At 45.6% G+C, this 71,938-nt stretch overlaps 10 non-coding genes across 10 annotated transcripts; all 10 read left to right on the top strand.

Moving 5' to 3' along the window:
• The first annotated feature begins 33,717 nt into the window (after positions 1 to 33,717).
• Positions 33,718 to 33,789, top strand: trnaq-uug (transfer RNA glutamine (anticodon UUG)). The gene has a single exon. It is a non-coding gene; the product is annotated as a tRNA-Gln (tRNA).
• A 4,028-nt stretch (positions 33,790 to 37,817) lies between these two features.
• On the top strand, positions 37,818 to 37,899 carry trnal-aag (transfer RNA leucine (anticodon AAG)). Its single transcript has one exon. It is a non-coding gene; the product is annotated as a tRNA-Leu (tRNA).
• Positions 37,900 to 39,370: 1,471 nt separating this feature from the next.
• On the top strand, positions 39,371 to 39,452 carry trnal-aag (transfer RNA leucine (anticodon AAG)). Its single transcript has one exon. It is a non-coding gene; the product is annotated as a tRNA-Leu (tRNA).
• Positions 39,453 to 41,078: 1,626 nt separating this feature from the next.
• On the top strand, positions 41,079 to 41,160 carry trnal-aag (transfer RNA leucine (anticodon AAG)). The gene has a single exon. It is a non-coding gene; the product is annotated as a tRNA-Leu (tRNA).
• Positions 41,161 to 42,785: 1,625 nt separating this feature from the next.
• On the top strand, positions 42,786 to 42,867 carry trnal-aag (transfer RNA leucine (anticodon AAG)). The gene has a single exon. It is a non-coding gene; the product is annotated as a tRNA-Leu (tRNA).
• Positions 42,868 to 44,493: 1,626 nt separating this feature from the next.
• trnal-aag (transfer RNA leucine (anticodon AAG)) lies at positions 44,494 to 44,575 on the top strand. Its single transcript has one exon. It is a non-coding gene; the product is annotated as a tRNA-Leu (tRNA).
• Positions 44,576 to 46,200: 1,625 nt separating this feature from the next.
• Positions 46,201 to 46,282, top strand: trnal-aag (transfer RNA leucine (anticodon AAG)). Its single transcript has one exon. It is a non-coding gene; the product is annotated as a tRNA-Leu (tRNA).
• A 1,625-nt stretch (positions 46,283 to 47,907) lies between these two features.
• Positions 47,908 to 47,989, top strand: trnal-aag (transfer RNA leucine (anticodon AAG)). Its single transcript has one exon. It is a non-coding gene; the product is annotated as a tRNA-Leu (tRNA).
• A 1,625-nt stretch (positions 47,990 to 49,614) lies between these two features.
• Positions 49,615 to 49,696, top strand: trnal-aag (transfer RNA leucine (anticodon AAG)). Its single transcript has one exon. It is a non-coding gene; the product is annotated as a tRNA-Leu (tRNA).
• Positions 49,697 to 64,495: 14,799 nt separating this feature from the next.
• On the top strand, positions 64,496 to 64,577 carry trnal-uag (transfer RNA leucine (anticodon UAG)). Its single transcript has one exon. It is a non-coding gene; the product is annotated as a tRNA-Leu (tRNA).
• Positions 64,578 to 71,938: the final 7,361 nt, after the last annotated feature.

Genomic DNA, 71,938 nt, shown 5'->3' with positions numbered 1-71,938 from the left:
GCGGCCTTCGAGACACACGACAACGCAAAATCGTCGAGCAAAAGTTGATAGCCAAGTTCCGCACCCATGAGGACGGCCTCAACCGGGATCTTGGGTTCATGTCACGCGACACGTAACCCCACCAGCAAAAAGGGGGAAAAAAATTATATGTTTTTTAAAATTCTCTCTCTCTCTCTGCCATTTTGAGTTTCTTTCTGCCTGCCTGTGTAATAGACACAATGTATATCTAGTGTACTGGGACGTGCTGTTCTCCGTGACTGGCCTGTTTGAATAACAACGACACCTTTTGATTGGTGTGATGCTGTCCCAACATAGTATAAGATATGCGATTTGAGAACCTTTTCATTCATTCATCTGACGAAGGAGATAATCTCCGAAAGCTTGTGATTTTAAAATAAATTTGTTGGACTATAACCTGGTGTTGTAAGATTCCTTTCATTTATCTGCAACATTGGATGAGGGAAATACAGTGAAAAACTGACTTGGACTTTCCACAATTTAATTTCACTGATATTCCAGCGGTTTTAAAATCTACTCTCTGCTTCACTCATCACCTCGATGTCAGAACCTGAATAATGAGGAAGAAATAAAACGCAGAATCGAGCTGTGAACAGACCCGGGCTAATTCACCAGCCCTGAACAGAAAGAGACAGAAAACTGATCACTGTTCCAGGATCATCCTGGAATGCAAAGATAACGCCGGTATCTCTTTTCGACTACAAACCGTCTTCATGAACCCCCTGCCTCCTCCACCCTCACCACAAAAAGTGCGAGGAGCTCATGGACGACTTTGTCACTAAGATTGAGAACATCCGTTCAGCTGCCGTTTCCCTCCCTTCCCCCAGCCGACTTTATCTCCTACCTCCCCTCATGCTCTCTCCGAGCTCATCTTGACCAGAACACCCACCTCCTCCTCCGTCGACCCTATTCCCAACAAACTGCTGACCACGCAATTTGATTTCCTGGCCTCCATGTTAGCGGATATTGTTAACGGTTCCCTCTCCTCAGGTCCTGTCGTCCTCCCTTTCAGGCTCTGAGTTCAGGGATTCCCTCCCTAAATATCTCCTCCTTTAAGACCTTCCTTAAAACCTGCCTCTCTGACCAAGTTTTTGGCCACGTGTCCAATTATCTCCTTTTTTGGCTCGGTTTGAAATGTTTTTTGAAAATCGCCCCTGTAAAGCTCCTTTTTGTTTAATTCACAAATGAGGTAAATATCACACAGGAGACTCGGACAAAGAAGTCTCAGCTTGGAGTCGGACACAGGATCTCCTGTTTATTGGACAAGACAGGCTAAGGCAGGGAGCCAAATCAAGCAGCAATCGCGTCCCCTGCTTTCACTGATATCCATCAGCTACCTGTCACTGTCTGTTGGAATTTGAGGCCGTTTTTTATTGTTCTACTCCTGTTGTCTATTTCCCTGTGTTTACCGATACTGTCTGTATCTCTCGCTGTGTTTATCTCTCTGTGTCAATCTGTGGGTTGTTTCTGAACGAACACGTGTGTTTGTGTTTGTTTGTTTGTTACATGAAACAAATGAGGGGAACAGACAATTCTCCCTCTGACACTGGGGAAATAATGAGTCAAACTTTATAACAAGATATTGTTTATTGTGAAGCAGCAAAAGAAACATTCCATCTTGAATAATTTTGGTTCACTTAAGTACAAAAATGAACTGTGACCCCAACGTGTTTCAGACGAGGCGGCTTTAAATTTATATCAGACACGCTAACATTGCAGCACAAGGTGTTGGCAGCGCGCTGATGACCTTCGTGTGTATATGGGCCATTCAGACACTTCGTGTGACACAAGATCTTTCCAATCCCCGCCAACTCCGAGACAACGAGACATCCGTCAGAAGCAGCATTCAACACAAGGGAAGATGCCTTTGCCGGACTGCAGCAAATCTAATGCTGAAAATAAAAAGCAGCATTGACAGTATCTGGAAAACAGTTACGCTTTCCGTGTTCAGACTTTAGTTAGAACGGTAAACAGGGCTTTTGGTACATATAAGCTGGGTGTATATGTATGAGTGCGCTGTTGTTTTATTAACTATGGGAATGCACATGTGAGTGTGACGTTTATATATGAACTGTGGGGGAGTGTGTTTAAGTGCGATATTTATATATGAAGTGAGGTATGAACGGGAGGGGCAATTCCTCCCGGGGTTATATTTTCATCCAAGACGATGATACAAAGTCCAACTTGCGGTGGTGCTGAAATAGCTCAGTTGCGAGAGCGGCAGACTGACGATCCAAAGAACCCTGATATAATCCTGAGTTTCAGCACTTTTTATTCAGACCCTCTCTAGTTTTATATAGAAAGAGGAATCAATATTTTAGGGATGTGGCGCGCAGTGTATATGGAAACAGTGTAACTAAATTGGATACTTTATTCTGTTCCTTATCCAACACAGACTCTTACCGATAGATTTGCGCCTTGCCGAGTTTAAAATGGGTTCCTCAGTGATATAAATAAAGCGGTAACAATCCCGAAACCCCAGCGGATATATTTGTTCCGATACTTAGTGACGGTCTCGATTTCCATTGGAAATTTACATTCAGCAAATCCCAGCGTTTGGATTAAGTTTGACAAAGTCATTTATGTACTTGATTGGTTCTTGGAAATGATCAATAATGGGTTTTCCTTACACGTACAGGGATATAAATAAATACATTCGGTCATTTCACAAATGACATTTGCATAAATAAATAAATCGCAGTATCTGTGGAGAGCATGATGGCTCTGTTCTCTAAGAATTGAGTTGCGTGAGCGACGGGCGCTACAGAAGTGCGAATGGCGGTTGAAATTTGAACATTTGGCAAGTTGGGGCGGCGCACTAAGATCGGAAGTGTTCCGCATTAATCTCAATAGTTCTGTTGAAACTTGCCGTTGAATCGAGTAGGGGATAATTGGAAAGAGCGCCTGTGGCGAAAAAGTCGCAATTACAGGCCATGAGCGAAAGGTCTTTCAAATTCTCGTGGCGCAGGACGCTGTGCGCGGATAAGGCAGATTTTAAAGCGCGTGTGAAAGAAAGTAAAGTGCGATCTTGTGTGTGAGAAGAGCACAAGAAAGTTGTGCTTGAAGCTGCGACCTTGAGGCAAGTTTCAGGTTGTCCGGAAAACGGCTATAGTGAAAGCTCAAAAATAAATCCAGAAACTGCTGGCAACACTCAGCAGGTCAGGTAGGATCTGTGGACAGACATTCGCTTCACCGGGGCATCATTGGCCATTTGCTTGATACTTCACGTTATTCACATCTGACACTCGCAACACCTCCGTGCTCCAATCAGGACCTTGATGATTTGAGCAGAGTTCCACGAGCAATGCAAAATTGATGCACCGTTGCTTCGGATTGGAGCGAGGCCCAACACTTCTGTTTGGATTTCATGAAGGAAGCAACACATCAAACGGTAAATGCAATAATGGCGCGGAGGAGATACAAAACCATGCGTGCAGAGCACAATGGATTAGGAATCCATCACCTCAACCACTCGGCCACCTCATCGCATGAACATTGCTCAGAAAGGACATTAGTTTGATTCGCTCAATGGAAAATCTTCGAATCTGAGTTCAAAATGCAAGAAAAACAAATTTCAGTCACCGGATAGCAGATTCAGAACTCGAGCGTTTGATTGGGGGTAGCATGGGCGAACTGTCTAAGGCGCTGAATGTAAAACTGCAATCGTTGCGGGCGCTCGGTTCGCATCCGACCGCGGGTGCAATTTAAAGTGCTTGCTATTTTTCCCTCATCACCAAACATGCTTCTTTTCCAAGCAGCACCGGACGCGACCTTGTTGTTGTTCGGGAATTGCTGCCCCACCTGATGCGCGTCGCCTTGATCGGATCGTGGTCCATCCTCTGCGTTGAGGTCGCAGTCAGTGCGGTTTGAATACGAGCTACAGTATCGTTTCGTTTACCACTTTTGTTCTCTGCCACATACACGAATAGAATGCAGCAAGAAATCAATCTTTTGCACAAGAAAGAAATATGTTTTGGTGCTGGCGAAAACCTAACCATTCCTTCAAATCCAGCACTCTCACCTGCCTGTACTTGATGCTCCACAGTTCAAACTCACCTGTTGTCCCCACTTTTTCTTCCTTCACAGTCATTAGGCCGCCATTCCTTTCTTCCTTCCATTTCATGGAAACTTTCTTGCGGCATTGCCGACTCTAACATTCACTTTCATGATCTCACGCCTTCAAGTTTGCTCTGCGACGACCGCTGTTTCTAATGGGCAGATGTCCGATTCGCACCAATGTTCATTTGCGCCTTGAAACCAGTCGATAGATTTCGATCTGCGTGACCGCTCGACAGACAAACACGAGGAAAGCAGGGCTGGCCTCTGGAAAGACAGCCGCCCGGTTGTTCACGAATTTTACTTATCGAATCTTGTGATCCAGGTGGTGGTAACTGAACAACTGGTTTTTGTTTTGATGCTTTTTGGCTTTTTTATTTCAGCAGTTGAGTTCCGTGACCGATGGGCAACGCAACAGAGCTGCGAATTGCAGTTGAAAGGTGCACATGTGGCAAGTTGGGGCGGCGCATTAAGATCGGATTTATTCTGCCTTGATCTTAATAGTTCTGTTGAAACATGTGATTGAATGGAGTGGAGGATAAATTTAAAGAGCGCATCTGGATAAAAGGGAGCGATTACAGGCCATGAGCGAAAGGTCCTTCAAATTCTCGTGGTGCACGACGCTGTGTGCGGATAATGCAGATTTGAAAACGTGTGCAGGAATGTAAAGTGCGATCTTGTGGGTGAGAAGAGCACAAGAAAGTTGTGCTTGAAGCTGCGCCCTTGAGGAAAGTTTCAGGTTGACAGGAAAACGGCTATTGTGAAAGCTCAAAAATAAATCCAGAAACTGCTGGCAACACTCAGCACGTCAGTTATTATCTGTGGACAGATACTCGCTTTATCGGGGCGTCATTGTGCACTTGCTTGATACTTCACGTTTTTAAAATCTGACACTCGCAATACCTCCGTGCGCCAATCAGGACCTTGCTGATTTGAGCAGATTTCAGCGAGCAATGCAAAATTCACCCACCGTGGCTTCGGATTGGAACGAGGCCCAAGACTTCTGGTTGAAAAAAAAGGAAGGAATCAAAACATCAAACAGTAAATGCAATAACGGCGCGGGTGAGATACAAAACCCTGCGTGCAGAGCACAATGGATTAGGAATCCATCACCTCAAACACTCGTCCACCTCGTCGCATGAATATTGCTCAGAAATCCCATTTATTTGATTCGTTGAATGGAAAATCATCGACACAATGTTCAAAATGCAAGAAAACCACATTTCAATCACCAGATATCAGATTCTGAACGCAAATTTTTAACAGATGTTAGCGTGGCCGAGCGGTCCAATGCGCTGGATTGAATCACCAGTCTCTGTCGGGGCATGGGTTCGAATCCCGCCACTCCCATTTTTGAAAGTGCTTGCTATTTTTTCCTGATCACCAAAGATCCTTCTTTTACAAGCAGTTCCGGGAGCGACATTGCTGTTGTTCGGGCATGACTGCCCCACCTGATGCGCGTCGCCTTGATCGTATCCGAGTCCATTATCTGCGTTGAGCTCGCAGTAAGTTCGGTCGAGCTACAGTATAGTTTCGTTTACCTCTTTTGTTCTATGCCACATACACGAATAGAATGCAGAAATCAATCAATATTTTGCACAAGAAATAAATAATTTCTGTTGCTGTCGAAAACCTATCCATTCCTTCAAATCCACCACTCTCACATGCCTGTACTTGATGCTCCACAGTTCAAACTCACCTGTTTTCCCCACTTTTTCTTTCATCCACAGTCAATAGGCCGCCTTTCCTTTCTTCCTTCCATTTCATGGAAATTTTCCTGCGGCATAGCGGACTCTAACATTCACTTTCATGATCTCACGCCTTTTAGTTTGTTCTGCTGCGACCACTGTTTCTTTCGGGCAGATGTCCGATTCGCACCAATGTTCATTTGCGCCTTGAAACCAGTCGATACATTTCGATCTGCGTGACCGCTCGACAGACAAACACGATGAAAGCAGGGCTGGCCTCTGGAAAGACAGCCGCCCGATTGTTCACGAATTTTACTTGTCGAATCTTGTGATCCAGGTGATGGTAAATAAAGATCTGGTTTTTGTTTTGCTGCTTTTCGGCTTTTTTCTTTCAGCAGTTGAGTTCCGTGACCGATGGGCAGCGCTACAGAGCTGCGAATGGCGGTTGAGAGGTGCACATTTGGCAAGTTGCGGCGGAGCATTAACATCGGAAGTGTTCTTCCTTGAACTGAATGTTTATGTTGAATCATGTGATTGAATCGAGTAGAGGATAAATGTAAAGAGCGCCTCTGGCGAAAAGGGAGTGATTCCAGGCCTTGAGCGAAAGCTCTTTGAAATTCTGGTGGTGCACGACGCTGTGTGCGGATACGCAGATTTGAAAATGTGTGCAGGAAAGTAAAGTGCGATATTGTGTGTGAGAAGAGCACAAGAAATTTGTGCTTGAAGCTGCGCCCTCGAGGAAAGTTTCAGGTTGTCAGGAAAACGGCTATAGTGAAAGCTCAGAAATAAATCCAGAAACTGCCGGCAACACTCAGCAGGTCAGGTAGTATCTGTGGACAGATACTCGCCTCACCGGGGCGTCATTGTGCAGTTGCTTGATACTTCACGTTATTAACATCTTACACTCGCAACACCTCCGTGCGCCAATCAGGTCTTTGCTGATTTGAGCATAGTTCAGCGAGCAATGCAAAATTCATCCACCGTGGTTTCGGAATTGGAGCGAGGCCCAAGACTTCTGGTTGAATATGAGGAAGGAACCAAAACATCAAACGGTAAATGCAATAACGGCGCTGGTGAGATACAAAACCATGCGTGCAGAGCACAATGGATTAGGAATCCATCACCTCAACCACTCGGCCACCTGGTTGAATGAATATTGCTCAGAATGCCCATTTATTTGATTAATTCTAAGGAAAATCCTCGACACAAAGTTCAAAATGCATGAAAACCACATTTCAATCACCAGATATCAGGTTCTAAACGCAAATTTCTGTTAAGTGGTCCGTGGCCGAGCGCTTTCCGGCGTTGGATTAAGGCTTCAGTCTCTCCTGGGGCGTGGGTTCGAATCCGACCGCTGACATTATTTAAAGTACTTGCTATTTTTTCCTCATCACCAAACATCCTTCTTTTCCAAGCAGTCCCGGGCGCGACATTGCTTTTGTTCGGGCATGACTGCCCCACCTGATGTGCGTCGCCTTGATCGTATCGTGGTCCATACTCTGCGTTGAAGTCGCAGTCAGTTCGGTTTGAATACGAGCTACAGTATAGATAACGGAGAGTCCCTCCCAGTCAGCGAACACTTCAGCAGTCAAGGACATTCAGCCTCCGATCTTCGGCTTAGCGTGCTCCAAGGCGGCCTTCGAGACACACGACAACGCAAAATCATCGAGCAGAAATTGATAGCCAAGTTCCGCACCCATGAGGAACGCCTCAACCGGGATCTTAGGTTCATGTAACGCTTCATGTAACCCCACCAGCGAAAAAGGTTATCTGTTTTTAATACAACTGGACATTCTCTCTCTCTCTCTCTGCCTTTCGGGTCTCTTTCTCTCTCTGTCTTTGTAATCTGACCCAGTGTGCATTCAGTATCCTGGGATGTAATTTTTTTCCGTGGCTAACCTGTCTGAACACCAACGACACCTTTGATTTCTGTGACTGTCTCCCAGCCGAGATTTGATAGGCGGCAGTTGGAAAGATTACCTGTAATCACCAGTCATTGTTCTCTGACTATATATGCTATGTGTTTTAGAACCCTTCACTCACCTGACGAATGAGGTCAGCTCCGAAAGCTTGTGATTTAAAATAAAACTGTTGGACAATAACCTGGTGTTGTGCAAGTCCTTGCATTTCAATAAATGGTGCTTTGAATTTTTAAAAGATTGCCTGCTGAATGCAGATTGAAAGAAAAAATCAGCAGCAACATTCTTTGTTGCAGTGAAAAGAAGCAATGCAAAAAAAAACTTTCTCTTCTGAGAACTCGGGAAAGGAAAAGACTGGCTGAGCGAATGAACTGAAATCTATATCAGGAGTTCGATCCGCATTGATTGAGGCAGCGAACTGCCCAACAACCGGGATTGGATCCCAGGTGCCTTTTTAAAACATCGTGTGCTGGAAATCTGCAATAGAAACAGAAAATGCGGAAAAGTTCAGCAAGTGAGGCAGCATCCGTGAAGAAAGAAACAGAGTGAAGTTTTCATGTTGACGGCCTATGGTCAGAACAGAAAGATGTTAAAGAGTTAATGTTTTGAAGCAAGTACAGATTAAGTGAAAGGGGGGAGGGAGAGGAGGGGAGGAAAGAACAAAAGGGAAGGTCTATGATAGGACAGAGGGCAAGAGTGATTAAATAATAAAAGAGACGATGGTGCAAGGCAAGGACGTTTTTAATGGGACAAGTTAAGAAGCAAAAGATCGGTATGGAGCAGCTGTAAATGGCAACAGCAGCAACATAATGAGCAGCTGCAGTCCAATAAATAAATATATATATATACACATTTTAAAAATGGGAGCAGTGGTTTTGGTCTGAAATTATTATCATCAATGTTGAGTCCTGAAGGTTTTAAAGTGCCTAAACTAAAGACGAGGTGCTGTTCCTCGAGCTTCCGTTGAGCTTCATTGGAACAGTGGAAGAGGTCGTAGACAGAGAGATCAGAGTGGGAGTTGGAGGGGGGGTTTCAATTCGCAAGCGACCGGCAGGTCAGGGTCACGCTTGCTGACAGAGCGGAGGTGTTCAGCAAAGCCATCAGCCAATCTGCGTTTGTTCTCCCTAGTGTAGAGGAGACCGCAGTGAGAGCAGCGAATACAATATACTAAATTGAAAGAAGTGCAAGTAAATTGCTATTTCACTTGGAAGCAATGTTTGGGGCCCTGGACGGTGAGAAAGGGCAGGCATTGCATCTCCTGCACTCGCACGGGAAGGTGCCGTGGGGAGGAGAGCGGGTGTTGAGGGTGATGGAAGAGTGGACGAGGATGTCACGGAGGGAACGGTCCCCTTGGAATGCTGAAAGGGGAGGGGAGGGGAAGATGTATTTGGCGGTGGGATCACGCAGAATGTGGATTGCGGTAGATGATACGTTGAATGTGGAGGCTGGTGGGGTCGAAGGTGAGGACAGGGGGACACTATCATGGTTCTGGGAGGGAGGGGAAGGGGTGAGAGCAGAATTGCAGGAAATGGGTTGGACACGATCGAGGGCCCTGTCAACTACAGTGGAGGGGAGTCCTCGGTTGAGGAAAAAGGAAGACATATCAGAAGCATTCATGTTTAAGGTGGCATCATCGGAAGAGGTGCGACTGAGATGGAGAAATTGGGAGAAGGGAGTAGAATCCTTCCAGGAAATGGGGTGGGAGGAAGAGTATTCATGGTAGCTGTTGGAAACGGTGGGCTTATAATAGATATTGGTTGACAGCCTATCCCCGGAAATTGAGATGGAGAAGCCGAGGAAGGGAAGGGAAGAGTCGGAGATGGACCGTTGAAGGCGAGGGAAGTGTGGAAGTTGGAAGCAAAGTTGATGAAATTTTCCATTTCCGAGCGAGAGCAGGAAACGGCACTGATCTGGACATCAATGCAGCGGGAAAAATGTGTTCAGGGTGGTGACCTGCTTAGGACTGGAACATGGAATGTCCCACGTATCCCACAAAAAGGCAGGCAGAGCTAGGATCCATACGGGTTCTCATTGCGACAACTTTTATTTGGAGGAACTGAGTGGAGTCAAAGGAGAAGTTGTTCAACATATGGACAAGTTCAGTCAGGCGGAGAAGGCTGGTGGTGGATGGAAGAAGCGGAAGGCCCGCAGGCCGCCACGGTGGGGGATGGAGTTCCATGGTGAAAAGGAGATGGTTCGGGATTTGGAACTAAAAACTGTTAATGCGGTGGAGGGCGTCGGAGGAGAAGCAGATGTAAGTCGGAAGAGATTGAACAAGGGCAGAAAAATTAGGGTCGAGCTGGGAAAAAATAAGTTCCGTGTGGGAAGAACAGTCTGAAATGACGCGTCTCCCGGGGCAGTCCTGTTCGTCGATCGTGGGAAGGAGGTCGAAGCGGGATATGCCGGGTTGGGGGAATATGAGGTTAGATGAAGTGTGGGGAAGATCTGAGAGGAGATGAGGTAATTGACGGTCTGGTAAACTATGGCTTGATGTTGGGCGGTGGGGTCATGGACCAGGGGGAGGGAGGAGGAGGCGTCAGAGAATTGTCCTTCAGCTTCCTCAAGTTGGAGGTCTGTTCGCCACGCAACAACAGCGCTGCCCTTTTCAGCAGGTTTAATGACAATGTCAGAGTTGGACCTGAGAGAACGGAATGCTGTAATTTCAGGTGGAGGTGGGTTAGAGCGTGTGTGGGGAGCATAGCAATTGAAACGGCCGATGTCACTCCGGCAGTTCCCAAGGTAAAGTTCAAGAGAGGGTTAGAGGCCAAAGGAAGGGGTCCGAGTGGAAATAGAATTCTGAAGAGGGGAGAAAGGGTCCGCTGTTCCGGGGGAAGATTTTTGTCCAACGAAGTGGGCGCGGAGGCAAAGGCGACGGAAGAAGAGCTCAGCAACGTGTCGAGCTCGAAATTAATTGAGGTGGGGGCGTAAGGGGTAAATTTAATGGGATCGCGAATAGATACATCGGGGTTTATCGGTAATTCCTTCAATGACCAGCCTACATGTTGGCGTTTATCGGCATTTGCTGGGAAAACCAGCCGATATATCTGTGTTTAAATGGGCGGTTTCCTGCGATCACCAGCCTATTTATATGGGTTCATTCGGGATTTACTGGGAACATCATCATATATCTACGTTTATCGGGGTTCACTGGCACTACCAGCCGATATATCTCGGTTTATCGGGGTTTACTGAGATGACCAGACTCGATATCTGGGTTTATGAGGGATTACTGGGTTCACCAATCGATATGTTTCGGTTGATCAGTTGATCAGCTGACTGGAATCACCAGCCTATATATCTCGGTTGATCGGGTTTACTGGGATCACCAGCTTATGTATCTGGGTCTATCAGTGTTTACTTGAGTCATCAGCTTATATATCTGGGCTTATCGTATTTACTGGAATGATCAGCCCATGTTTCTGGCTTCATCGGTGGGTTTTCTGGCATGATCGGTCCAAATATTTGGGTTTATCACTAGATTCACTGGGATTATCAGACTTTTAACATCGGATTATCAGGGTTTGCGGGGGTCACCATCATATATATAAATATATAGATTGATTGTGGTTAACTATGATCACCAGCGTGTATATCGTCATTTATTACCGATTACTGTGATCGACATCAAGTCATAGAATCATAGAAAAATTACAGCATGGAAGGACTCCATTTGGCTCATCGAAACTGGGCCAGCTCGATGGAAGAACAATCCAGCCAGTCCGAGTCCTACGTCCTGTCCCCGTAGCCCTACATTTTTTCCTTTCAATTAATCATCCAGTTCCTTGAGAAGGCCATCATTAATTCTGCCTCCACCAACTCCTTGGAATGTGCATTCCAGATCCCAACGATTCGCTGTGTGAAAAAAGATTTTCCTCATGTCACCTTTGGTTCTTTGTCAATCACATAAAATCTGTGTCCTCTGGTTCTTGGTCCTTCCGTCAATGGGAACAGTTTCTCTCTCTCGATACTGTCTCCCCTCTCTGTGATTTTGAATACGTGTTTCAGATCTTCTCGCAAATGTCTCTGTTCCAAGGAGAGCAACCCCAGCTTCTCCAGTCTATCCATATAACTAAAACCCCTGGAATCATTCTGATAAATATTTTATGCACCCTCCCTAAGACCTTCACGTCTTTCCTAAAGTGTGGTGCCCAGACCTGGAAACAATACTCCCGTTGTGGCCGAACCAATCTTTTATAAATGTTCATCATGACTTGCATACTTTTGTACTCTGTGCCTCTATTTATAAAGCCCAGGATTCCGTCTGATTTTTTAAACGATTTCTCAACCTGCCCTGCCACCTTCGACGATTTGTGCACATATACTCCCAGATCTCTCTCTTTCTCTAGCTCTTTTTGAGTGAGACCGTCTAGTTTATATTGCCTTTCCTCGTTCTTCCTACCAATTTGTACTACTTCGCATTTTTCTGCGAAAAAATTTATCTGCTACGTGTAGGCCATGCCACCAGCCTGCCTATAACTTCTTGAAGTCTATCACTATTTACTACTTTTCCAAGTTTTGTGTAATCTGCAAATTTTGAAATTGTGCCCTGTACAACCAAGTCCAATATATATGAAGAAAAGCAATGGTCCCAGTACCGACCCCTGGGGAACACCAATGTACATCTCCCTCCAGTCCGAAAAACAACTGTTCACCACTACTCTCTGTTTCGTGTCACTGGGTTTATCACGGTTTGCTGACACACCAGCCCACATATCTGGATATATTCGTGTCGGGGCTTAGCATGTTTTCCTGCATTCCCAGCCTATATATAGGTGTCTATCGAAGTTCACTGAGATCAACAACATGTATATCTGGTTTAGCAGGGTTTGCTGGTATCACCAACCAATATATCTGAGTTGATCAGAGTTTACTCGGATCACCAGCCTGTATATCTGTATTTATCGCGGTTTACTGAGATTACCAGCTGATATATCTGGGTTTACCGGGGTATGCTGTGACTGCCAGTCTATATAGCTAGGTTTTCCGGGGTTGCTCAGTATCACCAAACTATATTTTTAGGTTTTTCGGGGACATTCAAGTCTCCATGAAAACAAGTTCTGAAGTAGCTCCTGTGTAAACAGCGTGTTTGTTCAGTGACTGTGATCAAACCCAATCAGCGCGGGACTTCTTTTTCCGAACGGTTGAATTCGATCTGCTATAATTAAGGATAATCCGCTCAATGTCTCAATCGGAGAATTGATCCCAGCATCAGGACCAACCATCGAATCATCGCTTCTAACTGAAGGAGAAATAATGTCTCTTAGTTTTATGATCAAGTTCCAGATTCTAAGGGCGCTTTATGATATACAAAAGATTTACTATCACATCCTGGCTGCGTTCGGTGTCCCGGGTAAGTTACTATCTGCACCTGGAACTTCAGGAAGCTGAGTTTATCTGTACGCGGTCTTTTAGTCCTCCTTTCCAGCTATTTATTGTTTTGCTCTCCCGACATTATAACAGTGACTACACTGCCAACTTCATTGGTTGTGAACCACTTTGGGAGGTTCTAAGGTTGTGAAAGGCGCTTTGAAAATGCAATTGTTTCTTTCTCTCTTTCCATTGCTCTTGTGTGTGGATGACAATGGCCCATGCTCCACTGATATGAATTCCCATTCATTGGTGTCAGTTCAATTAAAAGTGTGCCCTTAGTTGCCATTATTAGTAACATTTCAGGCGATCTTATTAAGATCCCGGTCTTCTTTCAGACGACAACACACGACATGTGACTGGATCTTTCTGTTAATTAAAAGTGTGCATTCTGCTGTAAATACTGAGTCCGACTGACAAGTGAGAAACGTTTTATTATCTCACACGGTCTGCAATTTCGGCAGATATATTTAGTTATTTAGTTGCACAGATGAGTCCGACCCGATAAATGACAAATGCATTTATGATCCAATCTCGTTCAACTCTCTCGCTTTCCACCGCTTCATGGTCCACATTGGTGTCACTGTTTCTGAATGGTTAAATTAGAATGGTTCAGTGAGCTACTATTTATTTTATTCAGATCATTTAATGGTTTCATTTATAATAATTAATCTTCATTAACAATCTAATCCCGTGCCTGGCTGGTACAGTTTTTCGTTTCTCTGATCAGGGCCCACAATCAATGTCAGTGTTATATTCTGATAGTGAAGCTCATTCAATATTGAATTGTGCATTAATCCCTGCATGAATTGGAAATTATAGAATTCGCACTACGGAAGAGAAAGAGCAAGATTAACAGTTTTTAACTAGAATTCAGATCGATTTGTAATCACAGGTTGGTTTGACGGATTAGAGGGTAACTGAGGAGAATTATTTTCACCCAGAGGGTGATGTGAGTCCGGAACTCGCTGCCTGAAAGGGTGGTAGAGGCAGAACCCTCAACTGATTTAAACAGTGTAGATGTGCACTTGAAGTGCTGTAACCTGCATGGCTACGGATCAAGTGCTGGAGAGTGAGATTAAGCTGGTTAACTCGTTTCGACCGGCACGGGCACGATGGGCCCAATCTCCTCCTTCTGTGCCGGAACGTTCTATGATTCTATGATTCTATGGTGTATTTTATTACCGGTCACATGATTCCACAATTTAAATTAAATGATCGTTTTTACAAGTGTGACCTGGAATGTAATTAGAAAACTTGCTTACAAAATTAACGACATTATATTATCATTTTCGACCTTTGTATTCTTGGTGCGGAGCATCACACATGACCCTGAATATCGAATTGCCATGCATGGAGTTAGTGTGACTGTAACTCCGTTCATGCAACGATTGACCATTGGGAATCAGAGGGCAGAGTATCTCACTGAGTCTCACTTGTAATATATAACACAAACATGGATTGAAATATTTAATATTTTAGACAAGGAGCAGAAAGGTGGAATAATTATGTCTGCACGAGATAATGTGGAGCACGGCAGGCTGTTTCTGTTTCACCTTATCCAGAGCAATAGGACAGTAGAGGGCAAGGCCTGTAATTGAAGGGTTAGTTGGGGGGTAAAGTCAAAACTAAGCTGCAGAAAAAAATATTTCTGTGTTTGAATGGCCAATCTATAGAACATGCTTCGTAGGGAGACTATGGAAACAGTTAGCATTGATTCATCAGCGAGGTTTCTTTCAGAAAATAACATTTTGGGTACAGTAGATGACTAATAAGAGACATGGCAGACGGTCAGTGTAACATGCTTGGGAGGGTAAAGGTGATTTTGGATATATGGTTCTCAAAATTTTACAAACTTAGGGCTTTACTCGCCTCTTGTCTGGGTCTGTGTACATTAATTGATAGAGATTGATTGCTATGATTTTTCGCCATCTCCATTATTGTTGTATCATGCGACGACCGGGAAGTTAGAAGCTGCACTCGATGGAGCTTGGTGTTTTTTGATCTAGCAATTCTTATGTTCCTATACTCCTATCTCTTATGTACATTGAAACATTGGATGGGCGGGATTGATTTCTGTCATTGTATAGATGTTCTTAATGCCTTGAACAAGTGACCATGGACAATGTATGAGCACAGACAATGGGCGTTGTTAGCTCACTATTCCATTCAAAGGGCACCAGCGATTCCACCAATCCTCTTCCTCCCAGGGCCCTATTGTGCCTTCCCCATCTCGGGGCATTAAAGCCAGGCATCACCCCAGCAGCTGACGCACACACGCCGCAATTCAAACATGCCAGAATCTCACCTTTTCCTTCCCCCGCTGGCTCAGGTGTCGGTGAGGCTCTTGTTTTCCGTTTGGTTACTTTTGTAATCATTCGAAACTAATTTTCTGTTTTTAACCATATTTAATTTGATCGCGTTGCTTAACTTATTTGCCGATTAATTGTTCTGATTACAAAGCCCGTCATAGTTAAAATAATCGGATTCCATCACTGGACGCAGAGCAAAGATGCAAATTTCATACCGCATTTCAGGTTATTGTGAAAAACATTAATGTCCCTGTTCTGTAACCTTATCTTTTATTCCACTGGAAACGCATCAAATTAGTGTTATTCCTGAGTCTGGTGAATCATTTCCCTATTTCCGCCTTGTTTACAGTTAACGTGGTGACGATTGTGATCCTGTCTCGGGGAAAGTGCGGTCTCTCCAAATGTGTCACTCGCTGCCTGGTGGCCATGACAGCGGCAGATCTACTGGTCGTTATCGTGGATCTGATATTAAGGCAGGTTCCGATTGCTTATTGGGACGAATTTAGATTTATGTGGCACGTTGGAGTGTGTAATATCCACGCCGTCCTGCTCTATGCAGTCACGGATTGTTCTGTCTGGTTCACGGTCACTTTCACCTTTGATCGATTTGTGGCCATTTGTTGTCAGAAGCTGAAAACTAAATACTGCACCAAGAAGACGGCGGCTGTGGTTCTCGGAACAGTGAGTGTGCTGATCGGCTTGAAGAACATTTTCTGGTATTTTCTGAATACAAATGAGTATTGGCTTTCTAATACTCCCTGGTTTTGCCGCGTGAAACCTGACGTCTCTCGTTCGCTGGCCTGCGCGGTTATTGAATTATTCCATTCCATGTTAACCCCGTTTATTTCATTTCTTTTGATTCTACTGTTCAATATATTAACGGTCAGACACATTTTAGTGGCCAGCAGAGCTCGCAGGAGAATTCGGGGTCCGAGCAGTGGGGAGAGTTCCAGTGACCCAGAGATGCAGAACCGAAGGAAATCCATCGTTGTACTGTTTGTTATATCGGGGAATTTCATCCTGTTATGGGTGTTGTTCATGGTGTGTTCAATATTGAGACGGTTGGATTATTTGGGATATCCTGTTCCCCTGCCCACATTTGTACGAGAAATCGGCTTCATGCTCCAGCTCCTGAGTTGCTGCACGAACACTTTTATTTATGCAGTGACCCAAAGGAAATTCAGAGAGGAGTTGAGGAATGGAGTGAAATATCCCCTCGCAATGATGGTCAAATTAATTAGATGAGAAGACCTCACACTTTCTAACTTTATCATGTAATTTTTGTTTCATGTTCTGTCGAATCTAATGTGGGGCTTCTTTATCTCTTCACATTTCGTGAAACATATCACAATCTGGTCCAGTCGAAAAGGTAGGTTAATGTCGCCATTCTTCACGAGATAGAATCCAGACATGATCTCTGTCGAGGACGGTTTTACCATATACTTGCCCAAGAGCGGTTAACTGCTTTAGACAGTCCTGTGCTCAGCTCACAGTCTGGGGTGTTTTGGAAATGACCCCTTGTTGTGATTATTTCCCAAAAATAATCCAAGTGAACAATGTCCGGTCAGACAGGGGATGTTTAGTACCTCAGTGTTGATAAGTTTTTCTAATCTCTGCCAATGTTGGAAGGAAGACTTTTTGGATGTCAAGATAGACACAAGAAAACAGTCAAGGCATCAGGTAGACTGTGGTGGTTATTAATCTGTGCACCGTCACTGGGACAAAAAGAGAAAAATAATCAATGTTTCTAGATTATTTCCAATCAACCCGTGCGCCTTAGTCAAAGTGTGTTACATTTATTTACCAGTTTCCGTGCGGATGTTGAACTGATTACATCGAATGTATTTAATCGTGTTCAATGTTCTGTATCTTTTACCTGTGGTTGAATAAAGCAGATTGTGAATGGATCTCAAAGACATTTCGCCAAGTGATAAATTGATCCACCGTTGCAGAGATTGTAAGAGGACAAAGATATCGCCAGCAGATCAATATTGCTCCACTTCCGGGACCCGGTAAAGCACACTCCCGTGTCCAGACACTGGACACTGAACCATCCCAGTACAGCACACTCCCCGGTCCTGGCACAGCACACTCCCGGGTCCCTGTGTTGCACACTTCCGGGTCCCGGGACAGCACGCTCCGGGGTCCAGGTCCAGCATACTCCTGTGTCTCGGGACAGCAAAATCCTGGATCCAGGTACAGCTCAATCACGGGTTCCGGTAGAGCATACTCCCCGCTCCCGGAAAAGCATTCACCCGTGCCCCAGTGCAGCAAATTCCCAGGTCCGAGAACAACACACTGCAGGGTTCATGTAGAGCACAGTCCAGATTCCTGGTATTCACGATCCCGGATCCAGAAACAGCACACTCCCAACTCCCCTTCCGGCAAACTGCCCGAGTCCGGTACAGCATGGTCCCGGGCCCCAATATAGCACACTCCCAGGTCCCGGTTTATCACACACCGGGGTCCCGGTATAGCACACTCCTCTGTCCCGGTACACCACACTCCCATATCCCACTTTATCACACTCATGTCTCGCGGTACATCATATTCCAGTAGACCACAATCCTCGTCTGCCCCATTGAATTGTTGGCACTAAACTTATATTTATGTCCTCTAGTTACCAAATCTCCTACCGGTGGAAACAGTTTCTCCTTATTTAGTCTCACACAATCCCTCATAATTGTGAACATTTCTGATTAACCTTCTCTTAACCATCGATGCTCTCAGGAGAACAATCCCAGCTTTTCTATCTCTCCACATAACTGAAGTCCCTCATATCTGGTCCCATTCCAGTTGATGATACAATTGGTACTTTCCAAAATGAATCCATTTATTATTGTTTCCCTGTGGACCCTTAGGTTCCTCCAGCCTACGGTGTTACAATAACAGATGAGAGTTTTAAAGCAGCGTTTTAGTGTTACTTGTTTATCGGGGGGAGTGGGGCGATTGTCGACAATTGATTAGGTGAAATGGCAGGCCACAGGTCTTGAAATCTAAAGAACCAAATACACAATTTCTATATTCGTGAAGCAGATATACGTCCCTTTGAACTGTCATGTCGGGAAATTGGGAAGGGAAAGATGCTGCCTGGTTTCATGGTGTAAGCGGGTGAAATTACTCAGTTCAGAGTTAATGATTAGCTGAAAGGTCGAGCGGCCTTTTCCAGTTCCCGTGTGGGAAAAGTTTAGCGTTTTCACCACTTGATAAAGTGTTCATTTTAATCGGTTCCAAACAATGAGAAAATGCTTGTCACAATTGAGAAGATGTGGAACTCATGGGTTATCTGTCCATGTTTCCGACATCAGAAAGAGAAACAAGGATTCTCCTGAACACGTTTCTGGGAAATTTGAAAAGGGTCCCTGACGTGTATTTGGACTCTGAAAATTAAGAGGCCACAAATGAAGCGGTTTGATAAAATTCGAATGGGTGTGTGGAGCCTCGTGTTGAGCATCAAAGCTGGAATAAATCAGTTGGGCAGAGTGGCCTGTTTCTCTGCTGTAAATTCTGTGTATTCCATGCAAACGTGGCGCTGAAATATCTCCGTCTCCAAAGTGAAATGATTAACGAGGCAGTGAACTGACAGTCTTCGGTTCAAGTCCATTAAAACAACAACTTGCTTTTGTATATCGCGCCAATAACGGAGTAAAAAGTCCCATGGCGCTTCACAGCAGCGATTATCAAACATTATTTGACACCAGACCACATGAGGAGATATTAGTACAGGTGACCAAAAATTTGGTGAAAGTGATAGATTTTCACGAGCGTCATCGAGGAGGAGAGAGAGGTGGAAAGGTTTAGGGAAGGAATTCCAGAACTTATGGCCGAGGCAGCTGAAGGAAAGCCACCAGTGCTGGACCGAAGGGAATTGGGAATTTACAAGAGGTCAGATTTGGAGGAACTGACAGATCTCGAAGTGTTGCAGGGTAGGAGGAGGTTACAGAGTTGGGACGGGCAAGGCCATCGAGGGAATTGAAAACAACGATGAGAATTTTAAAATTGAGGCTTTGCCGGAACGGGAGCCAATGTCGGTCAGCGAGCACAGGGGTGATGGGTGAACGGGATTTGGTGCGAGCTAAGATACGGACAGCAAGAGTTTTGGATGAGCTCTATTTTAGGGAGTGTGAAAGGTGGGAGGCCGGAGAGGAGAGTATTTTAGTAGCCGAGTCTAAAGGTAACAAAGGCATGGATGAGGATTTCCGCAGCAGATCAGCTGAGGCAGGACTCTCGGCCAGGGATATTATGAAGCTGGAAGTAGGCAGTCTCAGTGGTGGAGCGGATGTGGGGTCGGAAGCTCGGCTCAGAGTCAAATAGGATGCCAAGATTGCGAACAGTCTGGTTCAGCCTCAGGAGAGAGATAAAACCGCAGACAATTTCTGCCCATCCGGCCAAGACGCTGCATTGTCAACTCTGGTGTGCAGCTGAGAAAATGGCTTTGTTCTCTGATCAGCACTTTTACCAGAAACATTTGGATAGTTAGAAAGACCACTTGTATTTGAAATTTGCCAATTGAATGGTTTATACTGAGTTCGGTTGGGTTGATCTGATTTTTTTTTCTCACAAGTCTGATACTTTTTAACACCCACATTCTCACTTCAATCACCATCCGGGTCGGTGAGATAATACAGAAACATTCAGCGCTAAAAATCTTTCCTTCCTGTCACTTACTGAATCTCGGCAACAATGTTAACCATTTCAGCCTCTCAGATACGGGTGTCGCCATTTGCATCTTGTTCAGCCCGAAGCCAGGGTGATTTTACGGCCACTGAAGTTCACTTCACTTTCCCGAAAGTCTGCTCTTAGAGACAGCAACGAAATAGGAAGGAATAGTAAGAATTTCTCTATTGGTGCAAAAGCAAAATAGCTGCTAAATGTGTAGTTGCAGCGATTCTCTTTTGTCCACTTTTCCTGAGTTCAGTAGAAGCACCTTAAAAACAGTCACACTCAACAACTAAATGAACTTCTACATTATATATTATAAACATTATATACCGTATTGCCAACATTACAACCGTGACTTCACTTCAAAAATGTTTCATTGTCTGTAAAGTGCTTTGAGATATCCTCAGGTCGTGTTAGGCGCTGTATGAATGCAAATTATTCCACTCTTTCTTTTACTTCACACACGTCTATTTATTAAGCAAACATCTATCAAACTCAATGCAAAATTTTGCAGCCCTTCACTTTCATCAAAATTTCAAATTCCGGCATCAATTGGTCAGGCACAGCATATCTTAGGGAAACTTTTCGATTGTAGCCCATAAGCTACAAGAGGAATTTCGGCTTCTTCAGAGTGATTGCTGAGAATGTGGATTCGGAAAATCAAATGGAGCCAAGACTGTGACCAGTTTGACGGCGGCATTTCGCAACCCCCAATATTGGTCCTTCGACACGGCATTTTATGACATTTTCAGCACGGAGTCCTTCTCAGTCATTTATCGAGTGACATCGAAACTACAACACAGGAAGAGGCCATTCAGCCCAACTGGTCTATTTATGATGCACACGACCCTCCTCCCTCCTTACTTCATCTAACGCGATCAGGATACGCTTCAATTCCTTTCTCCCTCATGTGCTGATCTAGCTCCCCCTTAAATGCATCTGTGCGATATGCTCAACTCTTTCTTGTGGTCGTGCGTTCCACACTATTACCATTCTTTGAGGAAAGAAGTTTCTCCTGAATTCCCGATTGGATTTCTTCGCGACTATTTTTTAATGATGACCTCTAATTTTGGACATGCTCAGAAACCCGAACCCCTCAACCTTTTCATTTCTGGAGAAAAGTGAACCAACCTGTTCAGCCTTTCCTGATCAGGATGTGCTCTCATTTTTGGCATCATCCTTGTGAATCTTGTTTGCGCCCTCTCCAATGCCTGTATATCCTTTCTATAGTATGGAGATCATAACTGTGCACAGTACTCCAAGTGTGACCTAAACCAGGTTCTTTAGAAGTTTAACATAACTTCTTTGCTTTTCAATTCTATCCCTCTACAAATGAACCCAATTCTTGATTTACCCTTTTTCTGGTCTTATTAATCTGTGTTGCTACTTTCCGTGAATTGTGCATCAGTACCCCTTTATTCCGTTATCCCATTTAGACTATTATTAATTAAGCAATATGTGGCCTCCTTAATCTTCCTATCAAAATGCAACATCTTACACTTATCTATATTGAAATTCATTTTCCAATTACATGCCCATTCTGCAAGTTTATTAATTTCCTCTTGAATTTTAACGCAATCTTCCTTTGTATTAACTATCCCTCCCAATTTGTTGCGGCCCGCAAATTTTGAAATTGTACTTCTGATTCCCGAATCCAAATAGTTAATGTAAATTATGAACAACAATGGACCCACCAGCGATCTCTGTGGAACACCACTGCTTGCCTTTGCCTGTGTGAGTAGCTACCCTTAACCTCTCTTCTCTGTTTCCTGTTTTGTCGCCAGCTTGCTCTCCATTCAGCTACCTGTACCCTGACTCCACATGCTCAGACCCTTGGCCATGAGTCTACAGTTCGGCATCTTATCATCTGATGTACCACATTGGAATATCAGCCGATATATCTCAAGAGCACGTTTCCTCACAGGAAGCAGTTCCACAAGTTTGTGTGTGTGCATACGCATGTGTGTATGTGTGTGCTTGTGCGTGCATGTATCTGTGAGCATTTCTGTTTGCCAATTTGATTATGTGGATGCGTGTGTATGTGTCGCACGTATGTATGTATGCGTGAATGTGTGTATGCATGTTTTTGTGTCTAGGTGTGAGCGCATGCATGTGAACGCGTTTGTGTGTATGTGTGTCTATGTACCTGATTGTGAGTGCACATCTGTGTGTATGTGTGCATGTCAGTGCGTATGTCTGCGTATGTTTGCGTGTATGTGTGCAGGTGCTGAGAAAGGAGCCAGGATTCTTTGAATGGTGTTTGCTCAACGCAATCCTTGCGTTGTTTACATGGTGTCATGGTGAGCACTGTGGACTTTGAATCCAGTGATCCGCGTTTAAATCTCTGTGACACCTGTTTTGAGTCGATCCCTATGTTTCCCATATCAAAGAAGACACTTTTTACAATGTGGACACAGGTCGATTCTCGAGTTCAACATTCAAATATCCTCCCGCCACGTGAGCAGTTACTGCAATCCACGTAATTGGAGTTTTAGTCCATCGCATTGCGCAATGACGGAATGTTTCTTTGCAGTGAATGTTAATTCTTAAGTTGAAAGGATCCATCTCGGCTCATAACCTTGACTTGTTCTGTTCTCTTTCTTTCCTCCCTCATTGAGCTTCCTGCTCTTCTGGGCTTCATGTGATTGGCTCAGCAGAACCTGGTTTTCGTTCAGTTGAAGTGCTGTATAAGACAGATTTCCTTTCCTGTCTAATCTTTGCCGATGAAGAATATTGGAAAATGTCAAATGATTTCTCTTCAATTGCCAGCTGGTGCTCACACTGTGCCATTCCTCTCAGACTGGATGCTTCATTCCAGGCCGATTGATGTCCATTCGAGTCATGCAAAGAATGGACGCTTTTATTCGTACAGCCGATGGGAGCAATCTCATGCAGCGAAAATAAACATCTGAAAGCTGTTTTAAGCTGCCTTCAAATCGAACTGGCAAGAATAGAACTGAAAATACCGACCAGAATGCAAAGGTTGAAATGAAAATGTTCAATGTTTATTGTTCTCTTCTTGTGAAAAGTTCCGAAGCTTTCTTACTTCAAATGACAAAAAACATTCATGGACTAATGATTCGAGACCGAATGCTTTATCTGCTGCCTCCCGGTACACGGAACATTGTCAGCAGATTCGGCCCGTTGGTTTCCCAGTGTGAGGGAGAGAAGTGTCTGATCTGCTCTGCGAATTAATCCAGAAAAAATCGGGTAAATTTGTCAGCTCTGAGTGATTCATTGGGGAAGTTTGAGAACATTTCTTGAAGACTCCGGCTCACTCAGAAACTAACCCAGACACACGGATTGACCCAGAATTAACCAGAGATGGTCACATGGATAAACAGAGCCGAGATACAGGCAGTGTTTGGAAACACGTGGGAATGGATAAGAGAAAGAGAAGGACAAAGCGATTTGATGACAAAAACTTGACTTGAACCCTAAAAGACAGCAACAAGAGGCTGCTAGCGTTTGTAATGACCGGATGTGGTGTCCAGCATGTACCTCAGGGCTCCATGCCTGAGTTGCTTAAAATGCCTGTCGAATGAGCAGGAGTTCCTGGCATCAAATCCCAGGGGGATCTCATTCTTTTCACCTTGGTTCCATTTCCCTATTTGTGACTTTTAAGCGAGGGCTTTGAGATTCTTCGGAATTCAACAAATACAGAGGTGCCAAACTGCACCTTTAATGTGCGGACAGAATGTATGAAGTAAGATGCTGGAAATCTGAAATAATAAGAGAAACTGCTGGAAAAACTCAGCAGGTCAGAGAGCGAACGTGGGATAACGTTCTGGCGAAAGGTCATCGATTGAAAAATTATTCTACCTTCCTCCTTTCACAGATGCTGCCTGACCCGTTGAGTATTTCCAGCATTTCCTGTTTTTATCTCAGGGAATGAGTCGATGACGTGTGTCGAGTATCCTCCGCTGGAGAAGTTTTTTTACAAACTCAGTTACTTACACAGGATCACAGTGACAGGAGTAGGCCATGCAGTCCCTCTGGCCTGTTCCTTCATTCAATCATATAATGGCTGATCTGTACCTGAACTCCATTTAGACGTTTTCAAGCCATTTCCCTTGATACTCTAACTTTACAAATCTCCATTTATCGCATTCTTGAAAATTTCAATTGAGCCAGCATCCACTGATTTCCACTGCCCTTTGAGTGTCCAACGTGCTTCCTGATATCACTCCTGAACGGCCGAGCTCTAATTGTAAGAATGTGCTCACTTGTTCGAAATCGCTGCACCAGAGCTAATGGTTTATATGTAACTACCCTATCGAATCTCTTCACCAGTTTAAACGCCGATTAAATGGCCCTCCCACCGTATAAACTCAAGGGAATACAAGTCAGCTTTATGCAACCTGTCCACATAATTTCCCCTTTTATGCCCACGTATTTATTTGAATCTGTGCTACACTCCCTCCAACCCTTCCTGAGTTGCAGTGCCCAACACTGAACGAAGTTCTCCAGATGGAATATGAACAAGGATCTGTTCATCTGAAGCATCATTTCCTCACTTTTGTTTTCCAGCCGACTTAAGATAAAGGCTTTCACTTCATTAGCCTTTTTGATTGCTTTTTGTACCTCTATAGCAGCTTTTAATGATTTGTGTTCCTTGACACACGAATATCTTTACTCCTTCACACTTCCTAGTCTCTCGCCACAAAGAAAATGTTTAGATTTTTCTTTATTGGATCCAAGGTAGATGACCTCACACTTCCTCAAATTAAGCTCCATCTGCCATATTTTTGCCCACTCTCTTTGTCTGGCAATGTCAGTTCGTAACTTCCTGCTCCAATCTACACACGTTACCATGCCTCCTAATTTAGTGTTAAGTGAAAATTTGGATTTAGAACTCTCTATTCCTTCGTTCACCGCCATTTGCCACATTCTGCCAATCAGAATGCATTCATAGAATCATAGCATCATAGACTGATACAGTCTCTTTGAAAAAGTGTCCAATTCGTCTCATTCCCCTGTTCTTTCCACAAATTTTCGCTCGTCAAATATTCATCCAATTCTCTTCTCAAAGTTATTAGTGAATCTGCTTCCACCACCCTTTCATGCACTGCGTTGCAGATCATAACAACTCGCTGTTTTAAAAACAATTTCTCCTCACCTCGCCTCTGGTTCTTTTGCCAATACTATCAATCTGCATCCTCTGGTTACAGGCCCTTCTGCCTCTGGATAAAGTTTCTCCTTATTTGCTCTATCAAAACACTTCATGATTAAGAACACCTCCATTAAATCTTCCCTTTACCTTCTCTGCTCCAAGAGAACGGCCCCTCCTTCTTTCGTCTATATACACCGACTCTCTGTCTCCTACTTTTTAACCAATTACGAACATATTTCACAAGCTTACCTCCAATTCCATGCACTTTAAATTTCGCTAACAATCTCTTGAGAGGAACCTTATCAAATACCTTCTGGTATTCCATTTGGACGATATAAGTGGATATTTTGTATTCATTCATGGGATGTGGGAGTCGCTGGCAAGGCCAACATTTATTGTCCATCCCTAAATGTCCTGCTAATTAACGGGGAATAGAGAGGAGACAATGAGACAATAGGCGGGAGTCCAAATTTAAAGCCAGAAGTACCGTGGCGGAATAAATTTGATGGAGGTATGGTGGAGTCAGCTTGGAGCATCGACGAACTGATGTCCAGTTTCGGAGGCAGGTGGGCAGAGCGAGTGAATCCAGAAGTTATCTGAAGGGAAGAGTAACAGAGGGCGCATTGCTGGAAGTATTTCTTTGTGAATGAAGAGCTAGGAGGTGTGCAGAACGAATCACGGGCAGAAAAACAGTGGGGAAATTGAAGGTCATTGGAAGATCAAGAAACGGCAGAGAAATTGAATATGGCCCAGGGACTGAATTTATAACCAGGAACCAGGAACTGAAGCAAAATAAAGATAAAAAATAATAGTAGGACCAGTAGGATAGTCATAAGCTCAGCAGATATTAGCAGTGGTGGAAGGTGGGCATCAATCACAGCAGCTAAGGGTAACAATGCAATCCAATGCATTCAAGTGCAGTCCAGTGGAGTGGCGTCGTCTTGAAGTCCAGGAAAGTCCAGCAATTTGGAAGCCAAAGTTGAGCAAAGAACCAGTGCTCACTGATGAAAACAAAGAGCAGACATGGTCGGGGAGTTGGCCCAGGTAACTTTATAGTTGCAGCTTCAACTTGTAGTTCGGGATAAAATGCACCCACCATCAAACTCACCATGGACTACTCCTCAGAATCGGTTTCTTTCTTGGACACACAAATCTCCATCAAAGACGGACACCTCAGCACCTCACTCTACCGCAAGCCCACGGACAACCTCACGATGCTCCACTTTTAAAGCTTCCACCCCAACCACGTCAAAGAGGCCATCCCCTATGGACAGGCCCGACGAATACACAGGATCTGCTCAGACGAGGAGGAACGCGATGGACACCTACAGACGCTGAAAGACGCCCTCGTAAGAACGGGATATGACGCTCGACTTGTCGATCGACAGTTCCGACGGGCCACAGCAAAGAATCGCTTAGACCTCCTCAGAAGACAAACACGGGACGCAACCAACAGAGTACCCTTCGTCGTCCAGTACTTCCCTGGAGCGGAGAAACTACACCATGTTCTCCGCAGCCTTCAACATGTCATCGATGACGACGAACACCTCGCTAAGGCCATCCCCACGCCTCCACTGCTCGCCTTTAAACAGCCACCCAACCTCAAACAGACCATCGTTCGCAGCAAGTTACCCAGTTTTCAGGAGAACAGCGTCCACGACACCACACAACCCTGCCACGGCAACCTCTGCAAGACATGCCAGATCATCGACATGGATACCACCATCACACGAGAGGATACCACCCACCAGGTACATGGTTCATACTCCTGTGACTCGGCCAACGTTGTTTACCTCATACGTTGCAGGAAAGGATGCCCCGGAGCATGAAACATTGGCGAGACCATGCAGACGCTGCGACAACGGATGAACGGACACCGCGCAACAATCGCCAAACAGGAGGGTTCCCTCCCAGTCGGGGAACACTTCAGCAGTCAAGGACATTCAGCCACCGATCTTCGGGTAAGCGTTCTCCAAGGCGGCCTTCGAGACACACGACAACGCAAAATCGTCGAGCAGAAGTTGATAGCCAAGTTCCACACCCATGAGGACGGCCTCAATCGGGATCTTGGGTTCATGTCACGCTGCACGTAACCCCACCAGCAAAAAAGGGGGAAAAATTTATCTGTTTTTTAAAATTCTCTCTCTCTCTCTCTCTGCCATTTTGAGTTCCTTTCAGCCTGCCTGTGTAATCGACACAATGTATATCTAATGTACTGGGACGTGCTGTTCTCCGTGACTGGCCTGTTTGAATAACAACGACAACTTTTGATTGGTGTGATGCTGTCCCAACATAGTATAACATATGCGATTTGAGAACCTTTTCATTCATTCATCTGACGAAGGAGATAATCTCCGAAAGCTTGTGATTTTAAAAGAAATTTGTTGGACTATAACCTGGTGTTGTAAGATTCCTTACATTTGTCCACCCCAGTCCATCACCGGCATCTCCACATCATGCCCACCAGAAGAGCCAGTGGACGTTAAACAGGGTAAGAGAGCAGATTTGGGGAGAAAGGGATTCGGATGGCAAAGGATGGCCAAGGATCGTGTTGAACAGCAAAGGAGCTCTCCATGGAGCTAACAGCCTAGGAGCCATCTTAAAACTGCCATCTTTAAATTTAAATATGGCAATCATCGAGGGGATAAGAAATAAATTGTCCAGAGTAAACTGGACTGCGCTGTTAAAGGGGAACCATGCAGACCAAGGTAGTAAGTATTCATATGATTATTTGTATAATCCAAAACCAATACACACCGATAAAATGCAAAAACTCTACTTGTGTAGTTAAGCAACCATGACCAACGGATGAATTAAGAGGCAGCATCGAGCTAAAAGAAAAGTCTTACACAAATACAGGAAAAGTGGAATGGGGGAGCTATAAAAAGCATCAAAATGATACAAGCAAATTAACAATAGGTGCATGAAGCTTTTAGAAACGAGAATGTGGGACAAAGTTAATCGTCGTTTGGACAAGTGTGGATTATTAAAGGAAAACCAGCATGGGTTTGCTAAACTTGATTGCGTATTTTGATAAGGCAAACTGGAGGGTTGATGAGGGCAATGCGGTTGATGTTGTGTCATGGACTTTTAAAACGCGTTTGATAAAGTGCCACTTAATAGGCTGGTAAGCAAAATTGAAGCCCGTGGAATAAAAGGGGCAGTGGCAGCATGGATCGAAATTAGCCAAGTGATAGGAAACAGACATTGTGGTGAACAGTTTTTTTTCGGACTGGAGGACGGTAGACAGTGGCGTGTGAACGGATGGTTGAAGCAGAAACCATCAGCTCATGTATAATAGGTGGATGTGCACCTGAAGTGCAGCGACCGACAAGGCTATCAACCAAGTGCTGGAAAGTGGGACGAAGCTGCGTGGCTCACTTTCGGCTGGCGCCGTAAATATTCTATGATTCTACATTCTCCAGGTGTCATTACTAGGGCCATTGCTTAAAATATATATTTTTATATAACTAACTGAAGGCTAGAAACAGAATCCATATGGATTGAAACAAAAGGTAAGAAGGGATCGATCATGCTAATAGGGGTATACGACAGACCACCTTATCGCGGAGAGGAGGTGGAGGAAGAAATATGAAAGCACATTTGTGAAACGAGTAAAGGACATAGAATAATAATGATGAGAGATTTTAGCTATCCCCAGATGAACTGGCAAGAAGAGCTCGATAAAGTGGGACACCGAATGAAGTTTTTACAATGTGTGCTGGACTCCTTTCTTACCCAGTCTGCAAACAGCCCAACAAGAGAGGATGCACTGCTGGGTCTAGAAACGAACAAGAACAGAAAATAGAAGTAAGTGTCCGGGTGCATCTAGGCAATAGCAATTACAACATAATAAGGTTTAAGTAAAGATTGTGAAGCACATAAGTAAGTCAAAGACCAACATGATGAATTGGAAGAACGCACGTTTTCAGGGGATGAGAATGGAAATGGGAAAAATAACCTGTAAAAAATACTGATAAACAAAACAAAACGAACAGAAGTGGGAAATGTTTAAAAATGGTGATATATGGAGTCCAGGAGAAATATATCCTACTGAAAAACAAGAAAAACCAGCCAGTAATGATACACCATGGAAGAATAAAGGAATAAGTGCTCAACTGAAACTAAAAAAGGAATACACGAAATACATAGACAACAAAGGAGAGGATGACAAAACGGATTACGAAACAGTTAGGGAAAGGGTAATAATAACAAGCAGGAAGGCAAAGAGAATAGACAAAATTGAATTATTAAGCAATATAAAAAGAAATAATTAAGTATTGTACGGACACACAACTGGCAAAAGAAAAATCGGGATAGACATAGGGGGACTAAGGTATACACACGATAAACTCACAGGTAATGACAGCAATATGGCAGAAACATGAAATAATTACTTTGCCTCAGTATTTACCAGGGAGACTAACATGGTAAGGATGATATTAGAAGAAGAAATACAAATGTAAAAAGACATTTAAGATAGAAAGGGGGGAGATAATTGAAAAACTAACCAAACCTAGAGAGGATACAATCCCTGTTCCAGGTGGATTTCATCCGTGCATCGTAAAAGAAGCAATTCAAGCAATAGCAGAGGGGCTATTACATATATATTGAACAAATCATTAGAACAGTGTATATTGTCAGAGGACTGGCAGACAGATAATGTGATTGCTAAATTTAAAGATGGAAGTAGAAGCAGTCCAGGGAACTACAGAACAATTAGCTTAACTTTGAAGGTAGTAAAGATAATAGAATCTTTTATTCAAAGATGTAATAGAAAAACATCAGGAACGTAAAATATAAAAAAAGAATAGTCAGCAAGGATTGCAAAAAGGAAGGTCACGTTTGACCAACGTTAATGAATTCTTTGAAGAAGTGACAGAAAGGGTAGACAAGGATAACGTGGACGATGAAAAGTATTTGGATTTTCAAAATGCCTTCGATAAGGTACTGCATAGTGGAATCATGACTAATGTCAGAGCATGTGGAGTCAGGGCACAAGTAGCAGAAAGGGTAGCAAGCTGGCTACAGAAAGCAGAGAGAAGGGTTAAAGGTCGTTACTCAGGTTGGCAAAAGATGGTAAGTGGTGTTCCGAAGGGATGGGTGCTGGGACCACTGATGTGCACCATTTAAATAAACGAATTGTACTCGGGAATCGGAAGCACAGTTTTAAAAATTTCAGATGACATCATATTTTTTGCGGTGGTGGGGGGGTGGTGCTGATATCGTTAATATAAAGGAGGACAGCAAAAAAATGCGGGAAGACATTAATAAAGTTGCAGAATGGGCAAGTAATTGGCAAATAAATTTCAATATAGATAAGTGTGAGATATTACATTTCGTTATAAATAATAAGGGGCGACATACTGCTTGGATAATAAGAGTCTCAATGGTCAGAGGCTGGGTATTCTGCGGCGAGTGACTCACCTCCTGACTCCCCAAAGCCTTTCCACCATCGACAAGGCACAAGTTAGGAGTGGATTGAATACTCTCCACTTGCTTGGATTAGTGCAGCTCCAACAACACTCAAGAAGCTCGACACCATCCAGGACAAAGCAGCCCGCTTGATTGGCACCCCATCCACCACCCTATACATTCACTCCCTTCACCACCGGCGCACTGTCGCTGCAGTGTGTACCATCCACAGGATGCACTGCAGCAACTAGTCAATGCTTCTTCGAGGGTACCTCCCAAACCCGCGACCTCTACCACCTAGAAGGACAAGAGCAGCAGGCACTTGGGAACAACACCACTTGCACGTTCCCCTCCAAGTCACACGCCATCCCGACTTGGAAATATATCCCCATTCCTTCATCCTCGCTGAGTCAAAATCCTGGAACTCGCTCCTTAACAGCACTGTGGGATTCTTTCACCACACGGACTGCAGCGGTTCAAGAAGGCGGCTCACCACCACATTCTCAAGGGCAATTAGGGATGGGCAATAAATGCCGGCCTCGCCATCGAACGCCCCCATCCCATGAAGGAATAAAAAAAGGATAGAGGAGCAGAGTGATCTGGGCGTACAGATGATTAAAGTAGCGAAGTTGGTTAGCAAGGCGATAAAAGAGCAAACCAAGAATCGGGGTTTATTTCCAGAGGGATGGAATTGAAAAGCAGAGAAGTTATATTAAATTTGTGTCGAACCTTGTTTGGACCATACTTGGAGTATTGGGAACAGTTCTGGTTTCCATATTATAAAAAAAGGACATAGAGGCATTCGAGAAGAGGCAAAACATATTTAGTGGGATGAACGGAAGCATACCGACAACTGGACAACGAGGTATACTACAGACGGTTACCCGCAGATCCAAAGAAGGAACACACCCACCAGCTCAATCAACTGATCAAGACCTTCGATACAGACCTTCAAAGCATCCAACGCGCTCTCATCCCAAGTACTCCCCGCGTGGGAGACTTCTACTGCCTCCCAAAGATACACAAAGCCAACACACCCGGACGGCCTATCGTACCAGGCAACGGAACCCAGTGTGAGAACCTCTCTGGATACGTCGAGGGCATCCTGAAACCCATCGTACAGGGAACCCCCAGCTTCTGTCGCGACACTACAGACTTCCAAGAAAAATTCAGCACCCACGGACCAGTTGAATCAGGAACACTTCTCACCACGATGGACGTCTCGGCACTCTACACCAGTATGCCCCACGATGACGGCATCGCTGCAACAGCATCAGTACTCAACACCAACAACAGCCAATCCCCAGACGCCATCGTACAACTCATCCGCTTCATCCTGGATCACAATGTCTTCACCTTCGACAACCAGTTCTTTACCCAAACACAAGGAACAGCCATGGGGACCAATTTCGCACCCCAATACGCCAAAGTTTTCATGCACAAGTTCGAGCACGACTTCTTCACTGCACAGGACCTCCAACCAACGCTATACACCAGATACATCGACGACATTTTCTTCCTATGGACCCATGGCGAAGAATCACTGAAGAGAGGACACGATAACATCAACAAGTTCGATCCCACCATCAAGCTCACCATGGACCACTCCTCAGAATCGGTTTCTTTCTTGGACACACGAATCTCCATCAAAGATGGGCACCTCAGCACCTCACTCTACCGAAAGCCCATGGACAACCTCACGATGCTCCACTTTTCCAGCTCCCACCCTGACCACGTCAAAGAGGCCATCTCCTATGTACAAGCCCTGCGAATACACAGGATCAACTCAGAGGAGGAGGAACGCGATGGACACCTACAGACGCTGAAAGACGCCCTCGTAAGAACGGGATATGAAGCTCGACTCGTCGATCGACAGTTCCGACGGGCCACAGCGAAAAATCGCAGAGACTTCCTCAGAAGACTAACACGGGACGCAACCAACAGAGTACCCTTCGTCGTCCAGTACTTCCCCGGAGCGGAGAAACTAGGCCATATTCTCCGCAGCCTTCAACATGTCATCGATGACGACGAACACCTCGCTAAGGCCATCCCCACACCTCCACTACTCGCCTTCAAACAGCCACCCAACCTCAAACAGACCATCGTTCGCAGCAAATTACGCAGATTTCACGAGAACAGCGTCCACGACACCACACAACCCTGCCACGGTAACCTCTGCAAGACATGCCAGATCATCGACACAGATACCACCATCACACTGGAGGACACCACCCACCAGGTACATGGTTCAGACTCCTGTGTCTCGGCCAACGTTGTCTACCTCATACGTTGAAGGAAAGGATGCCCCAGAGCACGGTACATTGGCGAGACCATGCAGACACTGCGACAACGGATGAACGGACAACGCGCAACAATCGCCAGACAGGAGGGTTCACTCCCAGTCGGGGAACACTTCAGCAGTCAAGGACATTCAGCCACCGATCTTTGGGTAAGCGTTCTCCAAGGCGGCCTTCGAGACACACGACAACGCAAAATCGTCGAACAGAAATTGATAGCCAATTTCCGCACCCATGAGGACGGCCTCAACCGGGATCTTGTGTTCATGTCACGCTGCAGGTACCTCCACCAGCGAAAGAAAGTTATCTGTTTTTAACACAACAGTTCATTCTCTGTCTTTCTCTTCCTTTCGGATGTTTCTCTCTCTCTCTCTGTCTGTCTTTTGTTCTGGCCGTTTGTGTGTTCGGTCGTCCTGTAGGTAACATCACTCTGTCTGAACACTTTGTTTGCCTTGACAACGGGCAGTTGGAAAGATAATCTGCAATCACCAGGTATTGTTCTCTGACTGTAAAGACGGTAACCTTCTATGGAATCCCACACTCGCTCACCTGACGAATGAGAAAGCCTCCGAAAGCTTGTGATTTTCAAATAAAACAGTTAGACGAAAACCTGGTGTTGTTAGATTCCTTACATTTGACAACCCCAGTCCATCAACTGCATCTCCAAATCACAGATTTAAAATTAACAATGGCGCTAGCATTAACTGTCATTTGCAAAAGAAAGAGCCTATCTTAACCAAACGTTTTCGTGCAGAATTGTTGCCAACTTCACTCCTGAAAGCGCTGGCTCCAATTTATCGACGACGTCCCCGAGTTCGAGAAAAGAGCCAAGTATCTTTGGATGGAGGGTGCGACATTTCTTATGGAATGGGTTCCATGGTGTAATGGTGCGCACTCTAGACTTTGAATCTAGCGATCTGAGTTCGAATCTCGGTGGAACCTGATTTGTTTTTGTCCCATTCGTTTGCAACTGCAGGGCGAAAAAACAAATGCAGCTGGAATGCACTCCCTGCTGGTGGGAAGTTGCTGCCTCAATCAATGACGTTCCAGTTGCTTCGATCGATTTCAGTTCAAAAGCTCAACCGGACTTTTGCTTTCAAAAATCAGCAGAAGAGAAAGTTGTTTTTTCTTTGATGTTAAGTTTCACTTCACCAAAGAATGGTGTTTGCTGAGCTATTCTTTGTAATCTGCATTCAGCAGTCAAGCATGTAGAAATTCAATGCATTGTTTTTTGAAAGGCAGGCATTGCTTGGATCATGTCCTCGGGCAAAGTTTACATTTTCTTTGCAAGAAGTTGCAGTTTTGCTGATGGGAGAGCTTTGTCGGTAGCCTCGAGGTGTCAGTGATATGGCATTATGGCAGTGCTAATAAAAGAGCCAAGTGTCTTTGACTGGTGGATGCCGGCAGAAGTAATCAGTTGGATTCCATCGTGCAATGGTGAGCCTTCTGGACTTGGACTCCAGCGATCCAAATTTAAACCTCGAATCTTGTCCGATTCGTTTGCAAGGATCGAGCTCTTTTCTTTTTACCCCGAACTTCATGCATCAGTGCCTTGCAATGTTTATGCACTGATTATGCAACAAGACGAGCTGCGCTGAGCAGTGTGAAACAGAAGCAGCAACGAGCGAAGCGATGGATTTGCCAGCAGCTGTGTGATTGGCAAAGCATCTATACTTATCAAAGGGGAAAGTGGGGAAGCTGAACGTCTGGATGAGAAAGGGCGGAGCCGAAGTGACAGGTTGGGATTGACCAGGGCTTGCAGTTTTGTGAATGGCAGAGGTTTGCCAGTCGCCTCGTGCAGTGAACGATGCAGCGCCATGGCGATGCTGATAAACGAGCCCAGTATCTTTGATGGAAGGTGGGGGCCTGTTTTAATAAATGGGTTTCATGGTGTAACGCTGAGCATTCTGTACTTTGAATCCAGCGATCCGAATTCAAATCTCGGTGGAACCTCAACTTTTGTCAAATTCGTTTGTAACTTTTGGGGAAAGAAACAAATGGCACCTGGAATCCCATCCCTGTTAGTGGGCAGTTCGCTGCCTCAATCAATGAGGCTCGAGCTCCTTGTATAAATTTGGCCTTTTGTTAAAGGCAAATCGTATTGAACTGACTTGATAGAGTTTTTGATGAGGTCACGGAGTGGGTTGATGAGGTCAATGCGATTGATGTGGTGATTTTTAACTTTCAAAAGGCGTTTGATAAATTGCCTCATAAATGCTTGTCATCAAGATTGATACCCATAGAATAAAAGGAGCAGTGGCAACATGGATACAAAATTGCCTCAGTAACAGGAACCAGAGAGGATTGATGAACGGTTGTTTTTCGGATTGGAAGGAGGTGTACAGTAATGTTTCCCACAGGTCGGTACTCGCACCACTGCCGCTTTTGACATTTATTAATGACTTGGACTTGGGTGTACAGGGCACAATTTCCAAATTTGCAGATGAGACAAATCTTGGAAGTATAGTGAACAGTGAGGAGGATAGTGATAGACTGCAAGTGGATATACGTATTTCACCCAGAAAAATGCAAGGTGATACACCTTGGTCGGAAGAAGGAGGAGGAGCAACATAAATTAGAGTGCTCAAATCGAAGAGGGGTGCAGGAACAGAGAGATCTGGTGGTATATGTGCACAAATCGTTGAATGTAGCGAGGCTGGCTGAGAAAGCGGTTCAGAAAAGCAGACGGGATCCTGGGCTTTATAAATAGAGGCATAGAGTACTAAAGCACGGAATTCATGATGAAACTTTATAAAACATGAGTTCGACCACAACTGGAGTAAAGGGTCCAATTCTGGGCACCGCACTTTTGGAAAAATGTGAAGGCCTAAGAGAGGGTGCAGAAAAGATGAACGAGATTGATTCCAGGGATGAGGGACTTTAGTTACCTGGATAGACTGGAGAAGCTGGGGTTGTTCTTCTTGGAACAGAGACGATTGAGAGGAGATTTGAGAGAGGTATTTAAAATCATGAGCGGTGTTGACAGAATAGATGGAGACAAACTTTTCCCATTGGCGGAAGGGTCAAGAACCAGAGGAAATAGATTTAAGTGACTGGCAAAAGAACCAAAGCTGACTTGAGGAAAAAGCTTTTTTAGTCAGTGAGTGGTTCGGATCAGGAATGCACTGCCAGGGGTCGTGGTGGAGGCAGATTCAATCGTGGCTTTCAAGAGGGAACTGTATAAATACTTGAATGGAAAACATGTGCTGGGCCACGGGGATAGGGCGAGGAAGTGGGATTGGCTGGATTGCTTTTGCACAGAGTTGGCAGGACTCGATGTATCGATCGGCCTCCTTCCGTGCTGTCACCTTTCTATGAGTCTGTCAGCTCAGCCTATCTTTTGCTTTCCCAAAGCTTCAGAAGAGAAAGTTGCTTCATGTGCAACGCTGCGCTTGACTGCACCAAAGAATGGTGTTTGCTGAATTTTTCTTTGCAATCTGCATTCAGCAGGCAAACATGTCGAAATTCAAAGCACTGTCTCTTGAAATGCAGGCATTGCTTGGATCGTGTCCTCGGGCAAAGTTTGCATTTTATTTTACGCAAATCTTCATGCATCAGTGCCTTGCAATATTTATTCACAGATTATCCGGCAAGACTGTAATAGGAGCAGAATCTGCGCTGAGCAGATTGAAACAGAAACAGTCACGAGGGAAGCGATGGGTTTGACGAGCAGCTGTGTGATTCGCAGAGCTTCGGAACGAAGCAGAAGGGAAAGGGTGGAAGCTGAAGGTATCGATGAGAACGGGCCGAGTCAAAGTGGCAATTTGGAATTTTCCACTTCTTGCAGTTTTGCTGATGGGAGAGGTTCAGCAACAGTCAGTGATGCAGCGACATGGCCGTGCTGAGAAAAGAGTGAAGTGTCTTTGGATGGAGGGTGCGGCATATCTTCATGAATGGGTTCCATGGTGTAAAGTTACACACATTAAATTCTAAATCTAGCGATCCGAGTTCGAATTTAGGTGGAGATTGTTATGTTTTTGGTTCTTTTGGTTGAAACTGCAGGACGAAAAAACAAAATGCAGCTGGAATCCACTCACTGCTGGTGGGAAGTTGCTGCCACAATCAATTAGGTTCCAGTTGTTTCAATCGTATTCAGTCCAAAAGTTACTTGTCGAATCTTGTGATCCAGGTGATGGTAACTGAAGAACTGGTTTTTGTTTTGATGCTTTTTGGCTTGTTTCTTTCAGCAGTTGAGTTGCGTGACCGACGGGCAGCGCTGCAGAGCTGTGAATGGCGGTTGACAGGTGCACATTTGGCAAGTTGGGGCGGCGCAGCAAGATCGGAAGTGTTCCGCCTTGGTCTTAATAGTTCTGTTCAAACATGCGATTGAATCAAGTAGAGGATAAATGTAAAGAGCGCCTGTGGCGAAAAAGGAGCGATTACAGGCCATGAGCGAAAGGTCTTTCAAATTATTGTGCTGCACGACGCTGTGTGAGGATTCGGCAGATTTTAAACGTGTGTCGGAAAGTAAAGTGCGATGTTGTGTGTGCGAAGAGCACAAGAAAGTTGTGCTTGAAGCTGCGCCCTTGAGGAAAGTTTCAGGTTGTCAGGAAAACGGCTACAGTGAAAGCTCAAAAATAAATCCAGAAACTGCTGGCAACACTCAGCAGGTCAGGTATTATCTGTCGACAGAGACGCGTCAGATACTCGCGAGCAATGCAACATTCATCCACCGTGGCTTCGGATTGGAGCGAGGCCCAAGACTTCTGGTTGAATTTCAGGAAGGAACCAAGACGTCGAACGGTAAATGCAATAATGGCGCGGATGAGATACAAAACCATGCGTGCAGAGCACAATGGATTAGGAATCCATCACCTCAAACACTCGGCCACCTCGTCGCATGAATATTGCTCATAAAGCCCATTTATTTGATTCGTTCAATGGAAAATCCTCGACTCAAAGGTCAAAATGCAAGAAAACCACATTTCAATCACCAGATATCAGATTCTGAAGGCAGAGCTTTGACAGGTGGTAGCGTGGCAGAGCGGTTTAAGGCGCTGGATTAAGGCTCCAGTCTCTTCGGGGGCGTGGGTTCGAATCCCATCGCTGCCAGCGTGTGAAGTGCTTGCTATTTTTTGCTCATCACCAAACATCCTTCTTTTCTCAGCAGCAACGGGCGCGACATTGCTGTTGTTCTGGCATGATTGACCCACCAAATGCGCTTCGCCTTGATCGATTGTTGCTGGCAAAAACCATTCCTTCAAATCCAGCACTCTCACATGCCTGTACTTGATGCTCCACAGTTCAAACTGGCCTGTTTTCCCCACTTTTTCTTCCTTCCACAGCCAATATGCCGCCTTTCCTTTCTTCTTTCCACTTCATGGAAACTTTCCTGCGGCATTGCCGACTCCAGCATTCACTTTCATGATCTCACGCCTTTAAGTTTGTTCTGCTGCGACCGCTGTTTCTATTGGGCAGATATCCGATTCGCACCAATGTTCATTTGCGCCTTGAAACCAGTCGATACATTTCGATCTGCGTGACCGCTCCACAGACAAACACGATGAAAGCAGGGCTGGCCTCTGGAAAGACAGCCGCCCGATTGTTCAAAATTTTACTTGTCGAATCTTGTGATCCAGGTGATGGTAACTGAAGAACTGGATTTTGTTTTGATGCTTTTTGGATTTTTTCTTTCAGCAGTTGAGTTGCGTGACCGACGGGCAGCGCCACAGAGCTGCGAGTGGCGGTTGAGAGGTGCACATTTGGCAAGTTGGGGCGGCCCAGGAAGATCGGAAGTGTTCCGCCTTGATCTTAATAGTTCTGTTTAAACATGGGATTGAATCGAGTAGAGGATAAATGTAAAGAGCGCCTGTGGCGAAAAAGGAGCGATTGCAGGCCAAGAGCGAAAGGTGTTTCAAATTTTCGTGGCGCAGGAAGCTGTGTGCGGATAAGCCAGATTTTAAAGCGAGTGTGTCGGAAAGTAAAGAGCGCTGTTGTGTGTCAGTAGAGCTCAAGAAAGTTGTGCTTGAAGCTGCGCCCTTGAGTAAAGTTTCAAGTTGTCAGGAAAAGAGCTATCGTGAAATCTCAAAAATAAATCCAGAAACTGCTGGCAACACTCAGCAGGTCAGGTATTATCTGTGGACAGACACTCGCTTTACCGGGGCGTCATTGTGCACTTTCTTGATACTTCACGTTATTCACATCTCACACTCGCAACACCTCCGTGCACCAATCAGGACCTTGCTGATTTGAGCAGAGATCAGCGAGCAATGCAAAATTCATCCACCGTGGCTTCGGATTGGAGCGAGGCCCAAGACTTCTGGTTGAATTTCAGGAAGGAACCGACACATCAAACGGTAAATGCAATAATGGCGCGGATGAGATACAAAACCATGCGTGCAGAGCACAATGGATGAGGAATCCATCACCTCAAACACTCGGCCACGTCGTCGCATGAATATTGCTCAGAAAGCCCATTTATTTGATTCGTTCAATGGAAAATCCGCGACTCAAAGGTCAAAATGCAAGAAAACCACATTTCAATCACCAGATATCAGATTGTGAAGGCAGAGCTTTGACAGGTGGTAGCGTGGCCGAGCGGTCTAAGGCGCTGGATTAAGGCTCCAGTCTCTTCGGGGGCGTAGGTTCGAATCCCACCGCTGCCAGCGTGTAAAGTGCTTGCTATTTTTTCCTCATCACCAATCATCCTTCTTTTCCAAGCAGCACCGGGCGCGACATTGCTGTTGTTCGGGCATGACTGCCCCACCTGATGCGCTTCGCCTTGATCGGATCCTCGTCCATGCTCTGCGTTGAGGTCGCAGTTTGTTCGGTTTGAATACGAGCTACAGTATAGTTTCGATTACCTCTTTTGTTCTCTACCACATACACTAATAGAATGCAGCAAGAAATCAATCTTTTGCACAAAAAAGAAATATTTTTTGTTGTTTGCAAAAACCTAACCATTCCTTCAAATCCAGCACTCTCACATGCCCGTACTTGATGCTCCACAGTTCAAACTGGTCTGTTTTCCCCACTTTTTCTTCCTTCCACAGCCAATATGCCGCCTTTCCATTCTTCACTCAACTTCATGGAATCTTTCCTGCGGCATTGCCTACTCCAGCATTCACTTTCATGATCTCACGCCTTTAAGTTTGTTCTGCTGCGACCACTGTTTCTATTGGGCAGATGTCCGATTCGCACCAATGTTCATTTGCGCCTTGAAACCAGTCGATACATTTCGATCTGCGTGACCGCTCCACAGACAAACACGATGAAAGCAGGGCTGGCCTCTGGAAAGACAGCCGCCCGATTGTTCACGAATTTTACTTGTCGAATCTTGTGATCCAGGTGATGGTAACTGAAGAACTGGATTTTGTTTTGATGCTTTTTGGATTTTTTCTTTCAGCAGTTGAGTTGCGTGACCGACGGGCAGCGCTGCAGAGCTGCGAGTGGCGGTTGAGAGGTGCACATTTGGCAAGTTGGGGCGGCCCAGGAAGATCGGAAGTGTTCCGCCTTGATCTTAATAGTTCTGTTTAAACATGGGATTGAATCGAGTAGAGGATAAATGTAAAGAGCGCCTGTGGCGAAAAAGGAGCGATTGCAGGCCAAGAGCGAAAGGTGTTTCAAATTTTCGTGGCGCAGGAAGCTGTGTGCGGATAAGCCAGATTTTAAAGCGAGTGTGTCGGAAAGTAAAGAGCGATGTTGTGTGCGAGTCGAGCTCAAGAAAGTTGTGCTTGAAGCTGCGCCCTTGAGTAAAGTTTCAAGTTGTCAGGAAAAGGGCTATCGTGAAATCTCAAAAATAAATCCAGAAACTGCTGGCAACACTCAGCAGGTCAGGTATTATCTGTGGACAGATACTCGCTTTACCGGGGCGTCATTGTGCACTTTCTTGATAATTCACGTTATTCACATCTTCAACTCGCAACACCTCCGTGCACCAATCAGGACCTTGCTGATTTGAGCAGAGATCAGCGAGCAATGCAAAATTCATCCACCGTGGCTTCGGATTGGAGCGAGGCCCAAGACTTCTGGTTGAATTTCAGGAAGGAACCGTCACATCAAACGGTAAATGCAATAATGGCGCGGATGAGATACAAAACCATGCGTGCAGAGCACAATGGATTAGGAATCCATCACCTCAAACACTCGGCCACCTCGTCGCATGAATATTGCTCAGAAAGCTCATTTATTTAATTCGTTCAATGGAAAATCCTCGACTCAAAGGTCAAAATGCAAGAAAACCACATTTCAATCACCAGATATCAGATTGCGAAGGCAGAGTTTTGACAGGTGGTAGCGTGGCCGAGCGGTCTAAGGCGCTGGATTAAGGCTCCAGTCTCTTATGGGGCGTGGGTTCGAATCCCACCGCTGCCAGCGTGTAAAGTACTTGCTATTTTTTCCTCATCACGAAACATCCTTCTTTTCCAAGCAGCACCGGGCGCGACATTGCTGCTGTTCGGGCATGACTGCCCCACCTGATGCGCTTCGCCTTGATCGTATCCTCGTCCATGCTCTGCGTTGAGGTCGCAGTTTGTTCGGTTTGAATACGAGCTACAGTATAGTTTCGATTACCTCTTTTGTTCTCTACCACATATACTAATAGAATGCAGCAAGAAATCAATCTTTTGCACAAAAAAGAAATATTTTTTGTTGTTGGCAAAAACCTAACCATTCCTTCAAATCCAGCACTCTCACATGCCCGTACTTGATGCTCCACAGTTCAAACTGGTCTGTTTTCCCCACTTTTTCTTCCTTCCACAGCCAATATGCCGCCTTTCCTTTCTTCCTTCCACTTCATGGAAACTTTCCTGCGGCATTGCCGACTCCAGCATTCACTTTCATGATCTCACGCGTTGAAATTTGTTCTGCTGTGACCACTGTTTCTATTGGGCAGATGTCCGATTCGCACCAATGTTCATTTGCGCCTTGAAACCAGTCGACACATTTCGATCTGCGTGACCGCTCGACAGACAAACACGATGAAAGCAGGGCTGGCCTCTGGAAAGACAGCCGCCCGATTGTTCACGAATTTTACTTGTCGAATCTTGTGATCCAGGTGATGGTAACTGAAGAACTGGATTTTGTTTTGATGCTTTTTGGATTTTTTCTTTCAGCAGTTGAGTTGCGTGACCGACGGGCAGCGCTACAGAGCTGCGAGTGGCGGTTGAGAGGTGCACATTTGGCAAGTTGGGGCGGCCCAGGAAGATCGGAAGTATTCCGCCTTGATCTTAATAGTTCTGTTTAAACATGGGATTGAATCGAGTAGAGGATAAATGTAAAGAGCGCCTGTGGCGAAAAAGGAGCGATTGCAGGCCAAGAGCGAAAGGTGTTTCAAATTTTCGTGGCGCAGGAAGCTGTGTGCGGATAAGCCAGATTTTAAAGCGAGTGCGTAGGAAAGTAAAGAGCGATGTTGTGTGTGAGTAGAGCTCAAGAAAGTTGTGCTTGAAGCTGCGCCCTTGAGTAAAGTTTCAAGTTGTCAGGAAAACGGCTATAGTGAAAGCTCAAAAATAAATCCAGAAACTGCTGGCAACACTCAGCAGGTCAGGTATTATCTGTGGATAGATACTCGCTTTACCGGGGCGTAATTGTGCACTTTCATGATCCTTCACGTTATTCACATCTTACACTCGCAACACCTCCGTGCACCAATTTTTCCTTGCTGATTTGAGCAGAGATCAGCGAGCAATGCAAAATTCATCCACCGTGGCTTCGGATTGGAGCGAGGCCCAAGACATCTGGTTGAATTTCAGGAAGGAAGCGACACATCAAACGGTAAATGCAATAATGGCGCGGATGAGATACAAAACCATGCGTGCAGAGCACCATGGATTAGGAATCCATCACCTCAAACACTCGGCCACCTCGTCGCATGAATATTGCTCAGAAAGCCCATTTATTTGATTCGTTCAATGGAAAATCCTCGACTCAAAGGTCAAAATGCAAGAAAACCACGTTTCAATCACCAGATATCAGATTCTGAAGGCAGAGATTTGACACGTGGTAGCGTGGCCGAGCGGTCTAAGGCGCTGGATTAAGGCTCCAGTCTCTTCGGGGGCGTGGGTTCGAATCCCACCGCTGCCAACTTGTAAAGTGCTTACTATTTTTTCCTCATCACCAAACATCCTTCTTTTCCAAGCAGCACCGGGCGCGACATTGCTGTTGTTCGGGCATGACTGCCCCACCTGATGCGCTTCGCCTTGATCGTATCCTCGTCCATGCTCTGCGTTGAGGTCGCAGTTTGTTCGGTTTGAATACGAGCTACAGTATAGTTTCGATTACCTCTTTTGTTCTCTACCACATACACTAATAGAATGCGGCAAGAAATCAATCTTTTGCACAAAAAAGGAATATTTTTTGTTGCTGGCAAAAACCTAACCATTCCTTCAAATCCAGCGCTCTCACATGCCTGTACTTGATGCTCCACAGTTCAAACTGGCCTGTTTTCCCAACTTTTTCTTCCTTCCACAGCCAATATGCCGCCTTTCCTTTCTTCCTTCCACTCCATGGAAACTTTCCTGCGGCATTGCCGACTCCAGCATTCACTGTCATGATCTCACGCCTTTCAGTTTGTTCTGCTGCGACCACTGTTTCTATTGGGCAGATGTCCGATTCGCACCAATGTTCATTTGCGCCTTGAAACCAGTCGATACATTTCGATCTGCGTGACCGCTCGACAGACAAACACGATGAAAGCAGGGCTGGCCTCTGGAAAGACAGCCGCCCGATTGTTCACGAATTTTACTTGTCGAATCTTGTGATCCAGGTGATGGTAACTGAAGAACTGGATTTTGTTTTGATGCTTTTTGGATTTTTTCTTTCAGCAGTTGAGTTGCGTGACCGACGGGCAGCGCTACAGAGCTGCGAGTGGCGGTTGAGAGATGCACATTTGGCAAGTTGGGGCGGCCCAGGAAGATCGGAAGTGTTCCGCCTTGATCTTAATAGTTCTGTTTAAACATGGGATTGAATCGAGTAGAGGATAAATGTAAAGAGCGCCTGTGGCGAAAAAGGAGCGATTGCAGGCCAAGAGCGAAAGGTGTTTCAAATTTTCGTGGCGCAGGAAGCTGTGTGCGGATAAGCCAGATTTTAAAGCGAGTGTGTCGGTAAGTAAAGAGCGATGTTGTGTGTGAGTAGAGCTCAAGAAAGTTGTGCTTGAAGCTGCGCCCTTGAGTAAAGTTTCAAGTTGTCAGGAAAAGGGCTATCGTGAAATCTCAAAAAGAAATCCAGAAACTGCTGGCAACACTCAGCAGGTCAGGTATTATCTGTGGACAGATACTCGCTTTCCCGGTGCGTCATTGTGCACTTTCTTGACACTTCACGTTATTCACATCGAACACTCGCAACACCTCCGTGCACCAATCAGGACCTTGCTGATTTGAGCAGAGATCAGCGAGCAATGCAAAATTCATCCACCGTGGCTTCGGATTGAAGCGAGGCCCAAGACTTCTGGTTGGATTTCAGGAAGAAACCGACACATCAAACGGTAAATGCAATAATGGCGCGGATGAGATACAAAACCATGCGTGCAGAGCACAATGGATTAGGAATCCATCACCTCAAACACTCGGCCACCTCGTCGCATGAATATTGCTCAGAATGCCCATTTATTTGATTCGTTCAATGGAAAATCCACGACTCAAAGGTCAAAATGCAAGAAAACCACATTTCAATCACCAGATATCAGATTGTGAAGGCAGCGCTTTGACAGGTGGTAGCGTGGCCGAGCGGTCTAAGGCGCTGGATTAAGGCTCCAGTCTCTTCGGGGGCGTGGGTTCGAATCCCACCGCTGCCAGCGTGTAAAGTGCTTGCTATTTTTTCCTCATCACCAAACATCCTACTTTTCCAAGCAGCACCGTGCGCGACATTGCTGTTGTTCGGGCATGACTGCCCCACGTGATGCGCTTCGCCTTGATCGTATCCTCGTCATGCTCTGCGTTGAGGTCGCAGTTTGTTCGGTTTGAATACGAGCTACAGTATAGTTTCGATTACCTCTTTTGTTCTCTACCACATACACTAATAGAATGCAGCAAGAAATCAATCTTTGGCACAAAAAAGAAATATTTTTTGTTGCTGGCAAAAACCTAACCATTCCTTCAAATCCAGCACTCTCACATGCCTGTACTTGATGCTCCACAGTTCAAACTGGCCTGTTTTCCACACTTTTTCTTCCTTCCACAGCCAATATGCCGCCTTTCCTTTCTTCCTTCCACTCCATGGAAACTTTCCTGCGGCATTGCCGACTCCAGCATTCACTGTCATGATCTCACGCCTTTCAGTTTGTTCTGCTGCGACCACTGTTTCTATTGGGCAGATGTCCGATTCGCACCAATGTTCATTTGCGCCTTGAAACCAGTCGATACATTTCGATCTGCGTGACCGCTCGACAGACAAACACGATGAAAGCAGGGCTGGCCTCTGGAAAGACAGCCGCCCGATCGTTCACGAATTTTACTTGTCGAATCTTGTGATCCAGGTGATGGTAACTGAAGAACTGGATTTTGTTTTGATGCTTTTTGGATTTTTTCTTTCAGCAGTTGAGTTGCGTGACCGAACGGCAGCGCTACAGAGCTGCGAGTGGCGGTTGAGAGATGCACATTTGGCAAGTTGGGGCGGCCCAGGAAGATCGGAAGTGTTCCGCCTTGATCTTAATAGTTCTGTTTAAACATGGGATTGAATCGAGTAGAGGATAAATGTAAAGAGCGCCTGTGGCGAAAAAGGAGCGATTGCAGGCCAAGAGCGAAAGGTGTTTCAAATTTTCGTGGCGCAGGAAGCTGTGTGCGGATAAGCCAGATTTTAAAGCGAGTGTGTCGGCAAGTAAAGAGCGATGTTGTGTGTGAGTAGAGCTCAAGAAAGTTGTGCTTGAAGCTGCGCCCTTGAGTAAAGTTTCATGTTATCAGGAAAAGGGCTATCGTGAAATCTCAAAAAGAAATCCAGAAACTGCTGGCAACACTCAGCAGGTCAGGTATTATCTGTGGACAGATACTCGCTTTCCCGGGGCGTCATTGTGCACTTTCTTAATACTTCACGTTATTCACATCTCACACTCGCAACACCTCCGTGCACCAATCAGGACCTTGCTGATTTGAGCAGAGATCAGCGAGCAATGCAAAATTCATCCACCGTGGCTTCGGATTGAAGCGAGGCCCAAGACTTCTGGTTGAATTTCAGGAAGAAACCGACACATCAAACTGTAAATGCAATAATGGCGCGGATGAGATACAAAACCATGCGTGCAGAGCACAATGGATTAGGAATCCATCACCTCAAACACTCGGCCACCTCGTCGCATGAATATTGCTCAGAATGCCCATTTATTTGATTCGTTCAATGGAAAATCCACGACTCAAAGGTCAAAATGCAAGAAAACCACATTTCAATCACCAGATATCAGATTGTGAAGGCAGCGATTTGACAGGTGGTAGCGTGGCCGAGCGGTCTAAGGCGCTGGATTAAGGCTCCAGTCTCTTCGGGGGCGTGGGTTCGAATCCCACCGCTGCCAGCGTGTAAAGTGCTTGCTATTTTTTCCTCATCACCAAACATCCTACTTTTCCAAGCAGCACCGTGCGCGACATTGCTGTTGTTCGGGCATGACTGCCCCACCTGATGCGCTTCGCCTTGATCGTATCCTCGTCATGCTCTGCGTTGAGGTCGCAGTTTGTTCGGTTTGAATACGAGCTACAGTATAGTTTCGATTACCTCTTTTGTTCTCTACCACATACACTAATAGAATGCAGCAAGAAATCAATCTTTGGCACAAAAAAGAAATATTTTTTGTTGCTGGCAAAAACCTAACCATTCCTTCAAATCCAGCACTCTCACATGCCTGTACTTGATGCTCCACAGTTCAAACTGGCCTGTTTTCCACACTTTTTCTTCCTTCCACAGCCAATATGCCGCCTTTCCTTTCTTCCTTCCACTCCATGGAAACTTTCCTGCGGCATTGCCGACTCCAGCATTCACTGTCATGATCTCACGCCTTTCAGTTTGTTCTGCTGCGACCACTGTTTCTATTGGGCAGATGTCCGATTCGCACCAATGTTCATTTGCGCCTTGAAACCAGTCGATACATTTCGATCTGCGTGACCGCTCGACAGACAAACACGATGAAAGCAGGGCTGGCCTCTGGAAAGACAGCCGCCCGATCGTTCACGAATTTTACTTGTCGAATCTTGTGATCCAGGTGATGGTAACTGAAGAACTGGATTTTGTTTTGATGCTTTTTGGATTTTTTCTTTCAGCAGTTGAGTTGCGTGACCGAACGGCAGCGCTACAGAGCTGCGAGTGGCGGTTGAGAGATGCACATTTGGCAAGTTGGGGCGGCCCAGGAAGATCGGAAGTGTTCCGCCTTGATCTTAATAGTTCTGTTTAAACATGGGATTGAATCGAGTAGAGGATAAATGTAAAGAGCGCCTGTGGCGAAAAAGGAGCGATTGCAGGCCAAGAGCGAAAGGTGTTTCAAATTTTCGTGGCGCAGGAAGCTGTGTGCGGATAAGCCAGATTTTAAAGCGAGTGTGTCGGCAAGTAAAGAGCGATGTTGTGTGTGAGTAGAGCTCAAGAAAGTTGTGCTTGAAGCTGCGCCCTTGAGTAAAGTTTCATGTTATCAGGAAAAGGGCTATCGTGAAATCTCAAAAAGAAATCCAGAAACTGCTGGCAACACTCAGCAGGTCAGGTATTATCTGTGGACAGATACTCGCTTTCCCGGGGCGTCATTGTGCACTTTCTTAATACTTCACGTTATTCACATCTCACACTCGCAACACCTCCGTGCACCAATCAGGACCTTGCTGATTTGAGCAGAGATCAGCGAGCAATGCAAAATTCATCCACCGTGGCTTCGGATTGAAGCGAGGCCCAAGACTTCTGGTTGAATTTCAGGAAGAAACCGACACATCAAACTGTAAATGCAATAATGGCGCGGATGAGATACAAAACCATGCGTGCAGAGCACAATGGATTAGGAATCCATCACCTCAAACACTCGGCCACCTCGTCGCATGAATATTGCTCAGAATGCCCATTTATTTGATTCGTTCAATGGAAAATCCACGACTCAAAGGTCAAAATGCAAGAAAACCACATTTCAATCACCAGATATCAGATTGTGAAGGCAGCGATTTGACAGGTGGTAGCGTGGCCGAGCGGTCTAAGGCGCTGGATTAAGGCTCCAGTCTCTTCGGGGGCGTGGGTTCGAATCCCACCGCTGCCAGCGTGTAAAGTGCTTGCTATTTTTTCCTCATCACCAAACATCCTACTTTTCCAAGCAGCACCGTGCGCGACATTGCTGTTGTTCGGGCATGACTGCCCCACCTGATGCGCTTCGCCTTGATCGTATCCTCGTCATGCTCTGCGTTGAGGTCGCAGTTTGTTCGGTTTGAATACGAGCTACAGTATAGTTTCGATTACCTCTTTTGTTCTCTACCACATACACTAATAGAATGCAGCAAGAAATCAATCTTTGGCACAAAAAAGAAATATTTTTTGTTGCTGGCAAAAACCTAACCATTCCTTCAAATCCAGCACTCTCACATGCCTGTACTTGATGCTCCACAGTTCAAACTGGCCTGTTTTCCACACTTTTTCTTCCTTCCACAGCCAATATGCCGCCTTTCCTTTCTTCCTTCCACTCCATGGAAACTTTCCTGCGGCATTGCCGACTCCAGCATTCACTGTCATGATCTCACGCCTTTCAGTTTGTTCTGCTGCGACCACTGTTTCTATTGGGCAGATGTCCGATTCGCACCAATGTTCATTTGCGCCTTGAAACCAGTCGATACATTTCGATCTGCGTGACCGCTCGACAGACAAACACGATGAAAGCAGGGCTGGCCTCTGGAAAGACAGCCGCCCGATCGTTCACGAATTTTACTTGTCGAATCTTGTGATCCAGGTGATGGTAACTGAAGAACTGGATTTTGTTTTGATGCTTTTTGGATTTTTTCTTTCAGCAGTTGAGTTGCGTGACCGAACGGCAGCGCTACAGAGCTGCGAGTGGCGGTTGAGAGATGCACATTTGGCAAGTTGGGGCGGCCCAGGAAGATCGGAAGTGTTCCGCCTTGATCTTAATAGTTCTGTTTAAACATGGGATTGAATCGAGTAGAGGATAAATGTAAAGAGCGCCTGTGGCGAAAAAGGAGCGATTGCAGGCCAAGAGCGAAAGGTGTTTCAAATTTTCGTGGCGCAGGAAGCTGTGTGCGGATAAGCCAGATTTTAAAGCGAGTGTGTCGGCAAGTAAAGAGCGATGTTGTGTGTGAGTAGAGCTCAAGAAAGTTGTGCTTGAAGCTGCGCCCTTGAGTAAAGTTTCATGTTATCAGGAAAAGGGCTATCGTGAAATCTCAAAAAGAAATCCAGAAACTGCTGGCAACACTCAGCAGGTCAGGTATTATCTGTGGACAGATACTCGCTTTCCCGGGGCGTCATTGTGCACTTTCTTAATACTTCACGTTATTCACATCTCACACTCGCAACACCTCCGTGCACCAATCAGGACCTTGCTGATTTGAGCAGAGATCAGCGAGCAATGCAAAATTCATCCACCGTGGCTTCGGATTGGAGCGAGGCCCAAGACTTCTGGTTGAATTTCAGGAAGGAACCGACGCATCAAACGGTAAATGCAATAATGGCGCGGATGAGATTCAAAACCATGCGTGCAGAGCACAATGGATTAGGAATCCATCACCTCAAACACTCGGCCACCTCGTCGCATGAATATTGCTCAGAAAGCCCATTTATTTGATTCGTTCAATGGAAAATCCTCGACTCAAAGGTCAAAATGCAAGAAAACCACATTTCAATCACCAGATATCAGATTCTGAAGGCAGAGCTTTGACAGGTGGTAGCGTGGCCGAGCGGTCTAAGGCGCTGGATTAAGGCTCCAGTCTCTTCGGGGGCGTGGGTTCGAATCCCACCGCTGCCAGCGTGGAAAGTGCCTGCTATTTTTTCCTCATCACCAAACATCCTTCTTTTCCAAGCAGCACCGGGCGCGACATTGCTGTTGTTCGGGCATGACTGCCCCACCTGATGCGCGTCGCCTTGATCGTATTCTGGTCCATCCTCTGCGTTGTGGTCGCAGTCAGTTCGGTTTGAATACGAGCTATGCTATAGTTTCGTTTCCCTCTTCTGTTCTCTGCTCCATACACTGATATAATGCAGCCAGAAATCAATCTTTTTCACAAGAAAAAATATTTTTTGTTGCTGGCGAAAACCGATCCATTCCTTCAAACCCAGCACTCTCACATGCCTGGACTTGATGCTCCACAGTTCAAACTCCCCTGTTGTCCCCACTTTTTCTTCCTTCCACAGTCAATAAGCCTCCTTTTCTTTCTTCCTTCCATTTCATGGAAGCTTTCCGACACATTACCGACTCTAACATTCACTTTCATGGTCTCACGTTTTTAATTTTGCTCTGCGACGACCGCTGTTTCTTTTGGGCAGATGTGCGATTCGCACCAATGTTCATTTGCGCCATGAAACCGGTCGATACATTTCGATCTGCGTGACCGCTCGACAGGCAAACACGACGAAAGCAGGATTGGCCTCGGGAAAGACAGCCGCCCGATTCTTTACGAATTTTCCTTGTCGTATCTTGTGATCCAGGTGATGGTAACTGAAGAACTGGTTTTTGTTTTGATGCTTTTTCGCTTTTTTCTTTCAGCAGTTGAGTTGCGTGACCGACGGGCAGCGCGACAGAGCTGTGAATGGCGGTTGAGAGGTGCACATTTGGCAAGTTGGCGCGGCGCAGTCAGATCGGAAGGGTTCCGCCTTGATCTTAATAGTTCTGTTGAAACATGCGATTCACACCCCTCCTAATTCTTCTTCCCCTTCACTTTCCTCTGACCCCATCCCTCCCTCCAATCTCATTGTCGTATTTTCATTCTTCCATCTGATCTTCCCCTCTCTGAAACTGAACGTCAGTCCTCAGTAAATGCCTCTGCGTCATCCTCATACGCCCCCACCTCAATGAGTTTCGATCAAGATATTATGCTGAGCTCTTCTTCGGTGGCCTTCACATCCGTGCCCATTTCTTTGGCCAGGAGTCTTCCCTCCGCACAGCGGACCCTTGCTCCCATCTCCAGAATTCTCGGTGCACCTGGACCCCTCCCTCTATCCTCTTCCCCTCACTTGATCTTATCATTGGGAACTGCCGGCAATACATCGGCAGTCTCAATTTCTCTGCTCCCCTCACTCACTATGATCTACTTCCCTCTGAACTTGCAGCATTCCGTTCTCTCAGGTCCAACCCTGACATTGTCATTAAACCTGCTGACAAGGGTGTCGCTGTTATCGTTACGAGGCGAACAGACCTCTCCCTTGCGGAGGCTGAACGCCAACTCTCTGATACCTCCTCTTACCTTCCCCTGGACCGTGATCCCACCACCGAACATCAAGCCATAGTTTCCCAGACCGTCACTGTCCTCATCTCCTCTGGAGATCTTCCACCCAAGGCCTCCAACCTCACAGTCCCCAAACACTGCACAGCCCAGTTCTACCTCCTTCCTAAGATCTACAAACAGGACTGGCCTGGTAGATCCATTGTCTCACCCTGTTCTTGTCCCACGGAACCAATTTCTTCCTATTCCGTCTCTATTTTCTCTCCACTCCTCCAGTCTCTTCCGACGAACATGCGATTCACACCCCTCCCGATTCTTCTTCCCCTTCACTTTCCTCTGACCCCATCCCTCCCTCCAATCTCTTTGTCGTATTTTCATTCTTCCCTCTGATCTTCCCCTCTCTGAAACCGAACGTCAGTCCTTAGTAAAAGCCTCTGCGTCATCCTCATACGCCCCAACTCAATGAGTTTCGAGCAAGATATTATGCTGAGCTCTTCTTCGGTGGCCTTCACATCCGCGCCCATTTCTTTGGCCAGGAGTCTTCCCTCCGCACAGCGGACCCTTGCTCCCATCTCCACAATTCTCGGTGCACCTGGACCCCTCCCTCTATCCTCTTCCCCTCACTTGATCTTATCATTGGGAACTGCCGGCAATACATCGGCAGTGTCAATTTCTCTGCTCCCCTCATTTACTATGATCTACTTCCCTCTGAACTTGCAGCACTCCGTTCTCTCAGGTCCAACCCTGACATTGCCATTAAACCTGCTGACAAGGGTGTCGCTGTTATCGTTATGAGGCGAACAGACCTCTCCCTTGCGGAGGCTGAACGCCAACTCTCTGATACCTCCTCTTACCTTCCCCTGGACCGTGATCCCACCACCGAACAGCAAGCCATAGTTTCCCAGACCTTCACTGTCCTCATCTCCTCTGGAGATCTTCCACCCACGGCCTCCAACCTCACAGTCCCAAAACCCGCGACTCTTCCGACACCCTCCACCACTTAAACAGTTTATTTTCCCGAGACCTAACTTTCTCCTTTTTACCATGGACGTCCAGTCCGTCTGCACATCCACCTCTCACCAGGACGGCTTGTGGGCCCCAGGCCTTTTCCTTAAACGAAGGCCCAGCCGATCCCCATCCACCACCACCTTCCGCCTGGCTGAACTTGTTCTTACGTTGAACAACGTCTCCTTTGACTCCACTCATTTCCTCCAAATAAAAGGTGTTGCTATGGGCTCCTCTATGGGTCCTCGCTGTGCCTTCCTGTTTTTGTTGGATATGAGGAACATCATTTGTTCCAGTCCGACTCAGGTCCCCTCCCTCACCTCTTTTTCTGGTGCATTGATGACTGTTTCAATGCCGTTTCCTGCTCTAACCCCGAACTGGGAAATGTCATGAAGATTGCTTCCAATTTCCACCCTTCCCTCGCCTTCACACGGTCCATCTCCGAATCGTCCCTTCCCTTCCTCGACTTCTCTATCTACATTTCCAGGGATAGGCTGTCAACCAATGTCAACTATAAGCCCACCGACCCTCACAGCTACCTTGATTACACATCTTCCAACCCCGCTTCCTGTAAGGACTCTTTTCCCTTCTCCCAGTTTCTCCGTCTCCTTCACATCTGTTCTCACGATGCCACCTTCCAAACCAGTGCTTCCGAAATATCTTCCTTTTTCCTCTACCGATAATTCCCCTCCACTCAAGTTAACAGGCCCTTGACCGTGTCCGTCCCAGTTCCTCCACTTCTGCCCTCACCCTCTCCCTCCCAGAACCATGACAGGGTTCCTCTTGTCCTTCCTTTCCACACCACCAGCCTACACATTCAACATACCATCCTCCCCCATTTCAACCACCTGCAGCACAATCCCACCACCAACCACATCGTCTCCTCCACTCTCCTTTCAACAATCTCAAGCGACTGCTCTCTCCTCGACACACTGGTCCACTCTTCCATCACCCCCAAAACCCGCTCTCCTCCCACAGCACCTTTCCATGCAAGTGCAGGAGATGCAACAGGATGGGAGGAAGAAGAGTGGCAGGGCTATAGTGATTGGGGATTCAATTGTAAGGGGAACAGATAGGCTTTTCTGAGGCGGCAAACGTGACACAAGGATGGTATGTTGCCTCCCTGGTGCGAGGGTCAAGGATGTCACGGAGCGGCTGCAGGTCATTCTGGAGGGGGAGGGTGAACAGACAGTAGTCGTGGTCCATATTGGTACCAACGACATTTGTAAAAGAAGGGATGAGGTCTTGCAAGGTGAATTTAAGGAGTTAGGAGATAAATTAAAAAGCAGGACTTCAAAGGTTGTGATCTCAGGTTTATTGCCGGTGCCACGTGCCAGTGAGAAGAGAAACAGGAGAATCGACAGCATGAATGCGTGGCTGCAGGGATGGCGTAGGAGGGAGAGATTTAGATTCCTGGGACATTTGGACCGGTTCTGGGGAAGGTAGGACCTCTGCAAGCGTGACGGGTTACACCCGAGCAGGACCGGGACCAATGTACTCGCGGGGCTGTTTGCTGGTGCTGTTGGGGAAGGTTTAAACTGGAGTGGCAGGGGCATGGGAACCTGAGCGGGGAGTCAGAAGAGAATAAAGTTGAGAGCAGCAAGAGAGGGGAAGACCCAGGGGAAATCTACAATACAAATAGTACAAACAGTTGTTCAAGAACAAGTGAAAGGGAAAAGCGGAGAGCAGCGGAAAGAAAGTGTACTTTAGGCACGACAGATAAAATAAAAACTAGAAGGCGTAAGGCGATTAACCCAGCATCAAAGCTGTGGCAGGGGGTTGGAACCTGAGCAGGGAGACAGAGGAAAGGGACAGAAGGTATGGAGTAAAAGGTAAAGTGTTAAAAAAGGAACAAGCAGAAACAAAGTGTAACAAAACATATTTGAAAGTTCTTTATCTGAATACATGGAGCATTCGTGACAAAATGGATGAGTTAACGGCACAAATAACTACATTTGGGTATGATCTTGTGGCCATTACAGAAACATGGCTGGAGGGTGACAACAACTGGGAATTAAATATGCCAGGGTATTTGACTATCAGGAAAGACAGGCAGGATGGAAGGGCAGGTGGGGTGGCTATGTTAATAAAGGAAGAAATCACTGTATTACAGAGAAATGATATTGGGACAAAGGATCAGGACAATGAAACAGTTTGGGTAGAGATAATGAATAATAAGGGGAAAAGAAAACTAGTGGGCGTAGTAAATAGGCCTCCGAATAGTTGCAACTCTGCTGGAAGAAGTATTAATCAGGAAATAGTCGGGGCAAGTAATAATGGAACAGCTATAATTATGGGGGATTTTAACCATCATATTAACTGGACAAGTCTAATTGGGCAGGGCAGGCTTGAGGAAGAGTTTATTGAGTGTATTAGGGATGGATTTCTTGAGCAGTATGTTACTGACCCTACAAGGGGGCAAGCAACCTTGGACCTGGTCCTGTGTAATGAGCTAGGATTAATTAATAATGTCCTAGTTAAGGATCCCCTTGGAATGAGTGACCATAACATGGTAACATTCCATTTCCAATTCGAGGGTGAGAAGGTTGGTTCTCAAACAAGCGTACTGAGCTTGAATAAAGGAGACTATGATGGTATGAGAGCGGAATTGATTAAAGTGGACTGGGAAAATAGATTAAAGGGTAAGACGGTACATGAGCAGTGGTGTTCATTTAAGGGGTTATTTTACAACTTTCAAAAAAATATATTCCACTGAGGAAAAAAGGGTGTAAAATAAATAACAGCCATCCGTGGCTGAGTAAAGAAATTAAGGATAGTATCCGACTAAAAACAAGGACATATAAGGTAGCCAAACTTAGTGGGAGGACAGAAGATTGGGAAGTCTTCAAAAGACAGCAAAAAGTAACTAAAGGATTGATTAAGAAAGGGACGATAGATTATGAAAATAAATCAGCAAAAAATATTAAAACAGATAGCAAGAGTTTCAATCGTTATATAAAAAGAAAAAGGATGGCTAATGCAAACGTAGAGGATGAGACCGGAAAATTAATGGTGGGATACATGGAGATGGCAAAAATGCTGAACAAATATTTTGTTTCAGTCTTTACGGTAGAGGACACCAAGAATATCCCAACACTGGATCAAAAGGGGGCTCTCGGCGGGGAGGAGCTGAATACGATTAAAATCACTAAGGAATTGGTACTAAGTAAATTAATGGGACTCAAGGCGGATAAATCCCCTGGACCTGATGGCTTACATCCTAGGGCCTTGAGGAAAGTGGCAGTGGGGATTGTGGATGCTTTGGTAATAATTTTCCAAAATTCTCTGGACTCGGCAAAGGTGCCGGCAGATTGGAAAACTGGTAAAGTAACACCATTACTTAAAAAGGGTAGTAGGCAGAAGGCTATAAATTATAGACCTAACATCTGTGGTGGGTAAAATTTTGGAGTCTATTATTAAGGAGACAGTAGCGGAACATTTGGATAAACATAATTTAATAGGACAAAGTCAGCATTGCTTTATGAAGGGGAAGTCATGTCTGACAAATTTGCTTGAGTTCTTTGAGGACATAACCTACAGGGTGGATAATGGGGAACCAGTGGACGTAGTGTATTCAGACTTTCAGAAGGCATTCGACAAGGTGCCACATAAAAGATTATTGCTCAAGATAAAGAATCACTGGATTGGGGGAAATATTCTGGCATGGGTGGAGGATTGGTTATCTAACAGGAAGCAGAGAGTTGGGATAAATGGTTCATTCTCGGACTGGTAACCAGTAGCCAGTGTTGTTCCGCAGGGGTCGCTGCTGGGTCCCCAACTCTATCCAATCTATATTAACGATTTGGAGGAGGGGACCGAGTGTAACATATCAAAGTTTGCAGATGATACAAAGATGGGAGGGAAAGTAGAGAGTGAGGAGGACAAAAAAACCTGCAAGGGAATGTGGACAGACTGGGTGAGTGGGTGGAGATTTGGCAGATTCAATACAATATTGGAAAATGTGAGGTTATGCACTTTGGCAGTAAATATCAGAAAGCCAGTTATTATCTTAATGGCAAGAAACTGGAAAGTACTGCAGTACAAAGGGATCTGGGGGTCCTATTGCAAGACAATCAAAAAGTTAGTATGCAGGTGCAGCAGGTGATCAAGAAGGCCAACGGAATGTTGGCTTTTATTGTGAGAGGGAAAGAATATAAAAACAGGGAGGCATTGCTGCAGCTGTATAAGGTATTAGTGAGACCGCACCTGGAATACTGCATACAGTTTTGGTGTCCATGCTTAAGAAAAGACATACTTGCTCTCGAGGCAGTACAAAGAAGGTTCACTCGGTTAATCCCGGGGATGAGGGGGCGAACATATGAGGAGAGGTTGAGTTGATTGGGACTCTTCTCATTGGAGTTCAGAAGAATGAGAGACGATCTTATTGAAACATATAAGATTGTGAAGGAGCTTGATCGGGTGGATGCGGTAAGGATGTTCCCAAGGATGGGTGAAACTAGAACTAGTGGGCATAATCTTAGAATAAGGGGCTGCTCTTTTAAAACTGAGATGAGGAGAAACTTGTTCACTCAGAGGGTGGTAGGTCGGTGGAATTTTCTGCCCCAGGAAGCTGTGGAAGCTACTTCGTTAAATAAATTTAAAACAGAAACAGACAGTTTCCAAGAAGTAAAGGGAATTATGGTTTACGGGGAGCCGGCAGGAAATTGGACATGAATTTAAATTTGAGGTTAGGATCAGATCAGCCATGATCTTATTGAATGGCGGAACAGGCTCGAGGGGCCGATTGGCCTACTCCTGCTGCTTTTTCTTATGTTCTTATGTTCACCTCCTCCTTCCCCACCTATCACGGCCCCAAACATTGCTTCTCATTGAAACAGTGATTTACTTTTACTTCTTTCAATTTACTATACTGTATTCGCTGCTCGCAATGCGGCCACCTCTACAGTTGGTCGACCAAACGCAGATTGGGTGACCGTTTTGCTGAACACTTCTGCTCGGTCCGCAAGCTTGACCCACACCTGCTGGTCGTTTGCCATTTTTATTCCCCGTCTCACTCCCACTCTGACATCTCTGTCCTCGGCCTCAGTCACTGCTCCAATGAAGCTCAACGGAAGATCGAGAAACAGCACCTAATCTTTCGATTAGTCTCTTTACAACCTTTTGAAGTCAACACTGATTTCAATAATTTGAGCTCATAACCATTGCTCCCATTTTTTTCGGAGAGCAAGTGTTGTTTCTAATGGTGCCATTTACAGCTCCAAGAGACCCATCATTTGTTTCTTTAATTTTCCCAATACTACCCTTCTTGCACCATGACCCCTTTTATTTTTGAATCACCCCTGCCCTCCAGCCTATCAGGGACCTTCCCTTATGTTCTTTCCTCCCCTCTCCCTCCACCCCCAGCCCTGTTCCTGGCTCTGTAGTTGCTTAAAAACTATGTAATCTTCAACTTTTTCCATTTCTGACGAAGGGTCATCGACCTTAACGTTAACTCTGTTTCTCTCTCGACAGACGCTGCCTGAATTGTGGAGTCTTTTCAGCATTTTCTATTTTTATTTCAGATTTCCAGCATGCGCAGAATTTTGCTTCTAATATCTCCTGATGTGACTCGGTGTCAAATGTTGTTCAATAAAGTTCCAGTGAAGCGCCTTGGGACGTTTTGCTACACTAAATGCGCGATATAAATGCGCGTTGTATTTGTAGTTGTTGAAACTGATTAAAATTTCACTGTCACCCAGTGTCCATGTCAGTGTTTCTGTCAGTCTGCAGCAGAAAGTTATCGGATGATCAATGGCGATGACAACAATTATTCATCATTCAAAGAGTTTCATTAGTTTTCTTTAATTAATGTCATCAGGTTCTTGTCGCTGCAACCTCAAACTTTAGCTCGGTGAATTAATGGTTTAGTTTGTAACCAGTCGTGTTACCTGCGCAAAGCAGCCGCACAGGAGTTCCAAATCCACCCTCCCATCACCATCCGAAGATAAGACCATACGAGATTGGAGCAGGATTTGGCCATTTGGCCCTGTGAGCCCCGCCATTTAATGAGATCATGGCGGATCTGATTTTTACCTCAACTCCACTGTTCCGCCTTTTCCCCATTTCCTTTGACTCCCTTGCCACTCGGCAATCACATTAACTGAACTTTACTCTGGCCCAGTGTCTCCGTGTTGAAATCGCGGCTTCCTCTGGCAGATGATTTTAACATCAGGCTTGCTGGTTTTCGAGGGAAAAGTGATCCCGCTTCAATCTAGAGGCGTTGGACAACGTTGTAGATGCCGTGTAGTTGGTGCTGGTACCACTGCTTTTCTTGGTATATGCGTGAAGATTGGCGTAAAACAAAATGTAAACTTTGTGCGAGGGCACGATCCAAGCAATGCCTGCATTTGAAGAGACAGTGCTTTGGATTTCTGCAAGTTTGCCTGCTGAATGCAGATTGCAAAGAAATGTTCAGCAAACACCATTTTTTGGTGCAGTGAAGCGCAGCATTGCACACAAAGCAACTTTGTCTTCTGAAGATTTAGGAAAGCAAAAGACAGCCTGAGCTAATAGACTCATAGAAAGGTTACAGCACCGAAGTAGGCCGATCGGCCCTTCGAGTCCTGCCAGCTCTATGCAAAAGCAATCCAGCCAATCCCACTCCCTCGCCATATTCCCGTCGCCCTCGGCATGTTTTCCTTTAAATTATTTCTACAGTTTCCTCTTGAAAGCAACGATTGAATCTGCCTCCACCACGACCACTGGCAGTGCATTCCAGATCCTAAACACTCACTGTGTAAAAAAATGTTTTTCCTCATGTCACCTTTGATTCGTTTGCCAGTCACCTTAAATCTGTGTCCTCTGGTTCTTGACCTTTCCGCCAATCGGAACAGTTTGTCTCCACCCATTCTGTCAATAGCCCTCATGATTTTAAATACCTCTATCAAATCTCCTCTCAATCTTCTCTGTTCCAAGAAAAATAACCCCAGCTTCTCCAGTCTATCCACGTAACTAAAGTCCCTCATCCCTGGAATCATTCTCGTTCATCTTTTCTGCACCCTCTCTTAGGCCTTCACATTTTTCCAAAAGTGCGGTGCCCAGCTCTGGACACAATACTCCAGTTGTGGTCGAACTGATGTTTTATAAAGGTTCATCATGAATTCCGTGCTTTCGTACACTTTGTCTCTATTTATAAAGCCCAGGATTCCGTATGCTTTTTTGAACCGCTTTTTCAGCATGCCTCGCTTACATTCAACGATTTGTGCACAAAGACCCCCAAACCGCTCTGTTCCTGCACCCATTATCGAATTGAGCCCTCTAATTTATATTGCTTCTCCTCGTTCTTCCTACCGAGATGTATCAGCTTGCATTTTTCTGCGTTAAATTTCTATGTCCTCTTGAAGTCTATCACTATCCACCTCAATGTTCACTATACTTCCAAGGTTTGTGTCATCTGCAAATTTGGAAATTGTTCCCTGTACACCCAAGTCCAAGTCATCAATAATTATCAAAAAGGGCAGTGGTGCGAGCACCGACCTGTGGGGAACATTCCTGTACACCTCCCTCCGATCCGAAAAAAACAACCGTTCATCACTCCTCTCTGGTTCCTGTTCCGGAGGCAATTTTGTATTCATGTTGCTACTGCTCCTTTTATTCTGTGGGTATCAATCTTGATGACAAGGCGATGAAAAGTCACTTTATCAAACGCCTTTTCAAAGTTTATATACACCACATCAATTGCATTGCCCTCATCAATCCTCTCCGTCAACTCATCAAACACTCTATCAAGTAAATTCAATAAGATTTGCCTTTAACAAAAGGCCAAATTTATACAAGGAGCTCGAGCCTCATTGATTGAGGCTGCGAACTGCCCACAAAAAGGGATGGGATTCCAGGTGTCTGAAATTTGTTTCCGCAAAAGTGACAAACAAATGGGACAAAAGATGAGGCTCCACCGAGATTTGAACTCGGATCGCTGGATTCAACGTCCGAAGTGCTCACCATTACAACATGGAACCCATTGATTAAAATAGGCGGCCCCCTCCCTTCAAAGATACTGGCTCCTTTAGCAGCATCGCCATGGCGCTGCATCATTGACTGCACGAGGCAACAGGCAAACCTCTGCCATCAGCAAAACTGCAAGCACTGGTCAATCGCAACCTGCCATTTTGGCTCCGCCCTTTCTCATCCATACTTTCAGGTTCCCCACTTTCCCCTCTGATAAGTGTCGATGATTAGCCAATCACACAGCTACTGTCAAATGCATCGGTTCCCTCGTTGCTGCTTCTGTTTCACACTGCTCAACGCAGCTCGTCTTGTTGGATAATCAGTGCATAAACAATGCAAGGCACTGATGCATGAAGTTCGGGGTGAAAAGAAAATAGCTAGATCCTCACTGATTGATGTGGAGATGCCGGTGATGGACTGGGGTGGACAAATGTGAGGAGTCTGACAACACCAAGCTTGTTCATCCAATAAAGCTGTTCGACTGGAATCAGGTTTTGTAAGACTCCTCACTGATTGAAGCTGTGAACTCCCCTCCAACATTGTGGGATTGGCTGGATTGCTTTTGCATAGAGCTGGCAGGACTCGATAGGCCGAACGGCCGACTTCCGTGCTGTCACCTTTCTATGAGTCTGTAAGCTCAGCCTGTCTTTTGCTTTCCTAAATCTTCAGAAGACAAAGTTGCATGATGTGCAACGCTGCGCTTCACTGCACCAAAAAACGGAGTTTGCTGAATTTTTCTTTGCAATCTGCATTCAGCAGGCAAAATGTGGAAATTCAAAGCACTGTCTCTTGAAATGCAGGCATTGCTTGGATCGTGTCCTCGCCCAAAGGTTACATTTTGTTTTACGCCAATCTTCATGCATCAGTGCCTTGCAATATTTATTCACAGATTATCCGGCAAGACTGGAATCGGAGCTGCGCTGAGCAGATTGAAAGAGAAGCAGTGACGAGGGAAGCGACAGGTTTGACTAATAGCTGTGTGATTGGCTGAACATCGATACTAAGCAGACAGAAAAGGGTCGAAACTGATGGAAGAGATGAGAAAGGGCCGAGTCAAAGTGGCAGTTTGGAATTGTCAATGTCTTGCGGTTTTACTGATGGGAGATGGTTGGCAACAATCTCGAGAAGTCAGTGATGCAGCGACATGGCAGTGCTCAGAAAAGAGCCAAATGTCTTTGGATGGAGGGTGCGGCTTTCATTAACAAATGGGTTCCATGGTGCAATGGTGAGCACTCTCGACACTGAATCTCGTGATCAGAGTTCGAATCTCGGTAGAACCTGATTTGTTTATGTCCCATTAGTTTACAACTGCAGGGCGAAAAAATAAAATGCAGTTGGAATCCACTCCCTGCTGGTGGGAAGTTGCTGCCTCAATCAATGAGGTTCCAGTTGCTTCAATCGGTTTCTGTTCATAAGCTCAACCGGACTTTTGCTTTCGCAAATCAGCAGAAGAAAAAGTTGTATTTTGTTTAATGCTGAGTTTCACTGCACCAAAGAATGGTGCTTGCTGAACTTTTCTTTGTGATCTGAATTCAGCAGTCAAGCATGTCGAAATTGAAAGCATTGTTTCTTGAAAGGCAGGCATTGCTTGGATCATGTCCTCGGGCAATGTTTACATTTTCTTTGCAAGAAGTTGCAGTTTTCATGATGGGAGAGGTTTGTTGGTAGCCTCGAGGTGTCAGTGATGTGGCATGATGGCAGTGCTAAGAAAAGAGCTAAGTGTCTTTGACTGGTGGGTCCCAATTAAATATGTGAGTTAATTTCCATCGTGCAATGGTAAGCATTCAGGACTTGGATTCCAGCGATCCAAATTCAACTATCTATTAAACCTCGAAGTTTGTCCAATTCATTTACAAATTGAGGGCAAACAAGGAAAAAGCACTTGGAATCCAATCGCTGTTGGTGGGGAGTTCGCAGCTTCAATCAGTGAGGATCGAGCTCTTTTCATTTCACCCCGAACTTCATGCATCAGTGCCTTGCGATGTTTATGCACTGATTAACCAACAAGTCGAGCTGCGCTGAGCAGTGCGAAACAGAAGCAGCAACGAGGGAACCGATGGATTTGACATTAGCTGTGTGATTGGAGAATCATCTATTCTTATCAGAGGGGAACGTGGGGAAGCTGAAAGTGTGGATGAGAAAGAGCGGAGCCAAAATGGCAGGTTGGGTTTGACCAGTGCTTGCAGTTTTGCTGATGGCAGAGATTTGCCATGAGCCTCGTGAAGTCAATGATGCAGCGCCATGGCGATGCTGATAAAGGAGCCCAGTATCTTTGAAGGGAGGGGGCCACTTGTTTTAATCAATGGGCTCCATGGTGCAATGTTGAGCACTCTGAACTTTAAATGTAGCGATTCGAATTCAAATCTTGGAGGAATTCGAACTTTTGTCCCTTTCGTTTGTAACTGTTGGGGAAACGAATAAAAGGCACCTGGAATCCCATCCCTGTTCGTGGGCAGTTCCCAGCCTCAATCAATGAGGCTCGAACTCCTTGTATAAATTTGTCCTTTTGTTAAAGGCAAACCGTTTTGAAATAACTTGATAGAATTTTTGATGAGATAACGGAGAAGGATGCTGAGGGCAATGCGATTGATGTGGTGCATATAAACTTTCAAAAGGCGTTTGATAAAGTGCCTTATGATAGCCTTGTCATCAATGTTGATACCCATAGAATAAAAGGAGCAGTAGCAACATGAATACAAAATTGCCTCAGGAACAGGTACCAGAGACGAGTGATGAACGGTTGTTTTTCGGATTGGAGGGAGGTGTGCAGTAATGTTCCCCACAGGTCGGTGCTCCCACCGCTGCCAGCAATTAAAGTTCTTGCTATTTTTTCCTCAGCACCAAACATCCTTCTTTTCCAAGCAGTCCCGTACGCGACATTGCTGTTGTTCGGGCATGACTGCCCCACCTGTTGCGCGTCGCCTTGATCGTATCCTGGTCCATACTCTGCGTTGTGGTCGCAGCAAGTTTGGTTTGAATACGTGCTAGAGTAGTGTTTCGTTTACCTCTTTTGTTCTCTGCCACATACACTAATAGAATGCAGCAAGAAATCAATCTATTGCACAAGAAATAAATATTTTTTGTTGCTGGCAAAAACCTATCCATTCCTTCAAATCCAGCACTCTCACATGCCTGTACTTGATGCTCCACAGTTCAAACTCGCCTGTTTTCACCACTTTTGTTTCCTTCCACAGTCAATCGGCCGCCTTTCCTTTCTTCCTTACATTTCATGGAAACTTTCCTGCGGCATTGCCGACTCTAACATTCACTTTCATGATCTCACGCCTTCAAGTTTGCTCTGCGACGACCGCTGTTTCTATTGGGCAGATGTCCGATTCGCACCAATGTTCATTTGCGCCTTGAAACCAGTCGATACATTTCGATCTGCGTGACCGCTCGACAGACAAACACAACGAAAGCAGGGCTGGTCTCGGGAAACACAGCCGCCCGATTGTTCACGAATTTTACTTGTCGAATCTTGAGATCCAAGTGATGGTCACTGAAGAACTGGTATTTGTTTTGATGCTTTTTGGCTTGTTTCTTTCAGCAGTTGAGTTGCGTGACCGACGGGAAGCGCTGCAGAGCTGCGAATGGCGGTTGAGAAGTGCACATTTGGCAAGTTGGGGCGGCGCAGTAAGATCGGAAGTGTTCCGCCTTGATCTCAATAATTCTGTTGAAACACGCGATTGAATCGAGTAGAGGATAAATGTAAAGAGCGCCTGTGGCGAACAAGTCGCGATTACAGGCCAAGAGCAAAAGGTCTTTCAAATTTTCGTGGCGCAGGAAACTGTGTGCGGATAAGCCAGATTTTAAAGCGCGTGTGTCGGAAATTAAAGAGCGATGTTGTGTGTGAGAAGAGCACAAGAAAGTTGTGCTTGAAGCAGCGCCCTTGAGGAAAGTTTCAGGTTGTCAGGAAAACGGCTATAGTGAAAGCTCAAAAATAAATCCACAAACTGTTGGCAACACTCATCAGGTCAGGTCGTATCTGTGGACAGATACTCGCTTCACCGGGGCGTCGTTGTGCACTTTATTGAGACTTCACGTTCTTCACATCTGACACTCGCAACAGCTCCGTGTGCCAATCAGGACCTTGCTGATTTGAGCAGAGTTCAGCGAGCAACGCAAAATTCATCCACCGTAGGTTCGGATTGGAGCGAGTCCCAAGACTTCTGGTTGAATATGAGGAAGGAACCAACACATCAAACGGTAAATGCAATAATGGCGCGGATGAGATACAAAACCATGCGTGCAGAGTACAATGGATTAGGAATCCATCACCTCAAACACTCGGCCATCTCGTCGCATGAATATTGCTCAGAAAGCCCATTTATTTGATTTTTTCAGTGGAAAATCCTCGACTCAAAGGTCAAAATGCAAGAAAACCACATTCCACTCACCAGATATCAGATTCTGAACGCAAACTTCTGGCAGGTGGTAGCGTGGCCTAGCGGTCTAAGGCGCTGGATTTAGGCTCCAGTCTCTGCGGGGGCGTAGGTTCGAATCCCACCGCTGCCAGCATTTAAAATGTTTGCGATTTTGTCCTCATCACCAAACATTCTTCTTTTCCAAGCAGCACCGGGCGCTACATTGCTGTTGTTCGGGCATGACTGCCTCACCTGATGCGCGTCGCCTTGATCGGACACTGTTTGACACTCTGCGTTGCGGTCGCAGCAAGTTTGGTTTGAATACGAGCTGCAGTATAGTTTCGTTAACCTCTTTTGTTCTCTGCCACATACACTAATAGAATGCAGCAAGAAATCAATCTTTTGCACAAGAAAGAAATATTTTTTTGTTGCTGGCAAAAACCTATCCATTCCTTCAAATCCAGCACTTGATGTTGGACAGTTCAAACCAGCCTGTTTTCCCCACTTTTGCTTCCTTCCACAGTCTATCGGCCGCCTTTCCTTTCTTCTTTCCATTTCATGGAAACTTTCCTGCGGCATTGCCGACTCTAACATTCACTTTCATGATCTCACGCCTTCAAGTTTGCTCTGCGACGACCGCTGTTTCGATTGGGCAGATGTCCGATTCGCACCTATGTTCATTTGCGCCTTGAAACCAGTCGATACATTTCGATCTGCGTGACCGCTCGACAGGCAAACACGACGAAAGCAGGGCTGGCCTCGGGAAAGACAGCCTCCCGATTGTTCACGAATTTTACTTGTCGAATCTTGTGATCCAAGTGATGGTCACTGAAGAACTGGTTTTTGTTTTGATGCTTTTTGGCTTGTTTCTTTCAGCAGTTGAGTTGCGTGACCGACGGGCAGCGCTGCAGAGCTGCGAATGGCGGTTGAGAGGTGCACATTTGGCAAGTTGGGGCGGCGCAGTAAGATCGGAAGTGTTCAGCCTTGATCTTAATAATTCTGTTGAAACATGCGATTGAATCGAGTAGAGGATAAATGTAAAGAGCGCCTGTGGCGAAAAAGTCGCGATGAAAGGCCAAGAGCAAAAGGTATTTCAAATTTTCGTGGCGCAGGAAGCTGTGTGCGGATAAGCCAGATTTTAAAGCACGTGTGTTGGAAATTAAAGAGCGATGTTGTGTGTGAGAAGAGCATAAGAAAGTTGTGCTTGAAGCAGCGCCCTTGAGGAAAGTTTCAGGTTGTCAGGAAAACGGCTGTACTGACAGCTCAAAAATAAATCCAGAAACTGTTGGCAACACTCAGCAGGTCAGGTAGTATCTGTGGACAGATACTCGCTTTCCCGGGGCGTCGTTGCGCAATTTCTTGAGATTTCACGTTCTTCACATCTGACACTCGCAACAGCTCCTTGCGCCAATCATGACCTTGCTGATTTGAGCAGAGTTCAGCGAGCAACGCAAAATTCATCCACCGTAGGTTCGGCTTGGAGCGAGGCCCAAGACTTCTGGTTGAATCTGAGGAAGGAGCAAACACATCAAACGGTAAATGCAATAATTGCGCGGATGAGATACAAAACCATGCGTGCAGAGCACAATGGATTTTGAATCCATCACCTCAAACACTCGGCCATCTCGTCGCATGAATATTGCTCAGAAAGCCCATTTATTTGATTTTTTCAATGGAAAATCCTCGACTCAAAGTTCAAAATGCAAGAAAACCACATTCCAATCACCAGATATCAGATTCTGAAGGCAGAGCTTTCATAGGTGGTAGCGTGGTCGAGCGGTCTAAGGAGCTGGATTTTGGCTCCAGTCGCTGCGGGGGCGTGGGTTCGAATCCCACCACTGCCAGTATTGAAAGTGGCTGCTATTTTGTCCTCATCACCAAACATCCTTCTTTTCCAAGCAGCACCGGGCGCGACATTGCTGTTGTTCGGGCATGACTGCCCCACCTGATGCGCGTCGCCTTGATCGGATCCTGGTCCATACTCTGCGTTGCGGTCGCAGCAAGTTCGGTTTGAATACGAGCTGCAGTTTCGTTTCGTTTACCTCTGTTGTTCTCTGCCACATACACTAATAGAATGCAGCAAGAAATCAATCTTTTGCACAAGAAAGCAATATTTTTTGTTGCTGGCAAAAACCTATCCATTCCTTCAAATCCAGCACTCTCACATGCCTATACTTGATGCTGCGCAGTTCAAACCAACCTGTTTTCCCGAATTTTCTTCCTTCCACAGTCAATCGGCCGCCTTTCCTTTCTTCCTTCCACTTCATGGAAACTTTCCTGCTGCATTGCCGACTCCAGCATTCACTTTCATGATCTCACGCCTTCAAGTTTGCTCTGCGACGACCGCTGTTTCTATTGGGCAGATGTCCGATTCGCATCAATGTTCATTTGCGCTTTGAAACCAGTCGATACATTTCGATCTGCGTGACCGCTCGACAGACAAACACGATGAAAGCAGGGCTGGCCTCTGGAAAGACAGCCGCCCGATTGTTCACGAATTTTAATTGTCGAAACTTGTGATCCAGGTGATGGGAACTGAAGAACTGGTTTTTTTTTTGGGTTCTTTTTGGCTTTTTTTCGTTCAGCAGTTGAGTTGCGTGACCGACGGGCAGCGCTGCAGAGCTGCGAATGGCGGTTGAGAGGTGCACATTTGGCAAGTTGGGGCGGCCCAGGAAGATCGGAAGTGTTCCGCCTTGATCTTAATAGTTCTGTTGAAACATGCGATTGAATCGAGTAGAGGATAAATGTAAAGAGCGCCTGTTGCGAAAAAGTCGCGATTAAAGGCCAAGAGCGAAAGGTCAAAATGCAAGAAAACCACATTTCAATCACCAGATATCAGATACTGAACACAACCGTTTGGCAGGTGGTTGCGTGGCCGAGCGGTGTCCTAGCGCTGGATTTGGTTTCCAGTTTCTGTTGGAGCGGAGGTTCGAATCTCACCCCTGCTAGTATTTCAAGAGCTTGCTATTTTTTCCTCATGACCAAACATCCTTCTTTTCCAAGCAGCACCGTGCGCGACATTGCTGTTGTTCGGGCATGACTGCCCCAGCTGATGCGCGTCGCCTTCAGCGTAATCTGGTCCACACTCTGCGTTGAGGTCGCAGTCAGTTCGGTTTGAATACGAGCTCGAGTATAGTTTCGTTTCCCTCTTATGTTCTCTGCCACATACACTGATAGAATTCAGCAAGAAATCAATATTTTTCACAAGAAAAAATATTATTTGTTGCTGGCGAAAACCTATCCATTGCTTCAACTCCAGCACTCTCACATGCCTGTACTTGATGCTCCACAGTTCAAACTCTCCTGTTGTCCCCACTTTTTCTTCCTTCCACAGTCAATCGGCCTCCTTTTCTATCTTCCTTCCATTTCATGGAAACTTTCCGACACATTGCCGACTCTAACATTCACTTTCATGATCTCACGTTTTTAATTTTGCTCTGCGACGACCGCTGTTTCTTTTGGGCAGATGTCCGATTCGCACCAATGTTCATTTGCGCCATGAAACCGGTCGATACATTTCGATCTGCGTGACCGCTCGACAGACAAACACGACGAAAGCAGGGCTGGCCTCGGGAAAGACAGCCGCCCGATTCTTTACGAATTTTACGTGTAGAATCTTGTGATCCAGGTGATGGTAACTGAAGAACTGGTTTTTGTTTTGATGCTTTTTCGCTTTTTTCTTTCAGCAGTTGAGTTGCGTGAGCGACGGGCAGCGCGACAGAGCTGTGAATTGCGGTTGAGAGGTGCACATTTGGCAAGTTGTGGCGGCGCAGTCAGATCGGAAGTGTTCCGCCTTGATCTTAATACTTCTGTTGAAACATGCGATTCACATCCCTCCTGATTCTTCTTCCCCTTCCATTTCCTCTGACCCCATCCCTCCCTCCAATCTCTTTGTCGTATTTTCATTCTTCCCTCTGATCTTCCCCTCTCTGAAACCGAACGTCAGTCCTCAGTAAAAGCCTCTGCGTCATCCTCATACGCCCCCACCTCAATGAGTTTCGAGCAAGATATTATGCTGAGCTCTTCTTCGGTGGCCTTCACATCCGCGCCCATTTCTTTGGCCAGGAGTCTTCCCTCCGCACAGCGGACCCTTGCTCCCATCTCCAGAATTCTCGGTACACCTGGACCCCTCCCTCTATCCTCTTACCCTCACTTGATCTTATCATTGGGAACTGCTGGTAATAAATCGGCAGTCTCAATTTCTCTGGTTCCCTCACTCAATCTGATCGACTTCCCTCTGAACTTGCCGCACTCCGTTCTCTCAGTTCCAACCCTGACATTGGCATTCAACCTGCTGACAAGGGTGGCGCTATTTTCGATATGAGGCGAACAGACCTCGACCTTGCGGAGGCTGAACGCCAACTCTCTCATAACTCCTCGGACCTTCCCCTGGACCGTGACCCCACCACCGAACATCAAGCCATAGTTTCCCACACCGTCACTGTCCTCATCTCCTCTGGAGATCTTCCCCCCACGGCCTCCAACCTCACAGCCCCCCAACCCCGCAAAGCCCACTTCTTCCTCCTTCCGAAGATATTCAAACAGGACTGACCTGGTAGATCCATTGTGCTTTGACTCCACTCATTTCCTCCAAATAAAAGATGTTACTATGGGCTCCCCTATGGGTCCTAGCTATGCCTTCCTTTTTTTGATGGATATGAGGAACATCCTTTGTTCCAGTCCTACTCAGGTCCCCTCCCTCACCTCTTTTTCTGGTACATTGATGACTGTTTCGATGCCGGTTCCTGCTCTCACCCCGAACTGGGAAATGTCATGTAGATTGCATCCAATTTCCACCCTTCACTCGCCTTCTCACGATCCATCTCCGAATCGTCCCTTCCCTTCCTCGACTTCTCTGTCTACATTTCCGGGGATAGGCTGTCAACCACTGTCAACTAAAAGCCAACCGACCCTCACAGCTACCTTGATTACACATCCACCCACCCCGCTTCCTCTAAGGACTCTTTTCCCTTCTCCCAGTTTCTCCGTCTCCTTCACATCTGTTCTCACGATGCCACCTTCCATAGCAGTGCTTCCGAAATACCCTCCTTTTTCCTCAACCGATAATTCCCCTCCACTCAAGTTAACAGGACCTTGACCATGTCCGTCCCAGTTCCTCCACTTCTGCCCTCACCCTCTCCCTCCCAGAACCATGATAGGGTTCCTCTTGTCCTTCCTTTCCACACCACCAGCCTCCACATTCAACGTACCATCCTCCCCCATTTCAACCACCTGCAGCACAATCCCACCACCAACCACATCGTCTCCTCCACTCTCCTTTCAACAATCTCAAGCGACTGCTCTCTCCTCGACACACTGGTCCACTCTTCCATCACCCCCAAAACCCGCTCTCCTCCCACAGCACCTTTCCATGCAAGTGCAGGAGATGCAACAGGAAGGGAGGGAGAAGAGTGGCAGGGCTATAGTGATTGGGGATTCAATTGTAAGGGGAACAGATGGGCGTTTCTGAGGCCGGAAACGTGACTGAAGGATGGTATGTTGCCTCTCTGGTGCTAGGGTCAAGGATGTCACGGAGCGGCTGCTGGTCATTCTGGAGGGGGAGGGTGAACAGACAGTAGTCGTGGTCCATATTGGTACCAACGACATTTGTAAAAAAAGGGATGAGGTCCTGCAAGGTGAATTTAAGGAGTTAGGAGATAAATTAAAAAGCAGGACTTCAAAGGTCGTGATCACAGCATTATTACCGGTGCCACGTGCAAGTGAGAAGAGAAACAGGAGAATAGACAGGATGAATGCGTTGCTGCAGGGATGGAGTACGAGGGAGGGATTTGGTTTCCTGGGACATTGGGACCGGTTCTGGGGAAGGTGGGACCTGTACAAGCGTGACGGTTTACACCCGAGCAGGACCGGGACCAATGTGCTCGCGGGGTTGTTTGCTCGTGCTGTTGGGGAAGGTTTAAACTCGAGTGGCAGGGGGATTGGAACCTGAGCGGGGAGAAAGAAGAGAATAAATTTGAGAGCAGCAAGAGAGGGGAAGACCCAGGGGAAATCTACAATACAAATAGTACAAACAGTTGTTCAAGAACAAGAGAAAGGGAAAAGCGTGGAGCAGCGGAAAGCAAGTGTACTTGAGGCACAACAGATAAAGTAAAAACTAGAAGGCGTAAGGCGATTAACACAGCATCAAAGCTGTGGCAGCGGGTTGGAACCGAAGCAGGGAGACAGAGGAAAGCGTGTAAGGAAGGGACAGAAGGTATGGAGTAAAAGGTAAAGTGTTAAAAAAGGAAAAAGCAGGAACTATATGTACAAAACATATTTGAAAGTTCTTTATCTGAATGCACGCAGCATTCGTAACAAAATGGACGAGTTAAAGGCACAAATAACTACATTTGGGTATGATCTTGTGGCCATTACAGAAACATTGCTGCAGGGTGACAACGACTGGGAATTTAATATGCCAGGGGATTTAACTATCAGGAAAGACAGGCAGGATGGAAGGGCAGGTGGGGTGGCTATGTTAATAAGGGAAGAAATCACTGTAATACTGTAATACAGAGAAATGATATTGGGACAAAGGATCCGGACAAAGAAACTGTTTGAGATAAGGAATAATAAGGGGAAAAGAACTTTCGTGTGCGTCGTATATAGGCCTCCTAATAGTTGCACCTCTGCTGGAAGAAGTATTAATCAGGAAATAGTCGGGGCATGTAATAAGGGAACAGCGATAATTATGGGCGATTTTAACTATCATATTAACTGGACAAATCTAATTGGGCAGGGCAGCCTTGAGGAAGAGTTTATTGGGTGTATTAGGGATGGATTTCTTGAGCAGTATGTTACTGATCCTACAAGGGGGCAAGCAACCTTGGAACTGGTCCTGTGTAATGAGCTTGGATTAATTAATAATGTCCTAGTTAAGGATCCCCTTGGAATGAGTGACCATAACATGGTAACATTCCATATCCAATTAGAGGGTGAGAAGGTTGGTTCTCAAACAAGCGTACTGATCTTGAATAAAGGAGACTATGATGGTATGAGAGCGGAATTGATTAAAGTGGACTGGGAAAATAGATTAAAGGGTAAGACGGCACATGAGCAGTGGTGTGCATTTAAGGGGTTATTTTACAACTTTCAAAACAAATATATTCCACTGAGGAAAAAAGGGTGTAAAAGAAATAATCAGCCATCCGTGGCTAAGTGAAGAAATTAAGGATAGTATCCGACTAAAAACAAGGACATATAAGGTAGCCAAACTTAATGGGTGGACAGAAGATTGGGACGTCTTCAAAAGACAGCAAAAAATAATTGAAGGATTGATTAAGAAAGGGAAGATAGATTATGAAAATAAATTAGCAAACAATATAAAAACAGATGGCAAGAGTTTCTATCGTTATGTAAAAAGAAAAAGGGTAGCTCAGGCAAACGTAGAGGATGTGACCGGGAAATTAATGGTGGGAAACATGGAGATGGCAAAAATGCTGAACAAATATTTTGTTTCAGTCTTTACGGTAGAGGACACAAAGAATATCCTAACACTGGACAAATAGGGGG

This window comes from Heptranchias perlo, chromosome 35 (genome assembly GCF_035084215.1).
Source record: "Heptranchias perlo isolate sHepPer1 chromosome 35, sHepPer1.hap1, whole genome shotgun sequence".
Lineage (NCBI taxonomy): Eukaryota > Metazoa > Chordata > Chondrichthyes > Hexanchiformes > Hexanchidae > Heptranchias > Heptranchias perlo.
Note: the sequence above shows the minus strand (reverse complement) of the source record. Positions and strands in the feature narration are given on the sequence as shown.